Here is a 65,348-nt window from a genome sequence, read left to right as displayed (position 1 = left end):
AATAGGCCTAGGTTACTTATAAGGATTACTATAGCTAGTAAAGGCATTACTAAAGAATATCTATACTATAGTAGGATACTATTATTACGCCGGCTATTTATTAAAAGGAGGCTTTCGCCTATTACTATACTAGCTATATATACCGGCTATATTTTAAAGTTTGCCGTACCTGCCTTTTTTAGGTATATCTGCCTTCTTTCCTTACTCTAACGTTACTATAATATAGGCTTACGCGACGCTTACTCTATTGCTTAGCGATACCGCGATACTACCTCTCTCGCTATATTTAACCTTCGTATCGATACCTATACCTCTACGCTCTATATCTACTACCTCTATAATACCCTCGCTCCGCGCGCGCTTTCGTATACCTTTATAACGCACTTTTTTCCTTAATTCGACGACTTTTATAATACCGAGTCTACTTAACTAAGTTACGACGCCTCGTAAGAAGGGACCTACTACTTCTACGGGTTGTAATAAGACCGGAAATAGTAGAACGAGTATAGTATATTAACGTAAGAAGGCTACTACTACTACCGCTAGCTCCGGTACTAGAAAGAGCGTCGCGAGTAAGGCTCTGCGTAAGATAACGGTAGGTAAGGCTCTACGTAAGACGACGACTAGCGCTTCTACTACTAGTAGCAATAATCGTACGAAGCGTCGATAGCGCCTAGGAAGTAAGTCCTATTTATAGCCGGTAGCGTAGCCGGTAGCGTAGCCGGTAGCGTAGCCGGCATTCTTACTATCTTTTTACTAATCCTTCTTTAGCTATAGCCCTCCGGAAGATTCGGAAGTATTAGAAGAGTTCTAATCTCCTAATCCGTAAAGCTCCTTTCTAACGACTTATTCGCGAAATTGCCTAGGTTTATAGAGTAGACCTTCGCTTCTAAGCTTCTACGATAGACGCCCTTTAAGAGGCTATAGAAGCCTACCTAGTTCGTATCTTCGAATATATATTTCTCTTCTACCTCTTTTCGGACTATACTAATACTATTTTAGCGGTTAACCTTATAGCTATCTACGCGAAGTATATAACGATTATAGAGAAGGATTTTAAAGTACTCGATTAGATTCTAAAAGGCTAGAATGTCTATATTCGAGATAGTACTAGATAGGATAGATATTCTAGTAGGAAGGATATTCGTAGTATCGTCTATAAGCTTTTCTATATACGAAATAAGCCGCTATTATACGGCGCTATATACCGCGCTCTAAATACTCTCTAAGTATATATATATATAGTATAGTATACTTTATTAGCCGTACGGAATAGAAGTCTTCGAAAATCCCGTTAGTACTAAGGAGTAAAAAGGCCGGCTACGCTGCTAGCTACGCTGCCGGCTACGCTACTAGCTACGCTACTAGTTTTTTAAAGAACTAAAAGAAGATAGACATTCCGGTTAATTTGTATTAGTTTAGATTTTTATAAAAAGAAAACAGGGAAAAATAAGGAAGGTTAAAGAGCCTAATGCTTATAGTTATAGGCATTATCCCTGTTTTCTAGACTATATTATATACCTGCCTTCGTAACTCTACCTAATCCTCCCTCTAAATATCCTTATACTCTACCTACTAGAAATTTAACTAGGTACCTAGACCTGCAGCTACCTCTATATCTTTTACTATCTTCTATAGGTTAAAGGACTCCTCTATAGTAGCCTCTACCTCCTTATATAATACGAAGTTACTGCCTACCCTACCCTTAATATCTCCTAAATAACTAAGAGTTCTAAGGAACGAACTAGCATTCGGCCTTAGTATAGCGAGTAACTAGTAGAACGTTGTATAGAGCTGCCTTAGAGCTCTTTTATATACTATACCGATACCGAGGGAGGAGCTATCCTAGTACTTAATATTAGAGAATAGTTTAGTTAGAAAGTGTTAGAACTTCTTAAAGAAGGCTTCTAGGGAAATCGATAAGTTCTACCTAGATCTAGATAATAACATTCTACCGAGCAGTTAGGGAATTAAATAGCGAGCGAAAGGATAAAATTTATACCTAATAAGTGCAGTTTCTAAACTGAACTATAATAGCTTATATATATATATATGCTTTTAATTAGTTAGTACCCTTAGCTAATTGTCTATAGATTTAGGGTTATATAAGTACCTTCCTATAACTAAAAAATACCGGCTACGCTACCGGCTACACTCTCGTATCTTATAAAGCGCTTGCTTCGAGTTACGTAGATATTCTTACACTTCTTAGAAACCGATAAATTCTATAGTTCGAACTAGCTAATCCTATAGTTGCTTAGTAAACCAACCTAAATCAAACTAGATCTTCGGCTTAGTAAACCAAACCAAACCAACCCGAACTACTACGGGGTCTAAAATTTAATAGAATCTAGGAATAATACTACCCCGGGGGTATTATTGCAGAGTTTCTAAAAATAGCCTTAGCTAAGGTACCTAAGGTAACTATATAACTGTTTATTTGTTTTTAGCGCGTAATATAAAACGTATCTAGTTAGATACGAAGAAAGGGAGGGATATTAGCTAGTAACCGGCCCTATATATATAGGCTAGGGATTAAGCCTATAAAAGAGGCCTCCTTCTATATAGTAGATATACTATTAACCTCGTATAGCATATTATTTATGTTACACTTCTATAATGCCTATATTATAGGGCTCTAGTTATTAGCCTAAGCGACAGTCTTGTTATCCTATCTTGCTAAATATAGCCGCCGATATTGTTATAGGTTATATTACCCTCGCTTGCCTATACTATTACTACTAGTAGTAGTAGTAGTATTAGTTCCCGTCCCTTAGTACCTAAAACACTAGTAGCTATCGAGAGGGTTTAAAAGATACGGGAAATCTACGCTAAGATAGCCGAGAAGCTAATAAAGGCTTAAGAATACTAAAAGACCTACTACGATAAGCATTATACGCTAATAACCTTTAAGTAAGGCAATATAGTTATACTTAGTACTAAGAACCTCCGTATCCGTAAGCACCTATAAACTAATAGCAAAATACGCCCTAAACTTGTGTTAGGGCTAAAGAGGCTATACGTAATTAGCATATAACTAGACCGAGTGAAGCTAGGGTCTTAGTGCCTTAGGTAGGGCTTAGCGCTTAGCGTTAGGCTAACTAGCCTACCTTCCTCCTCCTTCTTCTCCTAGATCTCTATCGAATACTATACTAACCCCTACTACCCTATCTACCTACTAATATAACCCTTCTTATAACTAGCACTATAGTTTATTAGTCCCTTCCGAATCCGAGAACCGAAGGGCAATAGCTAGGCCTACTAGTTATAGCTCCTACTATACTATACTATCTATAATACCTTCTATATCTCCCTTCTTAAACTATATTACTACCGCGGAGACCCTAAAGAAGCCCCTACTAAGTATGAAGATATACTAGCGGATAGTAAAGAACTATAGTCTATAGAACGTATTCTAAAGTATCGGACTAGACAAGGCAAGAAGGAGTACCTATTAAGATAGTAGGGCTACTTACCTAAATAGGACTTTTAGGAAGCTAAAGGCTCCTTTAAGGATATAACTAAGTTGCTAGATAAGTATTAGACTAGTATAAGGAATAAAAAGAGGGCTAAGGGCCTATAATGTCGCTAATATTGCTAAAAGAGACCTAGGATTAATAGTATCCCTAGGGTACTATTAGCTAACTAATTAGAAGCAAGTAATTATTAGTAAGAGATAATAAGACTACCCTATAATAGCGACAATAAGCGCGCTACGACGCGCTAACTAATCGCCTGCTCTTTTAAGGAATCTACCTCTTTACCGGCGTACCCTATAAGGCCCTTCTCTTAATATTTAGACCCCCTCTTATTCCTACGTTAGTACGTTCTATCGAGGCCTCGAGGCCTAGGCAATCGGCGAGGATAGTATACGCGCGGCTAATAATAGTAATAATAATAATAGCGTTACGCTACGAGCTAATAATATATTAAAAGACGGCGCGGTCGTATTAGTAATATTGTTATTAGTTAAAAAAGGAAATTAGGGGCAAGATAAAGTTATCGCTAAGACGGCTAGCGCCGCTATTATTAACCTTACCTACTATTATTACTATACCTATAGGAATAAGTTATAACTTTACCTATACTACGAGCCTAAGGATAAAACATACTATACCGACTAAGCTAAAAAGGATTAAGCTATTCGAAAGGCTTAGGGCTTAAAAGATTAAGCAATTAATAGATTAACTAAAGGCAAAAATATAGAGCTAAGCTAGCTAGGGTCGATCTTACGGATAATAAGTTACTCCTCGATCTTTCCGACCCTTTAAGCGAGGCGAACCTTAACTACTACGCTTATAATAGCCGTTACCTATAGAAACTAGACGAACTATATTTGTAAGAAGGGTTATATTAGTAGGTAGATAGGGTAGTAGTAGGTACAGGTAGTATTCGATAAGGAACTAGGAGGAGAGGGAGGAAGGTAGGCAAGTTAGCCTATTACTAAGCGCTAAGCCCTGCCTAAGGCACTAAGACCCTAGCTTTACTTGGCCTAGTTACATACTAATCACATATAGCCTCTAATACACGCTTCCTTTCTAAAGGCCGCGCCCTCGTAGCCTTTCTATATTCTAACCTCGACTTCCGCTACTAACTTAGTAAGTCTAATAAGTTGCTTAGCCCGCGCTAAATTAAACACTTAACTACCTAATTATATAACTATATTAAACCTTACCTTCTAACACAATGTCTAACTCTAACTACGCTATCCTTGCATATAATAAACTATAAAGTAATATATATCTATAAGAATTAAGGGCCTTTAACTAATTATAATACAAGCGCGTCTTCCCTACTATAATAGGTAGACGTACGAGGTATTGCAGCCCTGCCTCCGTTCTAAGTAATGTCGTACCGAGTTCTTTGCGTCTACTCTTAAAAGACCTAGAAATGTCCGCTCCGAGGGTTGTTCTTATTATTACGAGGGCTATTATTATCCGTAGTTTCGCTAGCCCTAATTAGTTAGGTTTAGCAGCCTTTAATTGTTAATCTTATCTTATCTTTTCAAAAAACACAGTTCGTCTAGTTTCTATAAGTAAAGGCTATTATAAGTGTAATAGTTAAGGTTCGCCTCGCTTAAAAGATCGGAAAGATCGAGAAGTAACCTATTATCCGCAAGATCGACCCCGGCTAGCTTAGCTCTATAGTTTTTGCCCTTAGTTAGTCTATTAGTCGCTTAATCTTTTAACTTAGTTAAAGTTTTAATTAAACCTTTAATAGGCTCAATCTTTTAGGCGGCTTAAAGTTTTAATTAAAGTTTTAATTAAAGTTTTAATTAAAGTTTTAATTAAACTTTTAATATAGCTATTCTTTTAACTTAACTAGTGTAGTGCGTTTCTGTCCTTAGGCCGTAGTATAGGTAAGGTTGCCTTAGTAGGCGTAGCGACAATAAGTAAGGTTAGCAATAGTAGCGAGCGGGTAATATTAATAATAGCGGCGCTAGTCGTCTTAGCGCTAACTTTACCTTACTTTTAATTTCCTTCGACTAGTAACACTTTAACTAGCGACACACTCTGTAATACTGTTACTAATATAGCCGCGCCGGCCGCGCCGCCGTTATTATTATTATTACTATTTACGCGCGCGCCGTCCTCGCAAATCGCCTAGGCCTTAAGGCCTCGATAGAAGGAAAGAATAAGAGAGGCGCTAAGAGAAGGGTCTTATAGGTTGCGCTAGTAAAGAGGTAGATCCCTTAAAAGAGTAGGCGATTGATTAACGCGTTATAGCGCGTTTGTTAATACTCGGTATACGTCTATTATAGTAATATAGTCCTATTATCCTAGTTTGCCGGCCTCTAATTAGTTAGCTAATAGTACCCTAGAGGTAGCATTAATCCTAAGCCTTAGTAACATTACGAGCTTTTAGCCTTCTTCTTGTCCTTTACGCTAGTCTAATACTTATCTAATAACTTAGTTATGTCTTTAAAAGAGGCTTTAGCTTCCTACGAGTCCTATTTAGGTAAATAGCCTTACTATCTTAGGAGGTACTCCTTCTTACTTTGTCTAATCCGATACTTTAGGATACGTTCTATAGACTATAGCTCTTCGCTATTAGCTAGTATGTCCTCGGATTTAGTAGGTACTTTATCCCCTTCGCGTAGGTAGTACGGCTTAAGGAGGGATATATAGAAGGTGTTATAGATAGTATAATAAGGTAGAAGCTATAGTTAATAGGCCTAGGTACCCCTAGGTTCTCGGATACGGAAAGGGCTAATATACCTTAGTGCAAGTTTAGGCCTTGTTTTGCTATTAGGCGAGGGGTGTTTACGGATACGGAGGTTCTTCGTACTAAGCATAACTAGGTCGCCTTGCTTAAAGGTTATTAGAAGGTAGTGTTTGTTATAGTAGGCCTTCTAATAGGCCTAGGCCTTTGCTAGGTTATTAGCTATCTTAGCGTAAATCTCTCGCATCTTTTAAACCCTCTTAATAGCCGCTAGTATCTTAGGGGTTAGTACTTAACGTTTAGGGGCTTAACGCGCTTCCCTTTCCTTACGCTCGGCCTTAAGCGAGGCGAATAGATCTTGTAGTAAGGTAGCGTTCTAGCCTATTATAGCTATATATAGTAAAACCTTAGTTAATAAGTAGACACTGTTATTATACACGAATTTAGCTAGTTATAGGAGGTTGACCTAGTCGTTAGGGTTCTCGTTAATATAACTGCGTAGATACTGCTATAGGGTAGCGTTTTGCCTCTCGGTTTGGCTATCTGTTTGTAGATAGAAGGCTATAGATAGCCGATACTTAAGCCTTAGCTATAGGCATATCTCACTCTAATAATAGAATATAAATGTCGAGCCTCGGTTAGAGACTATCCCTTTAGGGGTCCCCTAATAGGTATAGAAGATGTTGTTCTATAGCGCTTCTACTATATTAATAGTAGTCTAATCTTTCCGCGCCGGGATATATCGAGCGCCCTTAGTAAACCGGTCTATAACGACTAGGATAGCGTTAAAAATGTCTTTGCTTCCTCTTCGCTTAGTAGGGGGAAGACCTATAATAAAATCCATTATAAGCTCTACAAATAGCTTATAAGGGATTAGTAATAAGGACAACTCGCTAAAAGGCTAATGCTTTAGTGCCTTAATACGTTAATATACGGTATACGTGTTTACGTAGTCCTTTATATCCCGCTTACTATTTAGCTAGTAGTATATGCGCAATAGTAGCTCGTACGACCTCTCTATACTATAGTAACTAGTAAGCTTACTATTATAGTGTCGCTTAAGAAGTTCTTATCTAATCGATTGTTTAGCGGGGATATAGTATCTGCCCTTAAACTTTAAGTATGTTAGGGCTAAAGAGGCTATACGTAATTAGCATGTAACTAGGCCGAGTGAAGCTAGGGTCTCGATGCCTTAGGTAGGGCTTGGCGCTTAGCGTTAGGCTAACTCTCCTGCCTTCCTCCCTCTCCTCCTAGATCCTTATCGAATACTATACTAATTTACTACTACCCTATCTACCTGCTAACATAACCCTTCTTATATAGTATTCGATCTACCCTTTAAGGGTAGCAGCTAGATAGTCCTTATTTCAAGCTTTTAGCGGTATAGCTACGAAAACTATCGGTTTAACTATATTACGCCCGAAGGACGGGACCTATACGTACTATTCTACTAAGAACAACCGTACCAATTATTAAGCAAGGCCTTCTACACGGCCTATTATACTAAGTTAATCGTACTAGACTAATACCTACTAATTCCGCTATATCCGCATTTTAGGGGCTAACAATATATTATTAGTATTACCCCCTACTACAATAGCCGGCTTATTACGAAGCAACAACAACCGTGCTGCCGCTAGTAGCGCTAGCAATAACAACGCTAGTAGCACGGTTCCCGCTAAAGTGCCTGCTAAAGTGCCTCCTGCTAAAGAGCCTACCGGAGAGCCTATTAAAGAAGAACCTGTAATTCTAGGTAATGATCCAGAATTGCCTGTTAACGACATTCTTAATAATATTGTCAATCGGCGATATAGCTAGCTAGCCTTTAGCCCCTAACTAGTAGGGAGACTCTAAGAAGCTACCTAAAACAGGCTCACTGCCCTACGTTAAGAGCAATAGCTAAAGGATAACCTCCTCGAAATTCGTCGCCTTTAGGAGGCCCTAACAACCAATACTAAGCCGACCGCAGGGCCTTCCTTACTATTAGTCCTAGTCTAGAAGAAGGATGCTAAACTTAAGGACTACACCGTGTTTAATAGCTCTAGTCGCAAGCAATATAATAATTACATACGTAATTGCGAGCTCAACTAGCGAAATGCACTAAGGGCTCTTCTAGACGACTATTCCTTAGTTGTTTACGCTATGTAGTATATTAATAGTAACCTAAAGCGCACCTAGGACGACCATTTCGATTCCCTTAATAATTAGACTGCTATTTAGTAGAAAACCTACAAGACTATTATGCTAGACACTCTTAGAAACCCGATACTAAGACAATAGCATGCTTAGGACTAATACCTTCGAGCTAAACAAAAGACTAACTAGTCGGCTCGTTCATTTAAGGCCTATTTAAAGACCCTCGAGGATAACCTTCCGGCTAAGACTAATTCTATATAGATCTCGGAAATACGCCTAAAACTAAAATAGGAATTAGTCCTTAAATTAGACCGCCGCCGTATGTTTGAACAGACTAATCTTATACGCATTTAATTTATAGTTAAAGTCGAGACTATAGAGCGTATAGTATAGCTCTAACAACGGTTGGAATCTAAGATACGCCTAGCTACCTATCGTAGCCGCGGAGGAAATCAAGGTTCGTATTAGAACAACACTAGTGCTAACAATAGAGGTAGTAACAACAACGACCGTAGGAGAAGCCGTAGCCGACGGCTATATAGAGGAGGCCGTAACAGGGGCCGTAGAAGGGGCTCGTATCCCTATAGTACTAATCGCTCGGCTAATAATAGCGGTAATAGCTATAGCAATCCCCTAACCGGACTAAAGTGCTTTAATTGTAATAGTACTAGCTATCTACTAGGCTAATGCGACAAACCTAAGGACTAGGCCCGAATCGACCGCGCTGCCGCTAAGCACCGAAAGCACCTTTTAGCAGCTAACGCTACCCCTATAGGCTAACCTTCTTATTAGTCGAAAAAAGAATAAGCGCCGTACTAACTATTAGCCTTATACGGCGTAAGACCATCGACATTGTGCTAGCTATTATACGTACCTATCTCGTATCGGACACGTATAGGACTAACTATAAGACTAAGGTTACACTAGATCTAGGAAATTCAGTTAGTACCCTTATTAGCCATCGCCTAGCTAAGCAATTAGACCTTCGACAACTGCCTAGGACTAACCTGCTAACCCTTGCTTAGTTTAATAACGCTCGGCACTTAACCTACGGAGCCTACTATGTCTATATAGCCCTAAGAGACAACCTCGGCAATAAGCGCCTACTAAACTTCACTGCCTACGCGGTAGATATAGACAGCCTCCTATCCGATATTATTATTAGCAACCCTGTTCTTAAGTACTATGCTATAGTTATAGACTTAGGCAGTTAACAATAGCGATTTAGAATCGCTAGGAAAGAGGATATTAAACACATCGACATTAGCGAGTGTCCTAATAATATTAGGGTCCTATTTATTAGCAACCTAACTCCCGCCTTAGCTAATCTAACTACCGACCTGCTCGGTAGTAATAACGATGAACCAGTGCCCCCTAATAGTATAGATCCTGAATAGCTTAAGCGTATACTAGAACCTATTCGAGAGACCTATATTAATGTGTTTAAACACTACTTAGCATCGACATTGCCTATGTTTAAAGAGACGGATTATAAGATTGATATTATAGAGGGCAAAGAGGTCCCTTTTAGCCCCCTCTACAACCTTAGTAAGCGAGAGCTTGCTATGTTGCGTAAGTACCTAGAGGAAAACCTAGCTAATAGTCGCATTCGGTATAGTAACAGCCCTGCTAGCGCCCCTATCCTATTCGTACTAAAGAAGGATAGTAGCCTACGCCTCTATATCGATTATCGTAGGCTTAATGCTATTACTATTAAAGACCGCTGTCTACTTCCTCTTATTAATAAGACCCTCGATCGCCTTTCTAGTACTTACTACTATACTATATTAGACATTAAGGATATATACTATCGTATCCGCATCCGTAAGGGTAATAAATAGAAAACAGCCTTCCGTACCCGCTATAGCTATTTCGAGTATCTAGTTATGCCATTTAGGCTAGTAAACGCCCCTATAACATTCTAGTCCTATATCAATCGGGCCCTATTAGGCCTATTAGATCACCTCTGTATAGTTTACCTAGATAACATCCTAGTTTACATACACTTACCTAACATTGTAGAACACTAGGCTACAGTCCGTAAGGTACTCGATCGCCTAAGGGCCTATAGCTTGTATTATAAGCCTTCTAAATGCACCTTTGCTACTAAAGAGGTGTCCTTCCTTAGCTTCCTCGTATTAACTAAGGGTATTAAGGCTAATCCTAATCGGATTAAAACCATTACTAAATAGCCTGTTCCTACGTTAATTAAGGAACTGTAGTCGTTCCTCGGTTTTGCTAACTTCTATCGCCGATTTATTAAGGGCTATTCGAGGCATGTAATGCTATTAACTAAGCTTACTAAAACCAAGGCTAATCCATCTAGAGAGTTTAGATAGACTAACAAGATACAAGCCGCTTTTAACGGTCTAAAGAAACGATTTACTAAAGTCCCCTTATTGCACTATTTCGTACTAAGCAAACAGATCCGAATTGAGACTAACGCTTTACAGTTCGCTGTATTAGCTATTATGTTACAGCAGGCTAATAATACCTACTAGCACCCGATTGCCTTCTTCTTAAGGAAGATAATTAATGCTAAACGTCGCTACGAGACCTACGAGCAAGAGCTCCTAGCTATTATCGAGGCCTTTAAGCATTAGAGGCACTACCTCGATAGGGCTTAATATATAATATAGGTCTATACAGACTATAACAACCTCCGTAGAATCACGAAGGTTACTAGGGTTATAGGTCGATAGGCTAGATAGGCCGTCTACCTCGCTAGGTTTGATTTTAATATATTATATCGGCTAGGCGTAAGCAACCCTACTAATAGCCTATCGAGGCGACCTAATTACGATAGCGGGACTTAGCAATCCATCAATTCATTGTTTCTAACCCTATAGCATAAGATTGCTATAGCCCGTGTTGTTAATAAGCAAGCGTAGGATAAGCGGCTTACCGGACTCCGCGATAGCTTAAAGTATGTTAATGCTCTTACTATATTAATAGTGCGTATTAAGGACACAGATAGGAGAAGTTATAATAACTCCCTAGTCGATATCGCTATATATAGTAATAGCGATAGCACTGCTGTAGTTAATCCGGCTACTAGTACTATTAGATATATACAATACGTACCTCGTTTAATAGCGAGGGTACTATTAAATAACCTTGCAAATAGGGATAGTTAATCGTTTATAGATAAGCTGTTACAGGCTTAGTAGAGGGACGCCTTTGCTACTAAACGTATAGACAAGCTTGTAAGTAGGCGAAGGACTCGATCTAGTAAGAGTAACAATTAGTCGATCGATAACAAAGGTTATTTAAAGTTTAAGGGCAGATACTATGTCCCCGCTAAACATTCGATCCGACAAGAACTTCTTAAGCGACACTATAATAGTAAGCTTGCCGGTTACTATAGTATAGAGAGGTCGCACGAGCTACTATCGCGCACATACTACTAGCCAAATAGTAAGCGGAATATAAAGGACTACGTAAACACGTATGCCGTGTATTAACGAGTTAAAGCGCCGAAGCACTTGCTATTCGGCGAGTTGTCTTTACTCCCTGTTCTAGAGAAGCTATTTGCAGAGCTTACAATAGACTTTATTATAGGACTTCCGCCTACTAAGCGCAGGGGGGAAGTGTATAATACTATCCTTGTTGTAGTAGATCGATTTACTAAGGGCGCTCGATATATCCCGGCGCGTAAGGATTGGACTACTATTAATATAGCAGAGGCGCTATAGACTAACATCTTCTATACCTATTAGGGAACCCCTAAAGGGATAGTCTCTAACCGAGGCTCGATATTCATATCGCACTATTAGAGCGAAATATGCCTGCAGCTAAGACTGAAGCATCGGCTATTAATAGCCTTCTATCTATAGACTAACGGTTAAACAGAGAGGCAGAATGCCACCCTGCAGTAGTACCTGCGCAGTTACATTAATAAGAACCCCGAAGACTAGGTCAACCTCCTATAACTAGCTGAATTCGTGTACAATAACAGTGTCTACTTATCTACTAAGGTCTCCCCTTATTTTGCTATAATAGGCTAGAACGCTGCCTTACTACAAGATCTATTTACCTCGCTCGAGGCCGAGCGCAAGGAAAGGGAAGCGCGTTAAGTACCCGAAACACTAGCGGCTATTAAGAGGGTTTAGAAGATGCGAGAAATCTATACTAAGATAGCCGAGAAGTTAATAAAGGCTTAAGAGTACTAAAAGACCTACTACGACAAGCACTATACGCTAATAACCTTCAAACGAGGCGACATAGTTATACTAAGCACTAAGAACCTCCGCATCCGCAAACACCTATTACCCGATAGCAAAACAAGGCCCAAGCTCGCACTAAGATACATTAGCCTATTCCGCATCCGAGAACCGAAGGGTATACAGGCCTACTAGTTATAGCTTCTACCCTATTACACTATCTATAACACCTTCTACGTATCCCTCCTTAAGCTATACTATTAACGCGAAGGCGATAAAGCGCCTGCTAAGTTAGAAGAAGTCTTAGCTAATAGTAAAGAACTGTAGTCTATAGAACGTATCCTGCAGCACTAGACTAGGAAAGGCAAGAAGGAATACCTCCTAAGGTAGTAAGGCTATTTACCTAAATAGGACTCGTAGGAAGCTAAAGGATCCTTTAAGGATATAACCGAGTTGTTAGATAAGTATTGGACTAGCGTAAAGAACAAGAAGAAGGCCAAAAGCTTATAATGTTACTATTAAGGCCTAGGACAATGCTACCCCCGGGGTGCTATTAGCTAACTAATTAGAGGCCGGCAAACTAGGACAATAAGACTATACTAAACGCGCTATAACGCGCGTTAATTAATCGCCTACTCTTTTAAGGGATCCACTTCTTTACTAGCGCTACCTATAAGACCCTTCTTTTAACGCCTCCTCTTGTTCCTTTATTCTATTAAGGCCTAAGGCCTAGGCGATCGGCGGGGATGGCGCGCGCGTACGAATAACGGTAATAAGGATAATATTGTCGCGCTACGAGCTGGTAGTATACCGGCGGCCGGCGCGGCTATATTAGTAACGGTATTGCGGAGTGTGTTATTAGTCGAAGAAGGAAGTCGAAAGCAAGGTAAAGTTGGCGCTAAGACGACTAGCGCTGCTATTGTTAACATTACTTGCTATTATCGCTACGCCTATAGACACAACCTTACCTACACTACGAGCCTAAGGCACCTTTAATTAAAACTTTGATTAAAGCTTTAAGCCTATTAAAGGTTTAATTAAAACTTTAAGGCTAAGTTAAAACTTTAACTAAGTCAAAAGATTAAGCGACTAATAGACTAACTAAGGGCAAAACTATAGAGCTAAGCTAGCTAGGGTCGATCTTGCGGACAATAGGTTACTCCTCGATCTATCTAACCCTTTAAGCGAGGCGAACCTCTACTACTACACTTACAATAGCCTTTACCTATAGAAACTAGAAGAACTGAGTTTTTTAAAAAGATATAATTAGTTGACACTTAAAGGCTGCTAAACCTAACTAATTAGGGCTAGTGAAACTACGACAGTAAATAATAGCCCTCGTAATAACAAGAACAACCCTCGAAGCGGACAAACCCTCGGAAGCGGACATTGCTAGGTCTTTTAAGAGTAGACGTAAAGAACTCGGTACGACATTACTTAGAACGGAGGCAGGGCTACAATACCTCGTACGTCTACCTATTACAGTAGGGAAGACGCGCTCGTATTGTAATTAGTCGAAGGCCCTCAATTCTTATAGATATATATTACTTCATAGTTTATTATATAAGGAGATAGCGTAGTTAGAGTTGTACATTGTATTGTTTAGAGGTAAGGTTTGATATAGTTACATAATTAGGTAGTTAAGTGTTTAATTTAGCGCGGCTAAGCAGCTTATTAGACTTGCTAAGTTAGCGGCAATAGAGGTCGGGATTAGAATATAGGCAGGCTACGAGGGCGCGGCCTTTAGAAGGGAAGCGTGTGTTAGGGCTAAAGAGGCTATACGTAATTGGCATGTAACTAGGCCGAGTAAAGCTAGGGTCTCGATGCCTTAGGTAGGGCTTAGCGCTTAGCGTTAGGCTAACTCTCATACCTTCCTCCCTCTCCTCCTAGATCCTTATCGAATACTATACTAATTCACTACTACCCTATCTACCTACTAATATAACCCTTCTTATAAAGTAACCCTTGTTATCGATCGACTAGTTACTCTTACTAGATCGAGTCGTTCGCCTACTTATAAGCTTATCGATACGTTTAGTAGCAAAGGCGTCCCTCTGCTAAGTACGTAATAGCTTATCTATAAACGATTAACTATCCCTATTTATAAGGTTATTTAATAGTACCCTCGCTATTAAACGAGGTACGTATTATATATATCTAATAGCACTAGTAGCCGGATTAACTATAGTAGTGCTTTAATCGCTATTACTATATATAGCGATATCGACTAGGGAGTTATTATAACTTCTCCTATCTATGTCCCTAATACGCACTATTAATATAGTAAGAGCATTAATATGCTTTAAGCCGTCGCGGAGTCCGGTAAGCCGCTTATCCTACGCTTACTTATTAATAATACGGGCTATAGCAATCTTATACTATAGGGTTAGAAACAATAAATTAATAGATTGCTAAGTCTCGCTGTTATAATTAGGTCGCCTCGATAGGCTATTAGTAGGGTTACTTACGCCTAGCCGATATAATATATTAAAATCGAACCCGGCAAGGTAGACGGCCTATCTAGCCTATCGACCTATAACCCTAGTAACCTTAGTAATGCTACGGAGGTTGTTATAGTCTGTATAGACCTAGATAGTATACTAAGCACTATCGAGATAGTAACGCTAGTACTTAAAGGCCTCGATAATAGCTAGTAACTCTTGCTCGTAGGTCTCGTAGCGGCGTTTAGTATTAATTATCTTCCTCGAGAAGAAGGCAATTAGGTACTAATAATAGTCCTTACCCGATTGTTGTAATATAATAGCTAATATAGCAAACTGTAAAGCGTTAGTCTTAATGCGAATTAGTTCGCTTAGTACGAAGTAGTATAATAAGGGGACTTTAGTAAATCGCTTCTTTAACCCGTTAAAAGCGGTTTATACTCTATTAGTCTATTTAAACTCTCTAGTCGGGTTGGCCTTAGTTTTAGTAAGCTTAGTTAGGGGCATTACGTATCGCGAATAGCCTTTAATAAAGCGGCGATAGAAATTAGCGAAGCTAAGGAACGACTATAGCTCCTTAATGCTAGTAGGTATTAGCTATTTAGTAATAGTTTTAATCCGATTAGGGTTAGCCTTTACACTATTAGTTAATATAAGGAAGCTAAGGAAGGGCACCTCTTTAGTAGCGAAGGTGCATTTAGAGGGTTTGTAGTACAAGCTATAGGCCTGTAAGCGGTCGAGCACCTTGCGTACGGCGGCCTAATATTCCGCAATATTAGGTAAGTGTATATAGACTAGGATATCGTCTAGATAGACTACGTAGAGGTAGTCTAATAGGCCTAATAGGGCCCGATTAATATAGGACTAGAATGTTACAGGGGCATTAGCTAGGCTAAATAGTATAACTAAGTACTTAAAATAGCTATAGCGAGTATAGAAGGCTATCTTCTATTTATCGCCCTTACAAATACAAATGCGGTAATAGGCGTCCTTAATGTCTAATATAGTATAGAAGTAGGCGCTAGAAAGGCGATCGAGGGTCTTATTAATAAGCGGAAGTAGATAGTAGTCTTTAATAGTAACAGCGTTAAGCCCTCTATAATTAATATATAAACGTAGGCCGCTATCCTTCTTTAGCACGAATAGGATAGGTGCACTAGTAGGGCTGTTACTATACTAAATTCGACTATTAGCTAGGTTCTTATCTAGGTACTTACGTAGTATAGCAAGCTCTCGTTTACTAAGGTTATAGAGGGGCCTAAAAGGAACCTCCTTGCTTTATATAATATCGATCTTATAGTCCGTCTCCTTAAATATAGGCAATGTCGATACTAGGTAGTGTTTAAATATATTAATATAAGTCTCTCGAATAGGCTATAGGATACGAGCGAGTTAATCAGGGTCTATGCTATTAGGGGGTATAGGTTTATCGTTGTCCCCTAATAGGTCGACTATTAGGTTAGCTAGGGTTAGGTTGCTAATAAATAGGACCCTAATATTATTAGGGCACTCGCTAACATTAATATGTTTAATGTCCTCTTTCCTAGCGATTCTAAATCGCTATTATTAACTGCCTAAGTCTATAGCGATAGCATAGTGCTTAAGGACAGGGTTGCTAATAATAATAGTAGCTCCCTTATATAGGTTGTCTATATCTACTATGTAGGCAGTAAAGTCTAGCAGGCGCTCGTTGCCGAGGTTATCTCTTAGGACTATATAAACATAGTAGGCTCTATAGGTTAAGTGCCGAGCGTTATTAAACTAAGCAAGAGTTAGTAGGTTAGTCCTAGGCAATTGTCGAAGGTCTAATTGCTTAGCTAGGCGATAGCTAATAAGGGCACTAACTAAATTTCCTAGATCTAGTATAACCTTAGTCTTATAGTTAGCTCTATATATATCCTATACGAGGTAGTTGCGTATAATAGCTAGCATAATGTCGATAGTCTTACGCTATATAAGGCTAACAGTTAGTACGGCGCTTATTCTTTTTTCGACTAATAAGAAGGTTAGCCTATAGGGGTAGCGTTAGCTACTAAAAGGTGCTTTCGGTACTTAGCGGTAGCACGGTCGATTCGGGCCTAATCCTTAGGTTTGTCGTATTAGCCTAGTAGATAGCTAGTACTATTACAATTAAAGCACTTCAATCCGGTTAGAACATTGCCGTAGCTGTTATTATTAGTTAAGCGGTTAGCGTTGTAAGGATACGAGCCTCTTCTACGGCCCCTATTACGGCCTCCTCTATATAGCCGTCGGCTACGGCCTCTTCTACGGTTAGTGTTACTATTCCTATTGTTAGTATTGTTATTCTAGTAGGACCCTTAGCTATTACCTCTACGGGTACTACGATTGCCGCGGTTAGTACTAGCTAGTCGGATCCTCGATTCTAGTCGTTACTAGAGCTAAATAGCCCGTTCGGCTGTTTCTACTTCGACTATAAATTAAATGCGTATTAGGTTAGCCTATTCGAATACACGACGGCGGTCCAATTTAAGGACTAATTCCTATCGCAATTTAGGGCGTATTTCGGAAATCTAGAAAGAGTCGGTCTTAGCTAGCAAATCGTCCTCGAGGGTCTTTAAATAGGCCTTAAATAAACGAGCTAATTAATTAGTCTTTTGCTTAGCTCGAAGGTACTAGTCCTAAGCGTGTTGTTGCCTTAGTATAGGGTTTCTAAGGGTATCTAGCATAATAGTTTTGTAGGTTTGCTACTAAATAGCGGTCTAATTATCGAGGGAGTCGAAATAGTTATCCTAGGTGCGCTTTAGGTCTCTATTAATATATTGCATAGCATAGACGACTAACGAGTAGTTATCTAGAAGAGCCCTTAGTACGTTCCGCTAGTTAAGCTTATAGTTACGGATATAGTCGTTATATTGCTTCCGACTAGAGCTATTAAACATAGTATAGTCCTTAAGCTTAGCATCCTTCTTTTAAATAGTTAGTAAGGAAGGCCCTACTATCGGCTTAGTATTAGTTGTTAGGGCTTCCTATAGGCGGCGAATTTCGAGGAGGTTGTCCTTTAATTATTATTCTTAACGTAAAGTAGCGAGCCTGTTTTAGGTAGCTTCTTAAAGTCTCGCTACTAGCTAGGGGCTAAAGGCTAGTTAGCTATATCGACGGTTAACAATATTGCTTAGAATGTCGTTAATAGGCAATTCCGGGTTATTACCTAGAACTATAGGTTCTTCGGTAGGTCTAGTAGTAGGCTCTTTAGTAGGAGGCACTTTAGTAGGTGCTTTAGCAGGCACTTTAGTAGGCACTATGCTACTAGCGTTGTCGTTGCTAGCGCTGCTAGCGGCAGCACGGTTATTGTTTCGTAATAAACCGGCTATTATAAGGGGCGACACTAATAATGTATTATTAGCCCCTAAGATGCGGATATAGCGGAATTAGTAGATATCGGTCTAGTATACTTAACTTAGTGTAATAGGCCGTATAGAAGGCCTTGCTTAATAATTAGTACAGTTGTTTCGATAGAATAGTACGTATAGGTCCTATTCTTCGGGCGCAATATAGTTAGATTAGTCTTATTCGTAGCTATACCGCTAAAAGCTTAAAATAAGGACTATCTAGCTACTACCCTTAAAGGGTAGATCGAATACTATATAAGAAGGGTTATATTAGCAGATAGATAGGGTAGTAGTAGGTATAGGTAGTATTTAATAAGGAACTAGAAGGAGAGGGAGGAAGGCAGGCAAGTTAGCCTATTACTAAGCGCCAAGCCCTGCCTAAGGCACTAAGACCCTAGCTTTACTTAGCCTAGTTACATGCTAATTACATATAGCCTCTAACAATATTTTAGAAAATTAATAATTAAAGGCTACTAAACCTAACTAATTAGGGCTAGCGAAACTACGAATAATAAGATAGAAATAGCCCTCGGAAACAATAGTAATTAGCCCTCGGAACGAATATTACTAGGTCTTTTAGATTAGACGTAAAGAACTCGAATAATATTACTTAGAATAGAGGTAGTACTATAATACCTCGTACGCCTATCTATTATAGTAGAGAAGACGCGCTCGTATTATAATTAGTTAATAGCCCTTAATTCTTATAGCTATATACTACTCTATTATATATAATAATAGTATAGTTAGAGTTAAATATTATACTACTATAAGAAGGTAAGGTTTAATATAGTTATATAATTAGGTAGTTAAGCGTTTAATTTAGCGTAGCTAGATAGCTTAGTTAATCTACTAAGTTAGCGGCAATAGAGGTTAAGACTACAATATAGATAGGCTACGAGGGCGCGGCCTTTAAAAGAGAAGCGTATATTAGAGGCTATATATAATTAGTATATAACTAGCTCGAGTAAAGCTAGGGTCTTAGTACCTTAGGTAGGGCTTAGCGCTTAGCGTTAGGCTAACTAGCCTGCCTTCCTCCTTCTCCTCCTAGATCTCTATCGAATACTATACTAACCTATTACTACCCTATCTACCTACTAATATAACCCTTCTTATATATAGAGGTAGAGTATAGCTAAGTAATATCGCTCATCTAAAAGGTAGCACTACGTACAAGAGTAGCGCTAGAGTATTGCAGTAGACTAGCCGGCTGCTCCCCTTTAGACCGCGTACAGTATAGCGTACTACGCGAGCTTGGCGCTATTCACTGGTTGGTTCCATAATGGCCCACAGTCGGCTGTCTGAAAATAGAAGGAGCGGACTTCCGCCAAGCTTCCAGATCCTGGTGGCTGTGCACTTCTCCGGAGGGGCTGGCTTCAGTGCAACCGTGCCAGTGGTCGCGGTGCACGAACACTCGAGCAGAAAATGATGGCCGGCTGCAACACGGTGTATTTTCGCTCTGAAGCACTAGCAGGTCGTGGCCCAAGCAAAGCAAAGCGGACTGTCTCAGACGAAGGTGCGGGTGCATTAGCGGCCACTGGACGCTCCGCGGTAATATAGCACTGCAGACGTCATCCCGTCACGGTGGGAGCCATCCATCTTCTGGTGCGGTCACCGTTACATTCCACTGCGCTGGGAGAGTCTTTGTTGACGTCCAATTCGAGAAAGGAGGATGGAGGGATGAAGTTGCTGTGGCGGAAAAAGGAAAGGGTTCCGAGCACATGGCGAGGAGCGCGAGCGGATGTATTGCACCGCAGCTCAACCGCATGACCGGGCTCTTCATGTACAGGGAGGGTATGGCATGGCTACCTCCGACGATGATGGCTTTGAGTTGTGCCGACCTCATTCGCTGTTCTCAGAGTTCGCAGGCCTTGAGCAGGACTAGACGAGTGCATAAAGATACCGAAACAAGGGGGTTACCCTGTATACAGGATTGCTGGATGTGGCAGTGCCGCGGAGACCGAGGACGTATGTATAGAATATCGGCTCGCAGCGGTATGCCATTATTGTACGAAAACTGGACACTGGTCCCATGTGATGAGATGACCGGGTGAGGAAGCAGGCTGCTTCTGGCGGTGGCACTTACAATGCTCTCCACGATGCGCTGAAGTTCCTATTCAAAGAAGAACCTTGGAGCGAGTGGCCAAGTTCATGCCCGTTCCCGCATCAGCAATGCCGCGCTACATCCACGTTGAAGGTCGGTGCGAGTGACAGTCGATTGGAGGTCTCGGCAGTGGTTTCTGCTAGAGCCTAGAGAGCAGAGCAGAGCGCGTCTGCGATCAAAGGCCGCTCCGAGGCGGCACGGTGGGCAGATGGACAGCGTGCAGAGGCTATGTACAGTATGGAGGTGTCGCCATGTTCATCGCCGGACGGGCACGATCCGTGGGCTCTAGGCGCTTTCTTTTACCCAATTGTGAAAAATATGCCTGCCAAATATAGATAGCTCGGGTAGCGTGCTTCTCTGCCGCATCTCCGGCCGCAAAGTCCAGACTCTCACCCAGCTTCATCACATTTTCGACGTCTCCAGCATTGGCGTTGGCATGGATGGAGGAATCCCGTCATCACTGGGAATGCCACGCGAGCGCAGCCACAGCGGGGGTTGGGTTGGAGGCGGCTCAACAAGGTACGAGGCGTTTGGCAGCGTCCGGTGCTGACGGGCAGGCGTGAGCGCGGTCGGGTAGGGGTAGGGTAGCAGATGGAAGCGGTGCACAGAGAGGCTGAGCACTCGACGGATGCCGGAAGGGGAATATGGCGACGTCCAGTACGGGCAGGCCTACGCACCGAAGACACAGTTGCTGCAGATGGCCGCCGAAGCATAAGCAGAGCAGAGCAGAGCAGTGCAGTGCAGTGCAGTGCAGTGCAGCGCAGTGCATAGTCTCGCGCGTGCATGACCTGCCCGCCAGGCTCTCACCACTCGCCGTCCGTTATTACCTCTGCGCCGTTCTGCTCGTTCCAGGGTCTGATAGAATGCACAGTCATCATCGTGTGGCAGTGTGAAGACGTCGCATGGGCAGAAAGTCTAAGCAGACATGCAGCGATGCAGTGCCCGAGCGTCTGGCTTTCCGTCAGCCTAGCGAGTGACTCGCGCACTGCTACTGGCACTGCAAGCTTCGACGGGAGCGCGCTGATGGGCCGCGGCCGTCGAGCTGCTACAGGTGAACCTGGTTATAAGCAACCGGCCGGGGGAGCCATAATAATGCTTATAACCCGATGTTGCTTAGAGCTAGGCTTGGCTAGCCCTTAGCTAGGCTCGAAGCAGTTTAGAATAGGTGTATCTTCCGGCCTTCTTTATCTCTTTTCGGACGGAACAGGCCCCAAATACCTCGGATATGTGCTTCCGGACAAGCAATCGCTGCAATCGTAAAACAAGAAAGCCGGGATGTTCCAAGCGATTGCTAACTTACAGTATACTACCTAAAAAGCGTTGAATATCGAGATCCGTAATCATCCGTTGCTTAAAACCCGACATTGCTTATGTACCCCCGGGTTTGACTGTAATCAATCGCAGGTGCAGGTGCAGGTGCAGCCCATGCGTGCCGATGTCATCTCTCGTGTACGAAGACGAGCACTTCCCTCCCTCCCTCGCTCGCCTTCGCCTTCGCCTTCGCCTTGGCCTTCCGGGGGGCCTGCACTGGGACTACGGGCGATTGTGGTTAGCTCAGCAGTCGTCTATTTCCAGACGTGAGGACTGCAGCTCCGCGCAGGTACAACTACGCTTCGACGCTTCCATCGGCCTTGGGCTTGGTTGAATCCCACTGTACATCTCACGTCGACGTCGATGCGTCAAACTCACAGCCTATTGCCGGACGCCCATCACATCCGTCCCAGCACTTGCCCAGACATACACTCTCGCTTCTAACAGCCCACGGTCGCTTTCGAACTTCCAATATACAGCCTACGTTCGCTACTACATCACTAGAGCCCGCCGCAGCGAAACGCCTTTACCTGCACAGCCGGCCGCGGATCGAATCCTTCCCCACTCTGGAGGAGTAGCACCTGTCTATCTACTGTTCAGGCACCACACGACCACCATCACTGTCAACAGGCCCAACAGCATCAACCGTGTTTAGAACACACTTCGCTTGCTAGGTCCGGTGTCACTGTCTATCATCGCCACGGATCATTCCGCCATGGCAGGCCAAGGTACTGGTCCATCCAGGAGGAGCCATACCAAGAGTCGAAAAGGCTGCAAGACCTGCAAGCGAAGACATATCAGATGCGACGAAACTTTCCCGCAGTGGTGAGCGCATCAAAATGACGAGCAACGATGCTGATGAGACTGACTCGAAGCAGCCGCAATTGTACCAAGCATCAGGTCCGATGCGACTACATGGAGAATGTGGGTTCGGACAGTGAAGGCCAGTCAAGTCCAGAGCAACCGAACATCTCCTTTTCGCCAGGCACTGAAAGTCGCATCGATCTCTGGCAGCAGACAGGTAGTTTCCCTTATCCAGGACTGCAGGTCTTTCCACCTCCTCAGACGCATGAGTATTCGAAGAACGAGCTTCGGCTCATCCACCATCTTTCTGCCATTTCGAATGATCTTATGCTCAAAGGCACCTCAAACTTGACAATATGGACGGCGAAAATACCCAAGTTCCTCAGCATTGCAGCGTCTTATCCTTATGTTATGCATTCTCTTCTCTCCTTCTCCGCAAATCACCTTGCCTGGAGTCGGTCATCGTCCGAGACTAGGAATCTGCACATTCAACACGGAACGATTGCTTTGCGAGGGCTTCACGAAGCGATCGGGAGCTTTTCGCATGCGAACGCGGATGCAGTTTTGGCCGCTTCGTTGTTGCTTTTGTGGCAGGCCACAGATTGGTAACCGCTCTGCATTCGAGTTGTGGAAGTCCCATTGCTAATCGATAATCCAGGCGGAGCTGGTCTTCTCTGCGCGCAGGCATACAGTCGGTGTTGGCCGCCATGCAGAGCTGGAAGCATGAATCCATCTTTGCGGAGTATATCAACGAAGAGGATCTATTCGTGGGCGCATATCCCTCGAGGAGGCCATCATTAGATGCAGCCGATCGGAACACGATTCTCTCGGACACAATTCAGGCATCTCAGCAACTGCAGCGGTTCCTAGGAGGGCATGAGACGGAGTCTTACTGGATCGGTCAGTTGCTTCAGTATCTGCAACGTTTACACATGTCCAATCCGGCGCAGACGCCTGATGAGCAATACAGCCACTTATACCTTCTTCGCAAGTGGCTGTTCTGGGTACCAACTCTGCTCTTAGAGAGACCGGCTGGCCAAGGACCATCGATGTTGGTGCTGTCACACTTCTACGCTACCGCACTTGCACTGGAGCCACTCTACCCGGACCTTGGATCCGCGTTCTGCGCCAGAATCGCGCTCTCGCCGCTGGAGCAGATCATCAACGTGACTGACGCGATGCAATCCCAGCACACGATGGATCAGAATTCAGTAGAAATCGCTGCTCTGATGCAGTTTCCGCAACGAATGGCCTTGGGGTTCAGGGACACACTGTTACAATCGCAGCAGATGGCCATGCAGCAAGCATCTCCGATGCTAGGCGTCAACCCTGACACGCTGAGCTACACAAGCATAGGCAACCTCAGTCCAGCGTTCGCTCCATCTCCTCTGCACGCCGCGCAGACTCCGTCGCAGACCTCACATGCATCGTATCTTGAAGTTCCTGCCTCCCAACCGGGATTCACGTACGGTACGCAAAGTTGGGGCGTTGTCCCGAGTCCCGGCTTTCCACCACAACAATACGTGACACAAGACGAGGAGCTTTACGGCTATAGCCTGGGCGGGTTTCGAGGAGGGTTCGTACCATCTCCGGCGCCCATATGGATATGAGCTTCAGGACCAAGGCTAAGTGCGTACTCCAGGACTCCACACACCACCGAGCCAGAGGCAGGCCCCTCAAGCTTCAGACGACAATATTGAGCTGAAGAGTCGAGTCCATGGAATTCCGAAAGGAGGCACGCCAGAGACGATTCGACTCTCTCAAAGACAACCTGACCTTTTACTACGAGTTCTTTTGTCGATACTTGCTTCCTATAAGATGTAATATCTACGGCCTTGATGAAGCGCAAGCGAATGACTCGATACGACTCTCCTTGATATCTGGGCGGATACAATGTTACAACGACATCACCGACTTTGGCGACAGCACTTGGTTATGTGCTATTGCGTGGGAGGACGGGCGTGAAATTTGGCATACCTGGGACTAGTTTGTCTGTCCTGACAGCGTTTGAAGTTTTTAGAAGATTGGCATGCATATTTGAAGCGAATACGCTATAGATTGCTCGTGAGAGACTGTATCATACACAGCGAAAGAGATGGCAGCACTTGACGACTGACAGAAAGTTCCAATAGTGGATCCCAAATATAACTATAAACTTCGACCTTCGAACTTCGAACGCGCGTCACACGTCCAGCTCATCGGACTGCATATGTATTTGAGCTGCAGCCAGACAGCCAGGAAGCGACGACATCACCCTATCATGATGCAGAGGTGCTGCTCATCAGACGGATTTCGCCACACCTTTGATGCCGCTCCAGGTGCCGCTCCAGAGGCAGGCCTAATCGGGACTCTTGGCTGCCCATTCGAGCACCGTTCGCTGCCGCTGTAGAGCTAGAGCGGCCGCTCTAGGCTTCTAATATCCGGGGTTTCGTCAGTCGAGCTGGGGCGAGGGGTGAAGTGGGCTGACGCAACCCCGGATACGTCAAAACATTTGGTTTAGCATAACTTAAGCATAACTCAGTCTTTGAACACGACGCGTTGTAGAGAGACTGGTAGCAGAGGCCGTACATTCTAGCACAGCAACGGCATAAGTTGTGCAAAATTTCTGCTTCGCTTAACTATATTCGGATCTTGGCGGCTTAATTAGGGACTAGAGCGGCACCTGTCGAGTCAGAAGGGTGTAGCGAAATCCGTCTATCAAGCTTCATACCGTCGCTCGATGAAGGCGCCCGCGCAATCAAATGTCCGATTTTTGCTGTACCTAGGGTCGATATATTGTCCGTAGCACTAGGAAGCTAACCTTGATCAGGTCTTAATGGCAGCACCCTCCTCGTATTTGAGCTGTCGAACCAGGCGGTCGGATTATACACGGGTGTACACCAGTGTGATATATAATATACACGGCCTCCATTTCTTAGGGGCTGTGAGCCCACAACACTACTTTGTGGCTCACAATTTTCGTCCCCAATTCTAGAGTTTTGTGGCGCCTGGGGACTTTTGCTTGCACAGCAACGCGCACGTACAGATTTCTGGTCTGTTCACTGCCTTCCCGCAGACGTTGCAAGCCTCAAACCCTTGAAACTGGGTCTCAAAAGATACAGCGTCAACGCACATCGGAGTGAAAGTTGATACCAGCGGCCGGCAGAATCTGAGATTTCAGATTTGTTACGAACCATGAAGTCCAGGATTAGGGAATTTACCGCTTTCACTCCGATGTGGGTTGCCGCTGTACTTTGAACAACGAAGGAATGGCTGGCTGGCTGGAGAAACTCCTGCGGCAGTGCCCGTCCCGTGTTGCTATCGATGCCCACCACCTGGCGTTATCGAAGTGATCAAGATGCTCGACGGTGATTCTCCCAGGTGTCGACGACTTCCTTGAGCTTAGCCAGCATATCTGTTTTCCTGATGTGGCTACACCAGCTACCACGTATACTATTCTCACAAATTGTCTTCCAATCTGCGACGCTCAGCTGGAACGCTTTCTGCACACCGATGTAGTTGTCCATTATATAGTTACCAAACTGATTGGAAACAGTGTCAGCCTTCTTACGAACGTCTCGAATCACGATCCATCGCCGTGGGACCGAAGCAACTCACATATGCCGGATCATCGCTATAGATAGAGAACTTGACGCCGGAGTCTAAGAACTTCCTGATCGGAAGGTCTGCAACCTGGCGGACACAACGAAGCAGGACATTGGACATGGGACACACGCTGAGCAGTGTGCCATCCCTCGCAACGCGCTCCAACAGCTGCTGGTTTTCGGCAAGTCGAATTCCGTGATCAATGCGTTCGACTTCAAGGACATCGAGCGCGCTTTGTATGTATTCTGACGGGCCTTCTTCACCGGCGTGTGCGGTCCTTCCGAGCCCTAGATCCTTTGCTTCCTTGTAAAGGTCTTCGAACCACTCCGGTCGAAAGCTCTTCTCGCTTGAATCGAGACCGATGCCGATGACGCTTCCAGATCGAAAGCTTTCTTGCACTTCGTCAAGAGCAAACGTTGCCTTGCAGTCTGCAACAGGAAGGTGCCGCAGAAAACAGCAGATGAGCTCGCTGGAGATGCCGAGTTCCGCTGCAGCTCGCTTGCGTGCTGCCCTAAAGCCGCTCAAGACAGTTTCGTAGGGAACTCCGCGTGACATATGAGCTTGTGGATCAAAAAAACTTCGGCGTGAGTGAAGTAATCCCTGGGCAGTATAAGCTCTAGTCGTCGAAGGATTCTCACGGCGTCTGCACATCGTTCGTGCGAGCCATTGAGGCTACGCTTCGAGACGTGCTAGGTCCCTGGGGGAAATTGCTTACCAGGCAAGAGCTTCAAAGTCGGAAGCATCGATGAGTACACTCATGCCTTCTAAGTGCATGTGATTCTCGCATTTTGGCAGAGCTCGCAGGAAGTCGGTCGTCGGTTGCTCGCCCATCTTGCTGCTCTCTCTCGATCTCCTTGAGTATTTACTTGAGCAGCGTGGCACAGCGTGATGGTCTCGTAGAATTCATGCATGAGGCATCGAGGAACAGCTCACACCTGAGCTGTCAGTGCACAGTCATACATTTTTCCTCCAGCGGTGTCTTGTGCTTCATGACTTCTTGGCTCTCAGGAGTATGCATGAACCATTCGGGCCGTCTCACATGGCAAGAGTCCCGCTCTCGGTCTACAGTCCGTTCCATTTGAATGATGTGGAGATATGGGGCATGGCTTATGAAAGGACTGATCTCAGAAGAATGGACGTGTTGACGATGTTGGCAATTGCGCCACAATTCGCTCCGCCGCACGACAGGTGGATCTTTCCTGGGACGAGCCGACCACTCCATCTGGCCAGGGAGGGAGGGCAACCGGCGGTCGGAAGCGAGATGTTGTGCTCAATGAACTTTTATTGGTACACACTCGAATTACTGTACAGAGGTGTGCAAGTCTTGCATATGCAGCCCTTGCATGTTGTGGCGAGAATCATGACTCGCTTGTTTCCTCCCCGGCAGTCCTAGTGTAACATTTTCACTGCGCATCTTCACTCCATAAGGTACAGTATGGCAAACGCGGCTATTCACAGCGTGCAACCGTAACATTGCTATCTTCAACGATGGGGAAAAAGTTCATGATGCATCGCGGTGGGAAGAGTCAGTGCTATTTTCTATTTTGTCGTACTGTTGTGGAACACATGACCTGGCGCGGATGGGGACACTTTGAGTTGCACAGGAGTGACAACGCGACCTTCACGAGGCCATCGGCAACACGTGGCAGGCGCGACATCTGAGACCGGCTTCTGCCAGGAGCTCCCAGAGCTTGTTACCAAAATTGGAATGTGCCCTGGACCTTCCAAGGCTTCCATCATGAGTGGCACCATTCATAATCATTGAGCTGTGTGGGCGGGAAAGGTTGCAGACCTTGTTCGCGGACACGGGTCCATCGCAACGGGCACATCTTGATAGGCGTTGACGAAGAATTTTGGCACTTGTGCTTCTCACGTACACTGCCGAGTAGCGGAAGTGAGGCAATGCATGCAATCGGCTCAATTCCATATGGGAGCTGCCGAGACGCAGCATCCATGCGTATTTGAGACATTCCGTAACGGATGAGATCTTCTAGAAGACGGTTGTGGCTCTGCCTGTGGCCCAGTGCGGAGGACGTCGCTCGCGTGCATTTGAACCTTACCGTAGCGCCTGGCTCTTTTTGCGCACGCCGCTCCGGCGCGTGGAACGACTTCTCGAGTCATCAGGGCGGGCCGCGACAGCCTACAAGCTGCTCTTGGTTGGCATTGCAGGACGAGAAGGCATGAGAAGGCGCTCGTGTTGGTCCAGGTTCCTCGTCCAGGATTGAGTCTAGCAGTGGCAAGGGCCAGCTCAGGGAGATTTTGTTGCAGTGCTTCTTGGCGAAGAAGTCTCAGGCCAGGCAAGGCGAGCGATGCAGATCCCCTCGGATGGGAGGCCGGCAGAAGAATTCAGCGCATTGGTCAAAAGCTTGTTGATCGGAGCCTTTGAGCTATGGCATGCCTCTCGCTCAACACACACAACAGCGTGCAGCAGCTCGCCGCGGCAGCCCAGCAGTTCGCTTGCGACGCCGCCGTCGGAAGCAGGTTATCTATCTGATGAGGATGGCGATGGCAGCAGAAGATGGAATGCTTCTGCGTCGCGCCTGCCTGAGATGCGCAGTGACAAAACTATTGTTCGGGTAGGTTGAATCGTGCAGAGATGCCCCGACCGCGTTCCTGGTAACGTTACTTGCAATGTGAATCCTGGTGCCCCGGCGACTAGGAGTCGACGACCCCTACCGTGGGCAGAGCGTCGAGCGTGAAGCGTGCAAGCCGCCGTGCTCGCTGCCGTTGCCCGTGCCTGTCTGTGCGTTTCCAGCAGTGCAGTGCATTTCCAGCCCGCTCCCCCTCGAGACTAAACCGAGCCCCAGCTACCCGCCCGAGCCCCAGCATAACCCGAGATTACGAGATCGCCTGCTCCATAAAAAATCGCGTGTAGAAGCAGATGATTGCGTCGCTGCAGCCCCTCCGACCGGGGCATTCACCGGATCTTCAATCCCCCCCTTGCTGGCGCGGCATCTTGGACGCATCCGAGAAGTGGCCAGAGACGCTGGGCGTTGCTGAGAGTCGTCCAGATTGATACAGTATTGCGGGAGTGGAAGACAGCTGGCAGAGATCAGGCCGGTGACGCGGTTGCTGCGATCTGTGTGTACCTGCGAGCGTCCCGGGAGTCTGTACGGCCTGTGCGCGCAGCCAGATGAATGACGCGAGCTCCATGAGGACCATGGCATGCTCGCCGAAGCGCGTGGCTGCCACTACCCGGACCCGGACCTTGTGCGCACGTCTTAATTGAGAAAGGTAGGTGACTAGTGACTACCGAGCGACTCGCTCCAACTGCCTCTCATTGCCTCACTGCCTCACTGCCTCGCTGCCTCGCTGCCTCGCTGCCTCGCTGCCTCATCACGCACATCGTCACGACTCTCGACAGAGCGCTGACTGCACGTCTTCTGGCCCGCCAGCCCAGCGCCCGCCGTTTCTCCGCCCCCATCACCACTTCACTTCTTGCCAGCAGCGTCGCGCTCTCGGTGGCGCCTTCTCTGCCGCTCCCGCAGCCGCTGCCACTCCCGTGTGGGCTTGGTGCAGCAAACATTCCGTGAATCGAATTCCAATTCAATTCCAGCCTTGTGCCTCGGCGAGGGCCCTGATTCCTGAGCTGACCTCTGATTTCTCGCTCCGAGCGGCCATTGACAGCCCGTCGTGCCTACCGCCTGCCGCCTGCCGCCTACCGCCTGCTGTCCCCTTCTTCCCGGCCAGTCTTCTGTCACAGGCTCACTGGCCACCTCATCAGTGCGAGGGACTTCTTCACCATCCCACTACCAGCACGCCACTCGTCCGCCGCGAGCACGTGGCATGCATTGCACTCACCAACCACAAGACTGTCCTCGGAGCGCATCACCTGCATCGGCGCTTCTGTATGTCTTGAGCCTTTGTTGAGCAACTATTCCCCCAATCGCCCTCCACGCCTCGAGCCGCTCTCTCCTCTCCAATATGGACGCCAACCGGCAGCACTCGATGCGAGCGCCTTCGCCCGGCAATCAACAGGCACCCGCACCGTATCCGCCAGCGGCAAATGCGAGCTCCTTGCATCCCCCAGGACCACAGTATCACGCACCGGATCAGCAGCAGTATTCCGGCAACCCCCCTCCTTCTCCCGCGATGCAACATCTGCAGGCGAATGGCATGGCCCAACAACAATTCAACTCGCCGTATGGAAATATGCCCGGGCCTGCCGCCGGACCTCCCGTGCCTGGCCTTGCACCGGATGGCTACATGAATCACGACTCTGCTCTTTCAACACCCGGAATATCGCCGACCCATCCAACGGCGGTAGCTTTATCTGCCCAGCAGAAGCGCGCGTATCGACAGCGCCGCAAAGATCCAAGTTGCGATGCTTGCAGAGAACGCAAGGTCAAATGCGATGCCACTGATACCTCCAGCTGCTCGGAATGTTCCAGCCGCGGTGTGAAATGTCAATTTACCAAGGAGACGAACCGCAGGATGTCATCCATCAAACAGGTGCAGGATCTTGAGAAGCAGCTTTCTATGGCCAAGCAGCAGATCAATCAACTACGCACTATGCTGCAGGAAGGAGGCAATCATGATGCTTCTTCGTCTGCCGCAGCAAATGTGCCCACGTTACAACTGCCAGAGCCCACGACAAAGAAGCGTCGCCCACTGCCACCCGTGATCGAAGGCTTCGACGATGTCAGAACCAACATTCGCACATACAGCAAAGGCATCTTCAAGCCGCCGCCTCCGTACAGGCATTTCGGACCTCAGCCAACCTTTCCAAATGCCAGCCTAGCACTGCCTCCCAAACACATTGCGGATCACCTCATTGCGAATTACCGTGGCTCTGTACACCTCTACGCACCACATCTGCACATGCCTACGTTTTTGCAAGAGTACGAGGACCTATATAGGGCTGGCAACTTCCAGCAATGTCGCCATGTATGGGTCTCGCTTTTCTATGCCGTTTTAGCATGCGGGACTCTTATGGATGCACAATCTAAGCCGTCAACGGAAGAATCGGTGGGCGCGCAGTACATGGACGAATGCACGAGAAGCTTGAACACATGGAGCGACGAATTAACGGCTGATCACGTCCGTGCCAGTCTTCTCATCAGCATCTACTTCGTGGAAGTCAACATGCGATCTCCAGCTTGGGTTTGGCTTGGCGCTGCCGTTCGTATAGCGCAGGATATCGGTCTGCACACCGATCAAGGGCCCTACTCGCCCATGGAGACCGAGATGAGGCGACGAGTGTGGTGGAGTGTCTACAACTGGGATCGGTGAGTTAGCTGTGCATGCAGAATTTGCTTTGACTTTGACCAATGTTTGCAGCGTTGTTTCTCTCGACTTCGGCCGGCCGCTGATGATTGACGATAACGACTGCGATGTAAGCGAACCCGTCCCCGTCGACGATGATTGTATACGTCCAAACGGCATTGTCATGCCTCCTCCAGGATCGACAATACCCAGTGGTCTGATCGCCGTGATACCCGTCACAAGGACTACTGCGCAACTCAAGACAACACTGAAGTCGCAGACGATCGCTGCGTCCACTCTCGCTACCTGCGACGAGCACTTCAAATCAATCATGGCCTCATGGCCTGAGCCTTATCCAATTTACTCCCAAGCTCCGCTGGATCCTCGACTGGTTACAGCTGCTTGTAGTCTGCAGACGCAGCGCTTTTTCCTGTATCGCCACAACCTCTCTCCTGCTTGCAAAACGAATGATCGACGGGATGCACTGGATCGATGTGTCTACGTGGCCAAGGACACGGCGCACTACGTGCAGCGTACATTGCAGCACCCATCCACCGGGCCGGCTCAGGGATTCATGGGTCAAGCACATATGGGCAACTGGGCGTCAATGATTCGATCCATGATGCCTTCTTTCTTCTGCGCGCACTTGTGGAGGGCACAGCTTGTCCTGTGCCTGCGAGGTGAGTATCAAGCGGCTCAAATGCTTGTTCACGTGTCCGCAGCCGTTGGCGACCTTCGCAAGATCAACGTTGCGTGTGGCCGATATCTCGCGTTCTTCCTGGAGAAATTGATCGAGAGATTGCGAGCTGGCGTAAGCCAACAAGCGATTGAAACGGACGAAGAATTGCTGGCGTACGCGTCTGGCGATATGCAAGGAAGTGCTGATGACGCGTGGGCTTGGAGTGGGAGCGAGACTGGCGCAAACCTTCAGCAGCCACAAGGGGTTGTCAACGGGCATTCTGGAGATAAACCGGCCCTTCAAGCCGAGCAGCTATCGACAAGTACTCTGTCCGAGCGGGAGGCGAAAGAATGGGGAGGCTGGGAACATATACAGCGGACTCTTCAGCAGCTCATCGACCACAAGCAACCACAGGGTTCACAAGGGGACCCAGCATCACAACATAGCTCGGTGCCTCCCACGCCCTCGCAGCAACCAGATGGCCAGTTGCAAACCTTTCCTATGCCACCGCAGCAGCAGAACTTGGCTCCGCAGCCTCCGCCGGCTGCCAGCATGTCCCCGAATCCGGCTGCAGGCAACTCGAACAGCGGCAGTTCAGGAAATGGAAGTGGAAGTGGAAATGGAAATGGCAACGGTGGCAACAACAGCAGCAGGATCAGCATCAAGGACATAATGTGAACAGCTAGGGCCTCTGTACAGGTTGGCTTCAATCAATAAATCAGAGCACGCAGCACCATGAAAGTTATGGCCAGCTTCAACGATGTATGATTGTGACGACGAATGAGTAGGGCGCGTTTTGGCATTGCGGGAGCGGTCCATGTTAAAGTTCTTTTGCATGGATCGTAGAGGCATGCATAGTGTGCACCAGCGCCTGGTGACTGGCGAGAATGTACTCTTCTATGACTCAACGCACAGCACATACAGCGCACAGTAGCGCAATCCTGTGCTTGCCTGGCGCCTTTGATCATACTGCACCATTCCCTCCTTTCTCGTCACACGAAGCAGCAAGCATTTACGTGACATAGGAGGAAGTAGCCGCGGCATGCTCACGGAAGTTGAACCTTCGGTGCCTTATTCTGACTTCATCCAGAGCATCGGTAAATGATTGCCGTGAAGTTTCGTGCGAGGGTGTGACATGGTGAAGCCTGCACCAGATATACGACGCAAGATGTCCTACAACCTAATCGGTATCTGCCAACACCGTCAGTCACCAACTCACTTGTGTCGGCATCTTGATGAGGGCGTGAGGCGAAATTCGTCGTCGAGGCCACAGAAGCTACATTGTCTCCGTGAAAGCACGACGGTCGATCGGACCGGGAGAAGCTCGCTGAACAGTGGCAGGACTGGGACCTGGGCGACATCCAAATAGACATGTGTGCTTGCGTTATAGCTGCACGCTCTACAAGCCTGCGGGCTTTTTGCTCCGACGCCAATGCCATTGCTGCACGAGCTGGCAAAGATGCTGCAGGGCCTCCAGCAGCCATCACTATGCAGCGTCCAGATATGCAAGGCCGACCACGACCAGACGTCTGTGGAAAGGTGAAACACGGCGTCGGATTGCGTCGTTCTAGCTCCCTTGGCGGCGGCGGCGTGGTGTCGCAGCGACGCAGAAGATGGTCCGTCGTGCCGCCCCGCGCAGGCCAAGGCGGATGGCCAATGGTCAAGCTTCTGTGCCGATTCGCACATCCAATGGGAAGTCGCGCGTGTCGCACCAAGCTTCGCACCAAGCTTCGCACCAAGCTTCGCACCAAGCATTGCCCTGCGACCGTGGTCTGCGACTCTGCGTGAGATCCCGTCGTTCGTGGTTCCACGCTTGCACCCGATGGTGTCGAGTGGCATCAGAACACCACCTGTTCCTGACGCTCGCTGAAGCCTGCCGCTGCCGCTGCCGCTGCCGCTGACGCTGACGCTGACGCAGCTCATGCCGCAGATGGCCTGGCACCGTCACAGAGAGGAAGGAGCTCTCGCCTCTCAGCTCTCAGCTCTGAGCTTTGAGCTTTCCACGTCCACCTTTTCTTTTGTTTGTCTCCTTCCTGCCACCTACATGTAGCCATCCCCCACCCACACCCACACCCACCGACATCAGCTTGCACAACAGGAAGCCATAGCTATTGCTGCTCGAACAATTCTGCACGAGCCCCAATCGAAGCTCGATAGTAGTACGCCGCCGCGATGGTTCACTTGGGCAGAGTCGCGACCGATAAAGATCTGGCGGATAAGCTGGTTCCAGGTCTCGAGGACTTGGATCTCTCTTACATTCCTGAGGAGGATGAATTCACTGCCAGCGTCTACGGCTCCAAGTACGCCGCGGCAGATCTGCCTCGACATGAGATGCCAGAGAATGAGATGCCGCGAGAGGTGGCTTACCGCATGATCAAGGACGATCTGACATTGGACGGTGTTCCAACTTTGAAGTCCTCCCCCCCCCCCAAAGACCCAAATAAATCCCTCGCTGACAGTGTGCTATAGCTTGGCCTCATTCGTGACCACCTATATGGAAAACGAAGCCGAGAAGCTCATGGTCGAGGCTTTCAGCAAGAACTTCATCGATTATGAAGAGTATCCAGTCTCAGCCGACATCCAAAACCGCTGCGTCTCAATGATCGCTCGTCTCTTCAATGTCCCAACTCACGACGAGAACACCAATGCCATGGGTACCAGCACCATCGGCTCTTCGGAAGCCATCATGCTGGGGACCTTGGCTATGAAGAAGCGTTGGCAGAACAAGCGAAAGGCCGAGGGTAAAGATTACTCGAGACCGAATATTGTCATGAACTCTGCCGTGCAGGTCTGTTGGGAGAAGGCCGCGAGGTATTTCGATGTCGAAGAGAAGTACGTCTACTGCACCAACGACCGCTTCACTATCGATCCTGAAGAGGCGGTGAACCTTGTTGACGAGAATACCATCGGTATTTGTTCCATTCTGGGCACCACGTACACGGGTGAGTACGAGGACACCAAGAAGATCAACGACCTTTTGATCGAGCGAAACATTGACTGTCCAATCCACGTCGATGCCGCTTCTGGTGGATTCGTTGCTCCATTCGTCAACCCCAACTTGGTCTGGGACTTCAGACTTGAGAAGGTCGTCTCCATCAATGTCTCTGGACACAAGTACGGACTCGTGTACCCGGGTGTTGGATGGGTGGTCTGGAGAGACCCAGAGTTCCTGCCAAAGGGTGAGCTTTTATCGATATGTATGCCTTCGCCCCAAACGACCACTGACGTGAATCAGAACTCATCTTCAACATCAATTACCTGGGCGCCGACCAAGCCTCTTTTACCCTGAATTTCTCCCGAGGAGCATCTCAAGTGATCGGACAGTACTACCAGCTGATCCGTCTCGGAAAGAAGGGGTACCGCAGCATCATGTTCAACTTGACGCGGACGGCGGACTACCTTTCTGCTGCAGTGCAGAAGATGGGATTCATCCTGATGTCGCAGACCAAGGGTAGAGGTCTACCACTCGTGGCATTCCGCCTCAATCCAGAACATGGCCACATGTTCGACGAGTAAGTCTTCCTCAATGCGTTGGAGGTGGCCCCTAGCTTACAGTTGTAGGTTCGCCATTGCTCATCAGCTCCGAGAACGTGGCTGGGTGGTTCCAGCGTACACCATGGCTCCACACGCCGAGAAGCTGAAGATGATGCGTGTCGTGGTTCGCGAAGACTTCTCCAGATCGAGATGTGATGCTCTAGTCAAGGACATCGCTCTGGCTCTGCACGAGCTCAAGAGTCTCGATGAGAAGTCATTGCAACAGCAGAAGGAGCACATGAAAATGCAGCAGGTTGCCAAGCATTGGCGGAAGAAGATCAACAACCACTATGCCGATGAGGATCACTCGCTCAAGGGCAAGCATGGCAAGACGCATGGTGTGTGCTAGAGTCAGAAAACACACGGCAGGTATGCGGGCTAGACACAGCAGACGTGAAGGCAGGATAGAGAAGACATAGACATGGAGACGACTGATCATGACTACTAGGAAGTGTTGTGGACCACTATCGCGTTCCAAGACTGGCAGCTTGCAATGTATTTGTTTTGATTACTAATCGTATATATATCTCGACTACCGAGGCTAGCAAACTTCGATAGCTAAAGGCTCTTAGACTCTACAACTATAGGCCTAGGTATGTTTATATTATATATAATATAGCTATCTATAAGGTTCTAGGAATACGATACTAGTTTTAGAGAATATTATAATTTTAGTTTCTATATATATCTATGCCCTAGTTTATAAAGGAAAATTTACTAATCTTACAATTCTTAATTATAGTTATGCTTTTTTAAGTTATATGGTAGTTTGTTCTAGCTATAGTATAGTAGTTTGTTCTAGCTATAGTATATAGTTTAGTAGGGCTTAGTATAAGTACTAGTATCTAAGTAGTAGTTTGCTGCTAGTCTAGACGCGCGCTATCAATTCCCTTAGACTCTTAGTTAGTAGGCTTTAAATATTTAGTTAGAAAACGAAATATATCTATAGCAAATACTAAGTACTACTTAGCTAATTACTATAGTAAGAGAGAATAGGACTTTAGCTATATACTAAAATAGCGATTTAGACTTTAGTAGTAAATTTACTAGTAGTAAAAGTTATTAACCTTAGCTTAAAATATATAAATAAAATTTAATTATTTAGGCTATATATAGAATATATACTAAAAGAATAGATATACTACCTTAGTAGAGGCCTAGATATATTATATATAACCCCCTAATTACTAGTAGTTATCCTCTAGCTAGTAAGTCTAGTAGTATAATTCTTAGAGATTAATAGCTTTAAGCTATACTATCTAGCTATTATAGATTTAGCTATTATACTAGTTATTTCTACTACTAGTCCCCCGATAAATTATATAGTTTAAAGTATAGAATACTAAATTACTAACTTCTAAATAGAGATAGGTCGATTAGTAGAGGTCGGTTAACGGTTCGACTAATAGTTCGATTTATAGTTTGATTAATAGTTTGATTAATAGTTTGATTAATAGTTTGATTAATAGTTTGATTAATAGTTTGATTAATAGTTTAATTAGTAGTTTAAATAGAAGTTAGATTACTAATAATAGTTTAATTCAAAACGTAATTAGTAGTTTAATTAATAGTCTAATTAATAGTTTAACTAACTGTTTGATTAGTAGTTTAATTAGTAGTTTGATTAATAGTTTAATTAGTAGTTCGACTAGTAGTTTTAGTTTAACAGAAACTTTAATTAGTATTATAGTAGTAGCTAGTCCCCCGATAAATTATATAGTTTAAAGTATATAATACTAAACTACTAGCTTCTAAATAGAGATAGGTCGATTAGTAAGTTAATTAGTAGGTCGATTAATAGTTCGATTAATAGTTCAATTAATAGTTCGATTAATAGTTCGATTAATAGTTCGAGTAATAGTTCGATTAATAGTTCGATTAATAGTCTTATTAGTAGTTCGATTCGTAGTTTAAGTACTAGTAATAGTTTAATTTAAAATTGAATTAGTAGTTCGAGTAGTAGTTTAATTAGTAGTCTTATTAGTAGTTCGATTCGTAGTTTAAGTACTAGTAATAGTTTAATTTAAAATTGAATTAGTAGTTTAATTAGTAGTTTTATTAGTAGTTTAACCAGTAGTTTTATTAGTATTTTAACTAGCAATTTAATTAGCAGTTTCATTAACTATTTAATTAATAGTTTAATTAGTAGTTCGATTACTAGTTTTAGTCTAATAGAAGTTTTAACTAGTATTTTATTAGTAGTTAGTCCCCTAATAAATTATATAATTTAAAGTATGTAGTACTAAATTACTAATATCTAAATAGAGATAGGTCGATTAGTAGGTCGATTAGTAGATCGATTAGCAGTTCGATTAGTAGTTTAGCTAGCAGTTTAATTAGTAGTTTGATTGCTAGTAACGGTTGATTTAAAATTTCGTTAGTAGTTTAATTAGTAGTTTAACTAGTAGCTTAACTAGTAGTTTAATTAGTCGTTTTATTAGTAATTTTATAAATAGCTTGATTAACTATTTAATTAATAGTTTAATTAGCAGTTCGATTACTAGTTTTAGTTTAACAAAAATTTTAATTAGTATTTTATTAGTAGTTTCTTTAATAGTTTTATTAGTAGTTTTATTAATAGTTTTATTAGTAGTTTTGTTAATAGTATTGTTTCTAGTTTAGTTAGTAGTCTTAGTACTTTAATTAGTAGTCCTATTTATAGGTTAGCTTATAGTCTTAGTAGTTTTAATTAGTAGTCTTATTAACAGTTTTATTAGCAGTTTTATTAATAGTCCTATTAGTAGTTTTACTAACTATTTTACTATTAGTGCCATTTGAGTTATTAGTTTTATTATTAGTTTTATTATTAGTTCTTTTATTAGGTTCACTAATAGTTTAGCTAATAGTTTATCTAATAGTCTATCTAACAGTTTACCTAATAGTTTAATTAATAGGTTTGTTAATAGTTTTCTTAATACCTAGTCCTACTAGTAGCTGCCTACTAGTAGCCCTACTAATAGTCTAATAGTCTAAAGTTACTAGTAGCTCTACAGCCTCTACTAATAGCTTTATTAAAATTAATAGTACTATTAGTAGTCTTACTAATATTTTCGCTACGGGGACCTTTATACTAGTCGATAGGCTTCGTATTTAGTAGAATATAGCTATATCTAGGTCTTTAGTCTACGTTAAGCTCCTACTAAATTTTTATTAGCGTTTTACGCTTATATCCGGGTTTCGTTAAGCGCTTTCGATTTACGTTCTACGCTAAAATCCGGGATAAGTTAAACTTCCCTTTAATCTTTAATTAAATATTACTTCTACTAAAATTCTTAGCTAATTATTTCGGTCTTAGCGGACAACTTAGATTTTCGCGGGCGGTAGGCGCGGTATCTAGATTAGTAGCTACGGTACTAATTATTTCGGTATTAGCGGACAACTTAGATTTTAATACTAGCTAATACTAGCTAATAGTCCGAGCTAATACTAGCTAACACTAGCTAATACTAGCTAATACTAGCTAGCTAACACTAGCTAATACCTACGCTAAAATCCGGGGCAAGTCAAATTTCCCTTTAATATTTGTTTCGATTGACGTTCTACGCTAAAATCCGGGGTAAGTCAAATTTCCCTTCAATCTTTGATTGAATATTACTTCTACGAAATTTCTCAGCCAATCATTTCGGTCTTAGCGGACAACTTGGATTTTCGCGGGCGGTAGCCGCGGTGTCTAGATTGGCAGCTGCGCTACTAATGATCCCTTCCTACGTGTGTTCGACATTCAGTTCGCGGTAGAGTCATCGGCGGCGCTTAGGCAGTTGATGGTCAATGCGATAGGGTGCGCCGGCTGCTTCCTTAGCTCGGCTCTACAAGGATGCAACAAGACCAACGTGATGCCCAGAACGAAGCATACGTACCCCGGTACCGTCCCTGTCCGGGTTCGGTTCTACGGTTCTACCTGACACTGCTAAACACAGTGCAGTGCTATAGGAAAGTACATCGCTCGTCGAATAGGGCCGTTGTTTAACTAGACTTTCGCTTACTATTATAGAGCTAAGGATTAAGATATTAAATTTTTTAAGCTAAATAATATTAAGGTATTAAAGTCTTAACAAATACAATAGGAATATTATGTAATTCTACTAACTACTAAAAGAAATAGATAAAACTATTATATATTAATTAAATCTTTAATTTTTAAAATAATACTAGTAATTTAAAATCTAAATTTCTTTAGTTTAGATTAGGGTAAAACTTAATATTAAAAAAATATCCTAGTTACTATAGAATAGAAGGGGGTAACTACTAAGGAAATAGAGTTTTTTAAGTCTTATAGTATTAAATTATATAGTTAGATAATACTAGAGTTCTTTTATATAAGAAAGGAGTATATACTAAATAATAGCTAGAAAAAAATTAAAATTAATATTTATATAGATAGTTAGTATATTTATCTGTAAGATGGCTTCTGTATGCTGGGTAGATGGTACGAGGCTTAGTACCGGTCTATCCGACGACGCCTTGCATTTGCTTTGGGCGCTTGCCACTGCTGCTGCCTCGGAGCGTAGAGTTGCGTGGACGATGATGTGGAAGTCAAGTTACGCGCACGCACACGCACACGCATACATAAATATTCTCCTAGTTCATAAGTCTAGTGGTTCGGCGGACTTGACGGAGCTGTGTAGCGTATAGCATACCCAGCTCCAACGTTAACATCAACGCTTTAAGTTCTTCCTGAACCTGAGATTGGTAGGCTTCGCAGAACAACAAAACACACTCTTGGAGCGCCACACTGTCATTCTGGAGGGTGCATTGGGTGTACAGCTATTCACGATGAAATCGTTCAAAGGCCTCATCAAGCGAACCAAGAGTATGTGTCTGTCCAGCTGAGTCCAATCCAGCGTGAGCGATCGCCTTGCCTTGCCTTGCCTCTGCTGACACCACCACTACCAGGCGTCTCGTCGCGCGGTGGTATCAGGAACAGAGACTCACCCGACTTTGACAATGCGCCCGCCGACTCGCCCGAGGCGAACGCTCCCCGCGCTATCCGACTCTTCTGCGAGAGCGCCAGCACCAGCAATGGCGGAGAGGAAGTGCTACACCTCCCCGTCATCGTCGAGTCCGCCGAGTCCTCGCCCATGGCCGCTGCGAGCGCTGCAATCCAGATCCGGAAGTTCCTCTCGAAAGAATGGCAGTCGAAACCGCGCGTGCAGTACAACGCTATCATGCTTATCCGCATCCTCAGCGACAACCCCGGCGCCACTTTTACGCGCAACTTCGATAAGAGCTTCGTGACTACGGTCAAAGAACTGCTCCGCACCGGCAAGGACCAGAGCACGCAGCAGATTCTGAGAGAGACCCTGGACGCCCTGGAAGTCAACAAACAGTACGATGAGGGTGTGCAGCCACTGCTGGCTATGTGGAGGAAGGAGAAGGGTATGGGAGGAAGTCTGAGCGGAGGCGGCAGGATGAGCATGAGCTTCAGCAGAGCCTCTACTCAACTCAATCGCACCGGCTTTCCACATCCGAACCCGCAAGAGCAGCAGCAGCAGCACAGGCAGGATTCGGGCAACAGGAGGAGACGAGATGGCGCGGGTCTGCCGAATGCTGTTGAGCTGGCAAGCCGGGTCGAAGAAGCAAAGAATACGGCCAAGATTCTCCTTCAGCTTGTGCAGAGCACGCCAGCAGAACAGGTTCTGCATGACGAGCTGCTGAAGGAGTTCAACGACCGCTGTCAGAGCGCGCAGAAGAGCATGCAGTCATACATCAATGCCGACCATCCCTCGCCTGATCATGACACCATGCACACACTCATTGAGACAAACGAGCAGCTCAGCCTGGCCACAAGCAGGTACCAGAGAGCTGTGCTTGCTGCCAGGAGGGCTCTTGGTCAATCGCCAACTCCACCTCAACAGCAGCTGAACCAGACGACAGCCTCGAATGGCTATGGCGCATTTGCGCCTCCACAACAGCAGGACACCGCGTTCACTTCAGCTCCGAATGGCTACGAGAATCAGAATCCATCCAGCAATCAGGTCTACAGCAATACTCGGGCACAAGCCGGCTACCAAGCGTCTCCGGGCCCACCACCAGACATGGTCAGTAGTCTCAATGCGCGAGACGCCCCGCAGACTCAGCCAACTCAACACCATCAACCCGAGAATCCTTTCGCGCATCCAGCAGATCAGCCGGCCGAACAGAGCTATGGCGCGTTCCAGGCTCCGTCACAGCCTCCAACCCATCAGCGACAGCAGCCTGCCCAGACTTTCCACATCGATTCCGAACCTACATTCGCACCGCAGCCACTCCCTCGACAGAACACAACCGATCTCGAAAACGCCTATTCACCAGACAAACCACAGATCTCGCCGGTCGAGACTCGCGGTAGCATTCCAAGTGATGCGGTAGTAAGCCCGTCCTCGCCGCAGCGTCCTGGAGTCGGTGCGTGACACACGAGCGACATCACCCAGAGCTATGTAGGCAGGCAGCAGAGGGCTGCCGGTCACTTGACGATGCACGGTGCGCAGCCGGAAGATGATGACGGAAAAATGAGCCCGGAAGAGCCCAAGAAGCCGACGAGGAGTCATTGAGCGAAGAGGTAATGAGCAAAGTGACAGTGTACTGATGGCAAGAACCAGAGACGGCTGTGCGCGTCTGAAGAGAGAGGATGAATGACGCGTGAAGTTTGATTGAGATACCACTTTTGTTTGTTTTTTCTTGTTTTGTTTGTTTTTGCTTTGAGAGAGAGGGGAAAGAGAGGGAGAGATATTTGTGAATAGCGAGCAATGAGCATAATGAACACTTGCGAAACAAGAAAAAGCTATTTGATTGATGGTGATTGGCACTACAATTGCCGACGCTAGCTCATGTATGGTGTGGAAATGTCCGTGCTGCTTTCTCTTTCCTGTGGAATACTTTACTACTTCCACGTAAGTTATCGATGAAGAGATAGATGTGCGGATTGACAGCACAGCTGCTTGTCTTTTCCCACGATTTCTTGCACGCGAGAGTGTGGTTGGAGAAAAACTTCAGCACGCTAGCCAATGTCCTCAAATTTGAAATCTCGATCAATCGTTGAATCGAGATTTTGAAGAAAAAATCTGGGCCGCAACAGCCGTGATGTTCCACTTCCACTTCCACTTCCTCCACTGCTGCTGATCGATCGGAAGCGCATCGGGGGGGTTGTTGTTGTTGGTGTTGTTGTTGTTGTTGTTGTTGTTGTTGTTGTTGTTTTTTGGTTCAGCGAGGGCAAGGATTTACGTATGGATACTCGATCAAGTTTGCGGGAACTGTGACTACTGCAGATATCTGAGCATGAGCGATAGACACGTGGTGTGTGGGAAAGTGGTTAATTATGGTACCATCCACTTGCAGGTGAAAGACAGGCAATTCTTTCGGCACTTTTCATCTAGGTATCGAACGATCAGCCGGCATTATTGTTCAACTTCTGCTACTGATGTCCACGCGCAAGCGAAGATGCTCTTTCACTAAAAACCAAGCGCTCTTCTTCGCTCGACTTTGGTCACACCCCTTCTCATCATCTCATGTCACCTGCACAGCCGCCTTGACTTTCTCCACTGCCGTTTCCAAAGCTGTGACTGCTTCTCGGACTGCTGTGAGTTTCGCTTCTGCTTCGTTACGCAATCGTGTTTCTCGCTTGAGTGCAGCCCGAAGACTCTCCATCGTTTGTGCATCTGGTACTGCTTCAACGGTCTCAAGAGCTCCTGCGGCGTTGCCATTTTCGGCGGTCAGCGCGACTGCAACGGGGTCAGCGGTACTTGAGTATCGTGATGAAGCCTCGGCCTGATCGGGCTCCTGCGGAAGCTGTGGTCGAGTTGGAGATGCATATGATCTTGCTGCTGCGTTGTTTCGCTTCTTCAGCCTTCTGCCTACTGGGCTGCGTGGCGGTGACCTAGAAGACCGACGCTTTTGCGACGAAGTTGTTGTCTCTCCTGAAGCGGGCAAGCTTGATTTGAGATCATGGTCGATACCATCAGGCCATTTTTGTATGCCACTGGTTCCTATGGCTACTTGGAAATCGCCGTTAGGGTTCTGCTGAAGGTCCGATAGAGTCGTCAAAAGAAGACCCCACGCCACGCTGTATCTCAGGCGAGCACGCTCTGCCCCAGCTCGCGACCCCCTGTTACCTATCGGAGGTATGGGCATGCCATCACTGTCGCAGATACGCCTCATCAAGTACACAAGGTGCATATCTCGATCGCTCTCTGGATCATTAGTTTCAAACCCCTTAGACTTTCGTGCTGCAATATCATCTGGGCTGATGTTCATTGCTTTCTCCACCATCTGCGGCATCTGAGTCAACCAGTTTGCCTCGTCGGTAGTCAGTGCCCTTCCAAGTTCCATGTATCTAGCACCGCTGAGCTCCGTCAGGCAGAAGTCTTTCAATGGACTTCGTAGCTCTCTTATCCAAGCAAGCATGGCCTCTCTATCTCGCTGGTAAGGCCCATTGACTAAGTCAGGAAGGAACTTTTTGGTGAACGTCCACTCCACCGGTGGATGCTCGGGCTGATGCTGTCGTTTAGACTTCCTGCCCTTCTTGTTTGCGGGTTTGGTATTCATGTTGGATTCGATCCTTGACTGCGATTCGATACTGTCGGAAGGCGTTTGTGTGACCTTGAGCGGTAATTTGAAGAGGTACGCTCAGCTGGCACACCTGGGCTGCGGTTGTGTATGCACCTTTAGGCCTTAATATAATTACGTCTGCCTTTGGGGCCATAAGAAATGTCCAGATAGCCTTGCAGTCTCCCTTGTCGATAGGTCTGAGACAATACTACACATAAGACAGTGTGAGAGTCTGCATTGCTACGTACGGGCTTTCTTGCTGTCTGAGATCAGTATGTCCTATTTAACAAGTTGATAAAGGATTGAGTGTCGCTGAAGACTGTTCAATGTTGCTCTTGAAGGCATCATTCACTTCCATGTAATGATGAACAACCTGCAGACGCCATCGGGCCATGCTGGTGCATTCGTACAAACATTGGACTGAACAAAGTTCCGGCGGCAAGTATGACAGCAAGTCTCTTAGAGCTCGAGCTGGCCGATGACGCGGAAATCTCAATGTTGATGCTGGGCCCATGTCGTGTATCTGAAGTTCTTGTCTTGCTTGTCGGTGCCATCGGCAGCACGACCATATTCATCTTCCATTGCCCACTCTTCTCTCTGCAAGGTCGATCTTATAGACCTGTGCATGCTCATGGTCAATCACCCTTTCGAGCGGCAGCTTCTTTTCAGCATCTTTGCTGAAGATCATGTTGGCGTTTTCCATCGCGTATGCGTCTTCTAGGCAAGCGAACAAACCTATCCCTACTGGAAGTGCTTGACCACGAGCGTGGCCGTGTCTAGCAATTTTGGGGAACATTGCGGCCAGTCCTTGGCCGTGCGGCTGCCGTCTTATCGATTCCATCGGCTGTCCTGGCACGTGAAGTAGTCCATTGCAATCGGCGTTTGCTGGAGGAAGCGGATTGACAAGGTAATCTGTCCCATTGTTGTATGAAGGTGGGTTGTGAATGAGAGGAAACAGCAGACCGGAGCGAAGGGAGTGAATGGTTCCAGCGAGAAATTGAGTTCCGCCCGCGGTCCACTCCCGCAGTTTCCTCTACTGTACCTCACCAGGACACCAAGCACCTTGGTGGCCAACAGCTACTGCTTCTTAGCTATGGCCACGGAAAAAATGAAGCCATGGACAGCGACAACGCGCAAGAGATATAGATTGGTAGACGCCAGGCTTGTCGGTGAGCTCGGCAGATGAGAGTGACGACTGTAACTAGTTCCGCTAATTACATGTCTGTACAGATCCAAAAGATGGCGGTGTACACGAGAATGTCACGATAGATATCAAAGATGGCGTCATTCACCGCATGACTAAACTCAGCTCAAAGCCCTCGCCAGGCGATGAAGTCCTTTCCTGGACGCATAACGAGCCGGTCGATATTGTCAACCTCGAAGGCAGATATGTCGTACCAGGCCTGATCGACTGCCATGTCCATCTTGCCACGCCTCCCGGAGAAGATGGCCTCAAAGATACCATGAACCAAGACCCGAACACTGCGCTCCTTCGCCAACCGTATCTGGCATATGAGATGCTCAAACGCGGCTTTACTTCCATTCGTGATTGTGGAGGAGCCGGACTCGCCATGAAAGAGGCCTTAGCGGAAGGTTTACATCCTGGCCCGCGACTCTTCATTTCTGGTCATGGAATATCGCAGACTGGAGGTCACGGCGACATGCGATCGTCCAAAGACGAAGAGTACCAGTGCTGCGGTGGCAACACCAGAGGGCTAGGTCGAATCGCAGATGGTGTAGATCAGTGCCTGCACGCGGCTCGCGAGGAGATCAGACAAGGCGCAGACTTCATAAAAATTATGGCAAGCGGTGGTGTGGCATCCAACACGGACAAGCTTACGAATCTCCAATACACCCCAGAAGAGATTCGTGCATTTGTGAGGGTCGCGAGCGATTCTCAAACCTTCGTGACTGCTCACGCATACACCCCTGCTGCTATACAGAATGCTGTCGCCAATGGCGTGCTAGGTGAGAAAGCAGAATGCTGTCAAATCCAGGTTGCTGACGTGGAAAGGTGTTGAACATGGAAATCTGATTGATGAACCGACGGCGAAGTTACTTGCGGAGAAAGGCGGTTTTCTTACTCCAACACTGGTAAGGCCCATGGATGGCTGGGATGATTGCCCGCATGCTGACAATGACGTCCCAGATTACTTACGAGGCTATGGCATCCCGCGAGTTCGGTAATTTCTTACCTCCGAGTATTGCCGCCAAGAACGCGAAAGTACTGGAAGCCGGATTGGCCTCGATACAGCTTGCAGATCGGTGTGGCGTCACCATGTGCTTTGGTACAGATCTTTTAGGACCGCTGCAAGTGATGCAGAGTCGTGAATTCAAGCTTCGGAAACAGGCCGGGCTTTCGCCCTTGAAGATCCTTCAAAGCGCAACTGTCAATGCAGCACGAATGCTCAGGCAGGATGAGAAGCTCGGCAGAGTGAAGGAAGGCTTCGCTGCAGATCTTTTGATCCTGAATGCGAATCCGCTCGAGGACATCGAGGTGTTGGTTCGACCAGAGAAGCACCTTTTGGCGGTGATTAAAGATGGCAGAGTGCTTTGCAGCAGATGGTCCAAGTTACGGCTAGATCTTGGCCAGACTGCCTTGATTGAGTAAAAGCCCATACGTGGAGGGTGATTTCGAAGCATGGACTATTCGCCATTCTCAAGTATTAAATGGCGCGACTGGGTCCACACTGATGTCCAGAGCATCCAATCTCCAAATCTCGAACATCATTGCCTCTTTCTTGTCGACCATTGACATTTCGTATCGGGTTTCAATCGTCCCGTCATCCTTCATCATTTCCACATTCCTTCCGAGCTTGTAGCAAAAGTCTGCCATACAGACGAACTGAAGGCACGGGGGAGGCCTGCGTGATAGGTCTAGGCCCATACGCCACATTCGCTCTTCGTGCGACCACGTTCGTAAGTGTTGCTGTAATTGTTCGTTGTTCAAGAGGCGCAAAATCTTCAATTTGGGCAAGAAGGGCATTAGAAGGCGAATGGACTCGTGATCCACGCTGTCGATCGCCATTCCTAGTTGCTCTAGGTTCGGACAGTGTCTCACGAGGTCTGCCATCTCGTCCTTCGTGATCGCCCACAAATCGGAGAGGAGCAGGTGCCTTAGAGCTTCGCCATGGAAACGAGAGATCGCGTGCAGATAATCTTTACCCAGCGCGATCGATTCCGGAGACGCATTTTCGTCGTGTGGTGTGTCTACGCTTGGAGTGATCGGACTGCCGGAAGTTCCATTGAGTGGTGTGAATCCTGTTTTTGGGCGTTTCGCGTTGCTGACAATGTAGAACTCCTTCATTTGCACCCTGGATTTGCGCATAATTTCGATGTGTGATGGCGAGATCTCGTTGCATCGTACACGTTCGAAAGCAGTCATCATATCCTGCGGAATATCCTTCCACGTGTCATCCACGAAAACTGTTCGCGGATCGTTGCCTCCAAATGTGTCGATGAATGTGATGCTTTTACAAGATTCCGTTTCGAAGATTTGGTCGAAGCCCAGTACGTTCGGTCCAAACCAGTTCTGGAGGGCGAAATGCTTGACCTTGAGCTTGTAGCCAGCTTTGTGACATCTTCCAAAGAACAGATTGAGATTCATGATGGACTCTGCCTCTGCTCGCATGCGCGGAGAGAAGTGTAGTCGCACATCTTCAAGCTTTTTCGAGTGAAGCATGAGCATGCTGATATCGTCCGGATAGCACATTGGGTCGACATCCATTGCCCGAAACGCGCGGAGGTTGAACATAGGCGGAATCAGGACTGATGGCCGTGGAACACGTGTAGATGGGAATCTCAACGTAAAGCTGGTCAATGTGTTGTGCGCACCTAAGCCCTGATAGAGGGTCTTCAAGGGCTTGCAGTTGAGCTCCCAGCAAAAAGACTCCAGCTTTGTCATCTTGTCCGTGGCCGCTCGCAGGAGAATGTTGAGCATCATCGAGTTGCAAGGCACTCTTCCCTTGGCGAAATCGTCGATACCAGTCTCTTTCCATTCTCCCCAAACACGGAAGTCTCTAACCAAAGCACCATGTCCCTTGGTCACCAGCCCATTCAAAGCCATCATGAACGGGCTGCCACTCCCAAAACCCTCCGGCCTGCCATTGATGTAACGCATTTCGCCATATGAATGGAGATTCACATTTTGGTACAACTGAGGCAGGGTCATGTAATACATCAACCTTGACGTCCGACACACTCTTGCCAAATCTCCTATGTCGTCCAGATAGGAGACGATGAGCGCAACCAGGTTGAGCGGCAGCGCAGTCGCGGCTCTCGGCGTGCCATCGCTCGCGGGAATCGTGCTCACGGCGGGCGAGGTGTATTGAACGTAGCGCGGGACTGGAAGGTGTTATTAGTACGATGCGATGCGATGCGATTTGGGGAGCACTGCTCTGGGCGCCTGACTTTCTCGAAATGCGTTCGTCGGGGCTTGTCCCATATCAGCTACAGCTGGAGCAGCCATCATCTTCTTCCTCGCAGGTGCCTCGACTTCGCGAGCGCGCTTCATGACAGTGGCGGCGGGTTTTCTGTGGGAGCCGTATGCACATGCATGTACATAGAGGATGGATGTGCACATTGCACAGGCCCGGAGCTTCAACGCACAACTGAGCCGGGTATGCCTATCGCAAGGTCAATAAGGTTACTCATGATGACATGGATGTAGTTATTAACACGCGCTTGATTCAAGGCGCATTATTGATTATTATCAATATATCAATGTACCATATGCACTGGGTTCCAGCGGGCGAGCCTGCAGCCGCTGCTTCGACCGATTTGTCTGCACAGTGACGGTGTCATCCTTGATTGAGCTGCACACAACATCGACCAGGAGGCCGTTCGGACTTGTGCAGATCCGAGAACAACATCTTCGGGCCATGTCGCTGGAGCATCCGATCCAGCAACTCATCCACACGTATCACGAGCTGAACGTGAGCGCCGTCGACGAGTTGCACCGCGTGCCCAGCGCCCTTGAGTTCTCGCGCTTTGTGCGCAAAAATAGACCATTCGTGGTCCGAAATGCTGCCTGGGATTGGCCGGCAGTCCACGCATGGGACGCAGCATACTTAACCCAGACCATGCTGGGCCAGTTGGTCAATGTTGCCTGCACGCCGAAAGGGTAGGACGACAACACCCCGACCCTGGTTGAGCTCGGCCAGTTGACGAAACAGACTAGGAATGCGGATGCCATCGTGGAAGATGAACTTGGTGGTCTTATGTACGTCGAGCCGTATGAGACATCGGAGGCATTCGAGGATTTTTTGAAGTACGTGCAGGAGGATACCAGTCTGCTCCAGACAGGTCGCTCGGACACGCCCGCGGCGAGGACTGTAAAGTACGCACAAACTCAGAACGACAATCTGCGCGGCGAATACTCGAATCTTTTCGCAGACGTGCCTCCTGACATCTCATACGCGACTCTTGCGCTGGAGCAGGAACCTGATGCGATCAACTTCTGGCTGGGGAATGAGCGATCCACGACTTCGCTGCACAAGGACAACTATGAGAATATCTATGTGCAGGTCCGCGGCCAGAAGCATTTTGTGCTTTTGCCACCTGTTGACATGCCTTGCGTGAACGAGAAGCCAGTGGCCTGCGGGCGATATCAGCCCTCGTCGGAGACCAGCCTGGAGTTCGAACCCCGTCTACAGGCGGATGCAGAACCTGTTCCCGTACCTACATGGGACCCGGACGAACCACAAACGCGTGCCACTGAATTCTCATCGTTGTCAAAGCCGACGAGGATTTCATTGAATGAAGGCGACATGTTTTACCTGCCCGCAATGTGGTATCACAAAGTCAGCCAAAGCCCCGGTCCTGAGGGCTTTTCTTGCTCTGTAAATTACTGGGTAAGTGCATAGAGCCCCAGAGCATTATGAAAGAGACACCACTCGCTGACTCAGTCCCTTCCGTATTCTATAGTACGACATGTCATTTGACGGGGTTTTCTGGGCCCAGAACGCTTTCCTGCGAGATGTTTCTAATGCTCAGGCACGAAAAGTCGTGTATCCGGCCTTCAATTTTGGCGATGAGGCAGAGCATGAGTCTGATGCGCCATCCATCTCATAGACAAGTTTGGGCATACCGTTCGCGCCATGATACTGGTGTCAGGAGCATGTTCCACCTTAATCAGATGAGCCGCCTTCTCCGTCAGAGAATACACCAAACTTATTATATTGCCTTGGACATGGAGCGGGAACACGGAAGCATCCACGACAAGTAGGCCATCAACGCCATGCAGCTGCCGTTTGGTGTCCACCACACCGCCATCAACTTGCGGCAGCATTGCACTAGTTCCAATGGGATGATACATCGTGAGCTGGCGCTCGCGAACAAAATGTGCAGATTGAGAAGTGACCTAGAAGAAGAAGAAGAAGAAGAAGAAGAAGAAGAAGAAGAAGATATCCCATTCTGCATTTCTGTGCTTTGTATGCAAGACGCCTTCTGAAGACCAATGCTAGGCTTTGCATGTATGCTATCCTCCCTCGATGCGTGTGGATCACGCAACAATCGCCTTGCTTGGGAAGTGTCCGTGGTGATGAATCTTTTCATATCAGTGTTCCTAATCACTCATATGGACTCTTGCTAGTGTATTTGGTAGACGTCACGCCATTGAGTGGCTTTTCGCCAAGCTTCACGACAGACATGTCCCTGCCGTAAATCTTAGACTCGGCAACGCGCTCAGCGACCAGAAAGCCTCCTGTGACCTCGTTGATGAACTACACATCAGTTAGCGCATTGAATAGAGTAGCGATTTCGAAATTGTTCCTCACCTTCTTGAACTTGTCGCTCTGACGAATGCCGCATTTTTGAGTAGCCTCGACATGACCTACAAGAGCAGCGCACGTATTGAATCTCTTGTAGCAGCCCTCGCATCGGTAGAAGCTACGCAGGTGCGCCAGCTCAATGTGCTGCTTGATCTCGTCGAGGGTAGTAAATGTGTTGGAGAGGGCGGTCTGGGACTGGCAGGCGGGCAGAGGGCAAACGTAGCACTGGAGAAACTCGTTCCAGAAGTATTGCTCATCGTTCCAGAAATGGGTGTTTAGCAGATTCGTGTTCTTGCTTTGCTCGCGATGGAACTTGGTGATCGCGTCCCACTTGCCTGCCGCTGGTTGGCTAGATGTCTCGACCTTTTGGGGCGCCTTTGAGAGCCTGCCGCTGGTCCAAGCAGAAGAAGTGGCTGAAGGAGCGCCGGCTCTCGATGTGGCCCGAGAAGACAATTTTGGCCACGCTTTCACACTGGCATGATCATGAAAGTCCATCAGAGACCGCTCGGGCTCCAGAGGCTTGTAGCCACTCTGCTGAGCTTCATCATACTCCTCCAAAATCGAAACACCGCCTTCATCCGGATCCTCAGCCTCAGCATCAGACTTGATTGACAGCTGTTCCATCGGCGGAAGAAGCTGCTTTTGGTTCTGCATGACCAGCTCGGAGAATATTCCAGGATTCTTCATGACTTGTGAGAGGATGTACTTATGCTGCATATGTGAGTAGAATTGGTCCTTGGTAAAGCGCGAGCAGCGACCCTGCTCGAGGTGATCGATCAAGTGCGATGCTCGTGGAAACTTGCAGCTACAGCCTGGGCACTCGACGTCTTGGTCAGCTGGATGAGCTTGCCTACGGTGATCTCTGCGACCGCCCATGCTCTTGAAAGTTATTCCACAGAGCTCGCACACGATGTGCGTCGGACGCTCGCCGCTATCTCTCTTCTTCTCGCCCAGGAAAGGCGCCATCATGTCGACCTGATGTGCCAGCAGACCCTCCCAATCCGCGCAGTCGACCTTGCATTTCTTGCAGTAGAAGTGGGATGGCTCACGAATCTTGTGATGGATCATGTCTTCGACTGTGTCAAAGCGGTGTTGGCAGTCAGCATAGCTGCATGGTACAGGCTTGCCTTGGGAGGCCTTGCGCTGCTCGCTGGTCAGCGTGGTGGTGGTCTCGGAGTCGGAGTCTGAAGACATGATGGCTGTTGAGATGTGGTAATGTTCAGCTTGTATGGGCCGTTGGTGACTCGATATGGCTTTGTGGGAGGATGGTGGTGAAGTCGAAGTTGTAAGGAGTGGCTGTCCGGCACCAAAGGTTTCTGCAGGTGTGGAGCGGTCAGTGTGTGCGTGTCCGAAGTGAGGGTGAAGCAAGTCAGGGAAAGTGCGATGCCATCAACAGTCGCAAGCTTGACTTCAGGCGCGCGCAAACATTCACTTCAATTTCATCTCAGCTCTTCACAAGGCCCCCTGATTCTACCAGATAACTTCACTTCCACACGACAGCATGCTTGGTCGAAGAGAGAGACCAAATCACAAGAAGGCTGCTCAAAATCAACTTCTCGAGCTGATCTTCTCAAACGATCATGCCCGTCCACCCCCACCAGATGCCCTTTTCTCACATCGAGAGTCCAGACCTCACGTTGAGCGCTCCCTTGATGTACGTGCGCTGTGATTCTGCTCAAAAGTTCGTCCCTTGACGGCCAAATCAGCAAAGCTCGAGAAACATGCACAAGCAGATAGCATACCTGAGATGCCTTCCTCTCACCTTCCCGGCTTTGAGCCTGGACAGTAGTCGTATTCCCGAAATCGAAGTGGTCCTTCTCAAATGCAAATGGAGCGATCTGAGTAGGACTAGCCATGCCCAACTCCCGTTGCTTCTGGGTCCTCTGCAGGATTCGCTCTTGTCGCTCCCGCATGCCTGCTCAACTGATTAGCATAGAGTAGCAAAAACTTGATTGCAACGCATATTCATACACAATGGTCGCTTGGGATGTTCTCGAAACTGCTTCGCGTCCAGGAAATTGCCGCTTGGGCTTCGAACATGTCCGTCCGCTGCAATCTCATCAGGATCGAAGATCTCGCTGAGTGTGAGCTTTCGAGGGACCATTGGAGGGCGGGACACATCAGAGTGCCCTTCTGTGGAATGAATGCTGATCCGGGGTGCTACTAGCGTGCTTGCATTCGACATGGTGGTGGAATATCGATTCGTATGGCCGACAACTGGGCGTGGTTTGGAGCCGGCGCAACCCATTGCCTTGCGCCTTTTAACCAGATAGATGCGATGAGCAGAGCGTCAATGCTTTGAACTGCGGACTGCAGCGCTGATGATATCTTCGACTCGTCGATTAGCGTTGCCAAGTGATCTCTATCGACGCTTTTATGCTTGATTGCTTGAAGCTAAATGTTTGACGATAACTCTGCGTGAACGAGCATTGGCGTAGGTCGCCTCACATGCGCGGCATTGTCATCAGAGTGAGTGCATGTGCACCTCGCAAACTCATCGTCACAAGTTGTCAATCACAGAATATGTTCAGCAGCTCCCTGTGCGAACGTTTTTATGTTCACACTGTTCTCTTTCTCGATTCCACAAACATTAGCTGAAGCTGAGGTGCGTCGTCAACAAGGTCTAACCTTGTCGTTTCAAGCTGAAGCAAAGACGGTTGACGCAGGATCTTGAGCGGTCGAGCCGGAAATTGTGGCGTGCGTCGTGCAAGCAATGTGGTGTCTCATCGCCGCGTGCTATCGACTAGATATACCGAGATCTGTTCCATGTCCCTAAGTACTCGGTTGAGTACACCGAAGAAGTCCTAAATCGCCAAGCAAGACCTGCGATCCGTTGAGCAGTGTTAACATTGCAAGAAGACTTTCTCTCGTTCAGAAATTGTAAGTACTGTCATTACCGCAGGTCAAAAGTGAATCTGGTTTCTACAAGGCTCACGGTACATCGACGATTGTCTAGAACCGAGTGTATGGAAGCCTGGATTCTGTGTCAGCCATATCTCCCAAGGCATCACCAGTCTCCGCCGCCACTGGACTTACCACTTTCCGCGCATTGTGATTTTGACCCAGTCGCCCTTCTCATCTGTCTCCTTTTCCACCTTTGTTGAGTAGGAAATAGCGCTCATGATGCCATCTCCAAACTTCTCGTTAATGACGGCCTTGTACGCATATCCATAGTTTTGCACGATCTCATACAGACGGTACATCAAAGGCTCTTTTGGTGGCATCTCCATCGATCGTCCTCGGTCTGGCAGTCCTACGATCTCAGTCTCGCGAAGCGTTGCCTCTGGGATGTCCAAAAGCTTGGCAAGTTTGGAGATATCTTCATCGGATGCCTTTGCCTGTCCATAGAAGATCGCGGCAGCAGCTACTTCATCACGCCCAAGATCTTTCGCAATTGTCTCGAAGGAGAGGTTCTTGGCCTTCTTCTGGGCGAATAGAATCGGGCTGTGCGAGGGGAGCTTGTGGACTAGATCTTGCTGTGTTGCTGTTAGCGCTCTTCGTTCCGAGTGTAATCAAGAATAGAGCCCGTACAGTGAGAACGGTGATCGGGTGACCAGAAGATGTACCTTGCTGTGCCATGATGAGTGTTGTGTGAGGTTAGATGGTGGTATGGTGCTCGAATTTGCGATTGACTTGCGTTGACGGCGGATTCTGGAGCTCAAATACTCGCCTCGCCTAGGCCTAGGCGAGGCGATTACACAGTGATGCAACTCTGGAGCATACTGGAGCTACTAGAGAGGAGGAGCTTGCAGGGAGCTGGCCATCATTCCGGCTTTGCTTCCACTTCTCCGCTCCTATTCTTTCTTCCACTGGCCTAACCCCCCATCTTCCCTATTTGTATTCACTCGCTGTTCCTGGGCAGATCATCTCCGGTGTAGCCTGGTAAATGGCATCTCGGAGATGCAGGTCGGCGTCAGTGGAAACCTCGTTTCTCGAAGAAGGCAGATGAGATGGCTGGGCTGATCTTACAGTATGCTTGGCGAACACCTTGGCTCTGCTGACTCCGTCGCTAATGGCTACCTCCTTCTCAGGCTCTTCTTATAGACTTCATCCCACCTTCTACCTTCTACCTTCTACCTTCCACCTTCCACCTTCCACCTTCTATCTTCCACCTTCCACCTTCCTTCACCCAACCTACGTGCAATTAGCGTCGATCGGTTCTCGGCTCTTCTGTATATAGTCTAGTGTGTAGAAGAAGTCTTCGTAGAAGAGCCTACTGAGGTTCCGGAAATACCTGTCATTTCCGGCTAGAGGGGCCGCCAAGCGACAAGGAGCAGCATCACACCCAATTTCCACCAATTCTAGCTCTTTCAAAGTGCCTATCTTCTCTGTCTCTTGCCTTGTAGTATACTAGTCCATTTTGAAGCCAAAGTTGTCGCTGTAGAACAGTAGTATAGCCGTTTCCGAGGTATAACAAGCATGCAGCTAGGCAAAGAGCTCACTCCGGCGCATCAGCAGCTAATTAAGGACTGCTTTGCAAAGGGTAACAATATCGACTAGACTATTAAGAATACCAAGCTCCCTATCGATCGGCGTACGATATATCGACTACTTAACAATTAGAAGTTGTTTAGCGAGTTGTATCTACCTCGTATAATAAAGCGTAGTAGACTAACGATCTTAACCTACGCTTAAGAGACGTTTATTCTAGTATACTTAGGCACTCGTCCTAACGCCTATTTTACAGAGATAATAGAGGTTGTAATCGACGAGTAGCCGGAGCTCGCGGAGACGTTAAAATATCGGCAGTTATTAATAGTGCTAAAGAAGTATAACTAGAGTCGTAAAGCGTATCGTAGGATAGCGAAGGAGCGTAACCCGTTACTAAGGGCTTTATAGATGTTTAGGTACGCTAAATAGCCGGTAGATAGGTTAATCTTTATCGACGAGACGGCCTATAATTAGAAGACTAGTTAGCGCAAGTATAGATAGTCTCTAAAGGGCGTAGATTGCCGCGACTTTAGGTACGCTTAACGTAAGGTCCGCTAGTCGATACTGCCGGCTTTTACTATTAATAGTTATCTGCCGTATACGATAAGTCGATAAGGCTTAATTACTCGAGAGATCTTTATTAACTAGCTAACTAAGAGAGTTATACCTACGCTCGAAGGCTATCCGCCGATAATCTTTATAATAGACAATGCTAGTATCTACTATAGTTTAGAAGTTAGAGATACGATATTGTTAGCTAGTTACTAACTCGAGTACTTACCGCCGTACTTACCGGATCTTAATCCTATCGAACAAACCTTCAACTACCTAAAGGCCTTTATTAAAAAGCACATTCGCGACTTAGAATACTTTAAGAACTTCGGCGACTTCCTATATTATTGTCTGTAGCGCTATAGCGGTCTACGAGCGTAGAAACTCTTCGAATATGCCGGATACAACGTATATTATCGAGATTTCGAGTTTTCCGAGGAGGACTTCGTTAGTGCGGCCGGCTACGTATAAGATCTAATAGGTCTTAATCTAGAAGAGTCCGTATAGCACGCCTAGGCTCTATCTACGCTAGCGGCGATAATTAATAAGTAGTATAAGGATATAGAGAGTAAGGAAGATAGTAAAGAAGAATAGATCTAGATACTAGAAGTTTGTTAGGTAGCGAGGCACCTGCGCTAAATCTACTAGCGCGCACAGTCCTAAGAACCTATATAAATGTTCGAATAGCTAGCTTTTAGATGCTGCAAGTTTCTTAACATACAACGTATGTAAATACTTCAAATTAGACAAATGAGATAGATTTAGTCTTATATAGCGGCGCCCGTTAGTATTACAAAAATTAATGGTATTAACGTTATATAGTAAATGCGAGAATCGAAGCCGAATTCGTTCCTTTACGCAGTCTCCTTAGCTCCGGCTAGCTCCGCCGCTATAATCTTATTAGCTTTTAGTAGTAAGAACTTCTCGACTAACTCCTTAACTTTAAACCTCATTCTACTCGCTAATTGAGTCTCTTCCTTCTAGGTCTTCTTGTCTATATTAGCGACGGTAATAATATTAAAGTCCTCGTCGATGTATAGCTTCTAAAGGGACCGTATAGGCGCTAAATCGACGAAGGGCGGTATCTAAAGAGCCTACTAGAAATACCCTACCCGAAGCTCCTTACTCTCTAACCTATAGTTTAGTAACCCTTCCGGCAGTACTGTTAGTATAGAGATATCCTTCGGAAGGCCCGGCCTTAGAAGAGAACGAGTAGGAGTCTTAGATAGCGTTGTAGGTATATAGCCTAGACCTATAGCTGCTATAAAACTAGCTGCCGCCTTGTCTCCGAAGATAATATTAATAGGAGCCTATTTAGGGCGGGCTTTAGCTAGAGTCGAGTCGCTATAACCTATAGCTACACCCTTCTTCCTAAGCTGCTTAGTAACCTTCTTAGTAACATCTCTCTCGAAGTGGAGCTTTATTATTAAGATAAGAACCTCTAGGTGTATTTAATCGCTAAATTTCTACTCCTCGGCGGCAATCTTCCTCGCTAGTAACTTGATTACTTTACTAGTTATTAACTAGTGTTCGTTAGGCACGTCTTACTTAGCAGGGTTGCGCTAGCAATAAGTCTTCGGTCCTTTAATCTTTACGTTACGACACCCTACTAGATTGTAGGCAAACTCGGCTCGAATGTTAACCTCGAAGTTACTAGCAGTATTTAATTCTATTACTTAAGTGTCCGCTAAGGCAAGCTATTGCTAACTAGGAGTGCCCTTCTTCTGCTTGCCGCCTTGTCGCTAAGCTAAGGCAACTAGTCTAGCGCCTGCCGGACGAGGCTTCGTATAGAAATATATATCGATACGAGGGTTAGTTAATCCTTCTTCTAACTATTCGAATAAGCGGTCGTAGGTACGGCTATAAGCTTTGTCTTCTTTAGAAGCTCTATTATTATCGTCGATCGGTTGTAGCTAGCTCTCTTAATAATAGTCCTTCTCTTTAACCTCTTTGCAATAAGCGACTAAAGACACCCTTATACAACGCTCGAGATTGAACTTCTCGGTTACCTTGCCTGCCTACTTGAAGCCGGTCTACCCTTCGGCTAGATCGCAGACGTCGTATATATACTGCTTTATAGCGACCTGTTTCTTATCCTTAGACTTCTTAGCAGTGTCGATAACATACTAAGTGCCCTTATAGTCTAACAAGCGCAACCCCTTCTTATTTGTAAGCCGCTTACGAGTGTAAGACTCTAGCGTAAGAGCGACAGCTCTACGACTAAGAGCTCGAAGTCTAGTAGAAGCGGAAGACTCGAAGGACGAAGTCGCAGTAGAAGAAGCTGTCTCTAAGCCTACTATCTTACCGCTAACGTTACTAGCAGGGCAATTATTGGTACCCGAAGCCGTAGTGCCCGTAGTAGAGTCCTTATTTACCTCAATTATTGGCGCCTCGGTCTTATCCGCTTGTTTCTTCTTACCGGCGCCTCTAGACCTCTTCTTAACTAGCGGCGGCGTCTGCCTCTATCTTAGGCTATTTTCGCTTTATACTCGTAACTTCCTTTATATTCTACGTGCACCGGATCTCGGGTTTTCTTAATGTAGTATAGTATAGAAGGAAGAGCGAGCCTTAGCGAAGCGCCTAAAGACAAACTGTACTAATCGGGCGATTCCTTATTTGTAACACCTCCTTATAGAGCATATATAGATTTACAACTTAACACCTACTATAGATAGGGCTTAGCATATATAGAGGGGGTTCTATAGTATAGGAAGGCGCAATACATCGTAAATATTTTGAAATTAGTATCGTAAAAGTGAGATCTATAGTCTATTCTAACTATACGGACAGTTTCGGCTTCGCGTTTATTCTACGAATACCTATGTTGCAATAGACAACAACTATCTTCTAGAATACTCTATCTATACGAGGAACCTTAGAAAGCAATGCTCTAACACCTCTAAGTGTCGCTTTACCCGTATTTGCTATGCTTTACTTGTGCTCGCTACCTATCGGTACCTACCCTTAAAATAGCTATTTCGCTAATTTATCGAAACCTCGATATCTATACGGATACCTAGCAACTTAAAACTTCTTAGACACCTTTAAGACATATCCGCGATCGTGTTTAACGTTGTGCGCTACCGGATAATCCAGTATTTAGTGCCTCTATATCGCATCTAGTATATTAGCTGCCCGAATATCCGCGATAGCGACACTCGAGCGCTGAGACCTACTGTTCTAAATAGTACGGATACCCGCTCCGCAGTCTTCGCTGCTTCTTAAAGTCGTATACACTACCGCTTAACAGACCCCGACTGTTATATCTAATACTCGAAACCTAGTCTTCCGATATCTTCTATATCTACTATACTAACACTTCCGCTAACACTTCCGATAGTATATAATAGGCGACCGTAATGCCTAACGCGCTCTCTAACCTCTCTACGCGCGATCGCGATAAGGCTAAGAAGGGCAGACTTAATGTCGGCGATACTAGCGCTAGCGCTAGAAATCGGCGTAAGAAGGAAGGCGATAAGTACTTCGTACGCCTGCCCGGTCGGCCTGCAATTAATCGAATAGAGCCTTAATAGACTATCGACCGCGAGCTAGAGATGCTAGAACTTAACGAGGATAATAAAGCTAGTTAGGCGGCATACTTCGAATAGCGCTACGCTAATATAGACGAGTATAGCCTCGAGGAAGTATAGCTACTTGTATAGGATACTAGTAGCAATTAATAGGCGATACTATTCTATCGTCGCATTGTCGAGCATAGTCTACGGCGTATATTAAAGCTAATGCATCCCTATCGCGAGCTATTACTAGAACCGACTAAGATACAGCTCGACTATATCTATACTATTATCTTCGGGAGACAGGATGTGTTACTTTTAGCTCGTACTAGCGCTAGCAAAACGATTATCTTCTAGGCCTATACTATGCTTACTAGCTTTATTATATTACAGATCGTGCCGCTAACCCGCATCGCTAATAAGCAGAGCGAGGATATAGTGCAAGCTATCCGCTAGCTAGATCCGGATAAGCAGAATCTAATTAAGGTCTGCGTCCTTACTGCCTAGACTAAGGAGAAGGATCTAGGCATGCTAGTAAACATTAAGGAAGGCCGATATTAGCATATTATCTACAGTCCCGAGCAAGCAATAAGCGCTAATTTCTAGGAGGCCCTACGTAGTATTACCGATCGCCTTAGCTTATAGATATAGGATAAGGCGTATATACATCTTAAGTAGAAGGACTTCCGCGGAGATTATAGTGTCCTTTACCTCCTTCGCTAGCTTATAATATAGGATACGACTATTCTCGCGTGCTCTACTACATTAACTAAGGAAACTAAGAAGTACCTCCTCGAGTATAGCCTCCGTCTATAGGGCAATAGCGCTTTCTAGACCTAGGTTATCTAGAGTACTATCGATCGCCCGGATACTAGATACATCTTATAAGAAATCCCGAAGGGCTAGATAATAGGCTTCGATTACCTGTACTTTGCGGTCTAGTATATAATAGACAATAAGAGCTTAGCTACACTATAGAATATCTAGAAGACTATTATATTTATTAATAGTCGCAAGTAGATCGACAAGGCCCGAGTAACGATGTGCTAGTAGCTCGTACTCTTAACTAATTACATTAACAAGAAGTCCCCGGCTAAGCAATACTCGCGGAAGTATACTTAGGATAGAGAGCTATTAGTGCCTAGCGGAGACCGCACTATCTATATGCTCGGTATTGTGTCCTTCTATACGGCGTATATAGCTAATATCGATAAGGACAAGCGATATAAGGAGTTTAAGAAGCGAGAGTCTCAAATCCGTATCCTATTCGGCACTCTAGCAACTTCTACTAGGGTTAATATACTAGATATCGCCCTAGTAATCTAGATTAAGCTTCCAATTACTAAGGATGTCGATAATCTAATATAGAAGTTTAGTCGAGCGGCTCGCATCCCTAGCATAGAAGTATTAGCAGTTATATTCGCGCTATACTAGCTTAATGATCTAGAAAAGCGTATAGTAGAGGGTTCTAAGCACCGCTCGATAATCCTACGACACCTAATAGCGCCTAGTACTAATGCCGTTGTGCCCTATTAATTATAGGACTATGTCCTAGTCCGACTATCTAACCTTCGATATACTACCGTTCCTAGTAAGGAGTTTGACGTTAATAAGGCTATCTTCGATGCGTTTAGTTAGAAGGATAAAGGGGAAGATAAGGACACTATTGTAGCCGCTTAGTAGCAAGCAGTTACTATGCTACCTCGTCCTTTTTAGTCTATAGGCAATCCTTTTAATAACGCTATCGCAAAAGCGATCGCTAAGAACGCTACTAAGAAGCCCTAGTCTAACAAGGAGATCGGCTAGCGCAATAACACCCTAGATATCTAGCTATAGTTATAGAACATACGCTACTACCCTAACCTAGCGTATCGCCGTTGCTTTCGTAGTATAATCTTAGAGATCTATAGCGAATACGAGTGTATATATCCTATCGACAAGGTCGTAGTAGGTACCGCCGATTGTTGTAGTATATACAATCTAGATCTTCTAAATCGGCTAGTCTAGGAGGGCTACACTACTCTACTAGTGCTAAAGGCACTAACAGCCCCTACTACTAGATTAACTTAGCACTACGCCCTATTATATCTCGAGACCTTTATCTCTAACATTGTAGAGTTAATCTTTCTAGATTAATACGACAATCGCCTATTTAGAGTAATCCTATCCGCATTTATAGTACCGGAGCCTGCCCTATAGAATCTCTACAATGTCTTTAACTAGAAGTACGGCCGTACGGATAATACCTTCCGAAGCTACACTTCTTTTTACGGCTAGGATTACGACGCTCCTATTAAGGAAACAGATATCGAAGAGCGGGCTATAGAGTTCTATACGTAGTATTAAGCCGATAAAGCGAACAACCGTCGAGAGATCCCTATAGAAGCGCTTCTCCTAGAGATGAACCGCATTATCTATAGTGTCTTTGCTAGATACGAGGTCTTCGCTATAGAGAAGAAGAAGAAGGAGGACGACAATAAGAAGGCAAAGGAGGCTGCTGCTACGGCCGCCGGTACCGCGCCTCGGCTTATACAACCTACCGCTTAGCCTACTAACTAATAGTAGCGCCGTAACTAGTTATAGAAGAACACCTAGAATTCTACTCGCTCTACTATCGAGGCTCGTAAGAAGATAGCAGCGAAGAATACTAGAGGTCGAGCTATATAGGATCTAGATTACGAGGAGACTGCGCGTCGCCGAGCAGAAGGTAGTAGTAGCTAAGCAGGAGGTAGTAATAGTAGATTAAGCCGTCGCTTAGGTCGTACTCGTACGCTATCGGCTCGAGAGAGAGAGCGTAGGCGTAAGGCTAGCTAGTAGGAAGGTAACGATGCAGAAGACTTACTAATGTTTAGTATATAATATTCTACGAGAGCATGCCTAGTTTAGCTGCTTCTGCGAGAGCTAGCGTGTAATGCCTAGTTTAGCTGCTTCTGCGAGAGCTAGCGTATAGTAGTGCCTAGTTTAGCTGCTTCTACGAGAGCTAGCGTATAATGCCTAGTTTAGCTGCTTCTACGAGAGCCGGTATATAATATAGGATGCCTAGTTAAGCTGCTTCTACGAGAGCTAGCGTGTAATATGTAGTAAAATGGCGCTAGAATTGGCAATAGAGATAGTGCTAGAGATAGTACTAGGATAGCACTAGAATTGGCATTTAATAAGGTCCTTCCTAAACACCCTTCTATTATGTCCTTGTAAGCTCGCTAAGCAGGCTCTTCTATCGTGTCTTTTGCGATAAGGGTTTGTAGATAGTCGTAGGTATCGATAGTATATAAGAGCTAGGCGAGAAGCGTAAATTCGAGGAAGCGACAAGGATGCCGAGTCCCGCTAAGACCCCGGATTTAGTATAGCAGAGCGCTTAATTGGTAGGATTAAACGTTATAGCTGCTTCCTTCCGCGTATTTACAATACCGACTTTTACGACTTTCACAATAGCATTACTAGTATAGCGAGATACGTCGATTTAGCGCGTTTCTAGCAAATAGCGCTAACAAAAGTGTCTAATACGATAACGACGGCCGCCTTAGGTACTAAGAACCGCCTCCGAAACCCGAGAAGTTACTAATACTAGCGAGAAGTTACTAATACTAGCGAGAAGTTACTAGCGAGAAGTTACTAGCGAGAAGTTACTAGCGAGAAGTTACTAGCGAGAAGTTACTAGCGAGACTAGTACTAGCGAGACTAGCACTAGCGAGACTAGCACTAGCGAGACTAGCACTAGCGAGACTAGCACTAGCGAGACTAGCACTAGCGAGACTAGCACTAGCGAGACTAGCACTAGCGAGACTAGCACTAGCGAGACTAGCACTATACTTATTACACCGCATGCTCTTATAGGTACTACAATATATACGGCAAGGATAGATACGCGAGGCGATAACGTACATCGAGCGTAAGCACTCTTCGAGAAGCTATAATAGCCCTCTTACGTTAACGCCCTCCTTTGCTTAAATCTTAGTTACGATCTACTAGAAGGACTGGCTGCTATACAAGACAGTATAGATAAGAGCAATTGCGTCTAGGGATCTATTTAACTAGCGGCACTAAGCGGCTATAGAAGCACACGCCCCGAAACACACTAGAATTACATATAGCCTATTTGCTACGGGTACGCGTAATAAGTACAAGTATATGTACGCGCATACGTAGCAATTAGCGTATTCTATTACCAACTACAGCACGTATAACCGAAGACAAGGTATATAGGACGGGACTTATTAAGCGAAACACAATAGCCTATTCGCTAAAGCGATACCTATTAGTACCTAGACAATAATAGATGTAACGCGCCCTTAGTATTAGAGATACCGCAGAAGAGGTTATCGAGCGCGTTGCAGTTATATAGCAATGTCGATGCGCTTACTAGAACAAAAGGAGGCGTACTACAGTCGGATAACAGTCTTAATGCGCTTTCGGATCGGTGCGCACTATAGTCGAATAGCAGTCTTAATGCGCAAAGGGCTGCAGTCGTATAGCAGAGACTAAGCGCCTTCGGGCTTAAGTATACTAGAGGCCCTTACGCAACGACTAAGGTTATTATAACTAACAGTCCTAACGAAGGCGTTACGCCGACTTAACTAGATACGCGTATATTATCCTATAAAGAATCCGAACGTAGGAAGCCTATAGCCGCTACTTAAGGTGTACCTCACTAAAGAGTTTTTACCGAGTTAGGCCTATAGCAATGCTACGAACCTATCCTATCTACTTAGTAGGAGAGTCGCTATCGAGCCGCTACTTAAGGTATACCTTACTAAAGAGTTTTTACCGAGTTAGACCGTTAGCCGCATTATAGGTATACCTTACTAAAGAGTTTTTACCTCCGCTAATCTATCTAAGACCTCTATAGTTTGCACTGCGATATTCTAATAATAACTATACTCTTTTAGTTAAATGCGCAGTCGACGCCCGCTAAAGCTATAGTATACCTACTCGCTAGGAGAGTCGCCTTCGCAACGTCTTACGTCGACAAAGCCTATCGGAGACTAAAAGGACTAAACAAACTACCTGCCGAGGAACCTTAACTAACTTAAGCGGTTCTATCGGTAGCAAGCCGTAGGACTAGTTAGGAGATAGTATTAATCGCTATAGAGCTACCTATATGCGACAAAGAGGTATCGACACTGTTATATACGCCGACAGCTAGTATGTTACTAGGGGTGTTGGTATATTAGTGTGTATAGAAGAAGAAGAAGAAGAAGAAGAAGTTGAACTAGGAAGCGTAGGTCTAAATTAGCGCATCGTAGGTAAGGTTTGCTTCTACTAATAGGATTGCGCTATTTAGCTATAATAGTAAGGCAACAATAACGGCTATACATTATCGCACTTTTAACGCAACGTAATAGCCGCCGACTGCTGCTAGTTAAATGCCTAAGGCCAGAATTGCTAGCGACTAGAGGCATAGGCAAGGACTTCGTATTAGGCTATAGCTAGTTTGAAAAGCTCTTCGGCACGACGAGGCACGCACTCTAGTCTACTAGGCGCGCACTCTAGTCTACCGCTACTACTTCGCTACTATACGATTAGTGTTTTAGTAGCAGACTAGACCGAAGGCCGAAGGAAGCAGAATGCATTCTTAATCTACCAATCTATACTCGCCGTTAATAGTTCTAATGCCTTCCTTTAGTATAGTGTCCTATACGAATTCCTCCCTTCTACCTGCATTTAAGGACCGCTAGTTAGATCCACTACATCTAGGTCTAAGTTAGCGAAGCCCTTAGTATCGACATATAGCTAGTATAGATTAGTAGTAGCATTATTAACGATTCCTGCCTCGACTAGACCGCGCTAAGTACCGCTATTAATACGCTCTCTCGTATTAGCGCTATCGATGTCGTCGATACTATTAGCTACGGTATTAGGAGCGTTACGAGTTACGCTATTTAGCAGACGCTAATTAATGCTGTTAAGCTACTCGCATGCACTAGGGATTAGGCCTGCACTAATCTGCTAAATGTCGTCGGAGACAGGGCGTAGATCTATCGGTATCTCGGTTAGATTATTAAAGTTAGCGTCGTAATCGTAAGGATCGGGTAATATAGCTCCCTCCTAGTACTTCTTAATCGCTCTAGCCTATATCTGCTTAG

The 65,348-nt window shown here is 46.0% G+C and overlaps 13 protein-coding genes across 13 annotated transcripts; 8 read left to right on the top strand and 5 right to left on the bottom strand.

The window, feature by feature from the left end:
• The first annotated feature begins 21,769 nt into the window (after positions 1–21,769).
• On the top strand, positions 21,770–22,521 carry MYCFIDRAFT_181915 (uncharacterized protein). The gene has a single exon (XM_007925417.1). It carries the CDS (start codon positions 21,782–21,784, stop codon positions 21,935–21,937), a length of 156 nt encoding a protein of 51 aa, XP_007923608.1. The 5' UTR covers positions 21,770–21,781; the 3' UTR covers positions 21,938–22,521.
• Positions 21,770–23,523, top strand: MYCFIDRAFT_210457 (uncharacterized protein; the record flags this gene model as incomplete). The annotated part of the gene is made up of 3 exons (XM_007925416.1): positions 21,770–22,492; positions 22,546–23,076; positions 23,130–23,523. Coding segments are annotated over exons 1-3 (1,035 nt in total), but the record flags the coding sequence as incomplete, so codon positions are not given.
• An 81-nt stretch (positions 23,524–23,604) lies between these two features.
• MYCFIDRAFT_210456 (uncharacterized protein) lies at positions 23,605–24,638 on the top strand. Its single transcript, XM_007925415.1, has 2 exons — positions 23,605–24,047; positions 24,114–24,638. The coding sequence occupies exons 1-2, from the start codon at positions 23,650–23,652 to the stop codon at positions 24,169–24,171; spliced, it is 456 nt and encodes a 151-aa protein (XP_007923606.1). The 5' UTR covers positions 23,605–23,649; the 3' UTR covers positions 24,172–24,638.
• Positions 24,639–25,803: 1,165 nt separating this feature from the next.
• Positions 25,804–26,707, bottom strand: MYCFIDRAFT_39375 (uncharacterized protein; the record flags this gene model as incomplete). The annotated part of the gene is made up of 2 exons (XM_007924202.1): positions 25,804–25,992; positions 26,069–26,707. 2 exons carry the CDS (start codon positions 26,705–26,707, stop codon positions 25,804–25,806), a joined length of 828 nt encoding a protein of 275 aa, XP_007922393.1.
• Positions 26,708–30,334: 3,627 nt separating this feature from the next.
• MYCFIDRAFT_114915 (uncharacterized protein) lies at positions 30,335–32,486 on the top strand (the record flags this gene model as incomplete). The annotated part of the gene is made up of 2 exons (XM_007925414.1): positions 30,335–31,284; positions 31,337–32,486. Coding segments are annotated over 2 exons (2,100 nt in total), but the record flags the coding sequence as incomplete, so codon positions are not given.
• A 1,538-nt stretch (positions 32,487–34,024) lies between these two features.
• Positions 34,025–36,502, top strand: MYCFIDRAFT_214176 (uncharacterized protein; the record flags this gene model as incomplete). The annotated part of the gene is made up of 6 exons (XM_007925413.1): positions 34,025–34,354; positions 34,410–35,119; positions 35,176–35,452; positions 35,502–35,812; positions 36,062–36,067; positions 36,495–36,502. Exons 1-6 carry the CDS (start codon positions 34,113–34,115, stop codon positions 36,500–36,502), a joined length of 1,554 nt encoding a protein of 517 aa, XP_007923604.1. The 5' UTR covers positions 34,025–34,112.
• A 3,478-nt stretch (positions 36,503–39,980) lies between these two features.
• MYCFIDRAFT_151285 (uncharacterized protein) lies at positions 39,981–42,004 on the top strand (the record flags this gene model as incomplete). Its single annotated transcript, XM_007925412.1, has 4 exons — positions 39,981–40,284; positions 40,368–41,449; positions 41,633–41,785; positions 41,885–42,004. The coding sequence occupies exons 1-4, from the start codon at positions 40,248–40,250 to the stop codon at positions 42,002–42,004; spliced, it is 1,392 nt and encodes a 463-aa protein (XP_007923603.1). The 5' UTR covers positions 39,981–40,247.
• Positions 42,005–42,278: 274 nt separating this feature from the next.
• Positions 42,279–44,867, bottom strand: MYCFIDRAFT_172040 (uncharacterized protein; the record flags this gene model as incomplete). Its single annotated transcript, XM_007925411.1, has 15 exons — positions 42,279–42,307; positions 42,344–42,514; positions 42,543–42,712; positions 42,742–42,781; positions 42,816–42,822; positions 42,860–42,895; positions 42,932–42,955; positions 42,984–44,025; positions 44,049–44,088; positions 44,134–44,181; positions 44,212–44,256; positions 44,286–44,392; positions 44,424–44,590; positions 44,617–44,824; positions 44,854–44,867. The coding sequence occupies 15 exons, from the start codon at positions 44,865–44,867 to the stop codon at positions 42,279–42,281; spliced, it is 2,148 nt and encodes a 715-aa protein (XP_007923602.1).
• A 230-nt stretch (positions 44,868–45,097) lies between these two features.
• Positions 45,098–46,737, top strand: MYCFIDRAFT_59438 (uncharacterized protein). Its single transcript, XM_007924442.1, has 4 exons — positions 45,098–45,166; positions 45,228–45,965; positions 46,012–46,091; positions 46,147–46,737. Exons 1-4 carry the CDS (start codon positions 45,106–45,108, stop codon positions 46,606–46,608), a joined length of 1,341 nt encoding a protein of 446 aa, XP_007922633.1. The 5' UTR covers positions 45,098–45,105; the 3' UTR covers positions 46,609–46,737.
• Positions 46,657–48,465, bottom strand: MYCFIDRAFT_172038 (uncharacterized protein; the record flags this gene model as incomplete). Its single annotated transcript, XM_007925410.1, has 2 exons — positions 46,657–48,304; positions 48,362–48,465. The coding sequence occupies 2 exons, from the start codon at positions 48,463–48,465 to the stop codon at positions 46,657–46,659; spliced, it is 1,752 nt and encodes a 583-aa protein (XP_007923601.1).
• Positions 48,466–48,877: 412 nt separating this feature from the next.
• MYCFIDRAFT_88328 (uncharacterized protein) lies at positions 48,878–50,069 on the top strand (the record flags this gene model as incomplete). Its single annotated transcript, XM_007925409.1, has 3 exons — positions 48,878–49,119; positions 49,177–49,849; positions 49,923–50,069. The coding sequence occupies 3 exons, from the start codon at positions 48,878–48,880 to the stop codon at positions 50,067–50,069; spliced, it is 1,062 nt and encodes a 353-aa protein (XP_007923600.1).
• A 497-nt stretch (positions 50,070–50,566) lies between these two features.
• MYCFIDRAFT_82185 (uncharacterized protein) lies at positions 50,567–52,952 on the bottom strand (the record flags this gene model as incomplete). Its single annotated transcript, XM_007924650.1, has 4 exons — positions 50,567–50,719; positions 50,774–51,966; positions 52,530–52,682; positions 52,739–52,952. 4 exons carry the CDS (start codon positions 52,950–52,952, stop codon positions 50,567–50,569), a joined length of 1,713 nt encoding a protein of 570 aa, XP_007922841.1.
• A 685-nt stretch (positions 52,953–53,637) lies between these two features.
• MYCFIDRAFT_52597 (uncharacterized protein) lies at positions 53,638–54,681 on the bottom strand. Its single transcript, XM_007924373.1, has 3 exons — positions 54,299–54,681; positions 53,804–54,243; positions 53,638–53,741 (listed from the first exon to the last, which is right to left on the bottom strand). The coding sequence occupies exons 1-3, from the start codon at positions 54,344–54,346 to the stop codon at positions 53,720–53,722; spliced, it is 510 nt and encodes a 169-aa protein (XP_007922564.1). The 5' UTR covers positions 54,347–54,681; the 3' UTR covers positions 53,638–53,719.
• Positions 54,682–65,348: the final 10,667 nt, after the last annotated feature.

This window comes from Pseudocercospora fijiensis, assembly GCF_000340215.1.
Source record: "Pseudocercospora fijiensis CIRAD86 unplaced genomic scaffold MYCFIscaffold_2, whole genome shotgun sequence".
NCBI lineage: Eukaryota > Fungi > Ascomycota > Dothideomycetes > Mycosphaerellales > Mycosphaerellaceae > Pseudocercospora > Pseudocercospora fijiensis.
This window is presented reverse-complemented; position numbering and strand designations above follow the sequence as displayed.

Bases quoted from the DNA above. Each gene is read 5' to 3' on its own strand.
- MYCFIDRAFT_181915 (XM_007925417.1), top strand. From the start codon at position 21,782: ATGCGTGCCGATGTCATCTCTCGTGTACGAAGACGAGCACTTCCCTCC.
- MYCFIDRAFT_59438 (XM_007924442.1), top strand. From the start codon at position 45,106: ATGAAGCCATGGACAGCGACAACGCGCAAGAGATATAGATTGGTAGAC. The intron at 45,167-45,227 runs GTGAGCTCGGCA...ATGTCTGTACAG, and splicing joins GGTAGACGCCAGGCTTGTCG to ATCCAAAAGATGGCGGTGTA. The intron at 46,092-46,146 runs GTAAGGCCCATG...ATGACGTCCCAG, and splicing joins GTTTTCTTACTCCAACACTG to ATTACTTACGAGGCTATGGC.
- MYCFIDRAFT_210456 (XM_007925415.1), top strand. From the start codon at position 23,650: ATGCAATCCCAGCACACGATGGATCAGAATTCAGTAGAAATCGCTGCT. The intron at 24,048-24,113 runs GTTCGTACCATC...TGCGTACTCCAG, and splicing joins CTGGGCGGGTTTCGAGGAGG to GACTCCACACACCACCGAGC.
- MYCFIDRAFT_52597 (XM_007924373.1), bottom strand. From the start codon at position 54,346: ATGGCACAGCAAGGTACATCTTCTGGTCACCCGATCACCGTTCTCACT. The intron at 54,244-54,298 runs GTACGGGCTCTA...ACAGCAACACAG, and splicing joins ACCCGATCACCGTTCTCACT to CAAGATCTAGTCCACAAGCT. The intron at 53,742-53,803 runs GTAAGTCCAGTG...CACAGAATCCAG, and splicing joins ATCACAATGCGCGGAAAGTG to GCTTCCATACACTCGGTTCT.